The 72089-nt window shown below is 37.5% G+C and overlaps 4 protein-coding genes across 5 annotated transcripts; 2 read left to right on the forward strand and 2 right to left on the reverse strand.

The window, feature by feature from the left end:
• Positions 1-32164: 32164 nt before the first annotated feature.
• On the forward strand, positions 32165-33411 carry LOC143566242 (early nodulin-like protein 9). Its single transcript, XM_077052990.1, has 2 exons — positions 32165-32371; positions 32909-33411. The coding sequence occupies exons 1-2, from the start codon at positions 32200-32202 to the stop codon at positions 33352-33354; spliced, it is 618 nt and encodes a 205-aa protein (XP_076909105.1). The 5' UTR covers positions 32165-32199; the 3' UTR covers positions 33355-33411.
• A 323-nt stretch (positions 33412-33734) lies between these two features.
• LOC143566243 (protein disulfide-isomerase 5-3-like) lies at positions 33735-39157 on the reverse strand. Of its 2 annotated transcripts, none has more exons than XM_077052992.1 (14): positions 39117-39157; positions 38886-38976; positions 38647-38741; positions 38343-38400; positions 38015-38202; positions 37877-37934; positions 37672-37787; positions 37535-37594; positions 36596-36665; positions 36426-36527; positions 36132-36356; positions 35542-35691; positions 35374-35451; positions 33735-33812 (listed from the first exon to the last, which is right to left on the reverse strand). In XM_077052992.1, the coding sequence occupies exons 1-14, from the start codon at positions 39155-39157 to the stop codon at positions 33735-33737; spliced, it is 1410 nt and encodes a 469-aa protein (XP_076909107.1). The 2 variants fall into 2 exon arrangements, with proteins under 2 accessions (XP_076909107.1, XP_076909106.1); XM_077052991.1 differs by having other exon boundaries at positions 36563-36665.
• A 4962-nt stretch (positions 39158-44119) lies between these two features.
• On the reverse strand, positions 44120-51285 carry LOC143566248 (uncharacterized). The gene is made up of 10 exons (XM_077052997.1): positions 51155-51285; positions 50934-51077; positions 50005-50149; positions 49829-49905; positions 49633-49704; positions 48840-48887; positions 48618-48745; positions 44565-44721; positions 44270-44480; positions 44120-44178 (listed from the first exon to the last, which is right to left on the reverse strand). Exons 2-10 carry the CDS (start codon positions 51075-51077, stop codon positions 44120-44122), a joined length of 1041 nt encoding a protein of 346 aa, XP_076909112.1. The 5' UTR covers positions 51155-51285.
• A 12980-nt stretch (positions 51286-64265) lies between these two features.
• Positions 64266-66057, forward strand: LOC143566244 (putative serine/threonine-protein kinase PBL23). The gene is made up of 4 exons (XM_077052993.1): positions 64266-64768; positions 64855-65036; positions 65132-65321; positions 65402-66057. The coding sequence occupies exons 1-4, from the start codon at positions 64654-64656 to the stop codon at positions 66025-66027; spliced, it is 1113 nt and encodes a 370-aa protein (XP_076909108.1). The 5' UTR covers positions 64266-64653; the 3' UTR covers positions 66028-66057.
• The last annotated feature ends 6032 nt before the right edge of the window (positions 66058-72089 follow it).

Below are 72089 nucleotides of genomic sequence, written 5' to 3' on the forward strand. Positions count from 1 at the left end.
GCCATCAAGCTACATACATACCATTTGTTTAGATATCAACTAAATTGCCTAAATATTCAATTTAATTATAGTTTTCAAGATTTTATGGCACCAACATCCAATATTTATCTTATGTATATAATTCTTCAAAGTTTTATATATATCCCCTATTCATTCAATTTATACAAACATCTCATTCACTTCCTTTATAAAATTTTCTCCAAAATTTTGTTTTCCTACTCATCTTCGACACCCGACTATTACCCCGAGCCCGAAGTTATTTTGGATTCGGATCCAGAGAATGACGCAATATTTAGTGCGAATCGAGAGACCGCCCAACTCTTAATCGAGCATTGTGTAAGCTCATAACCATGAACAAGACAACCTCATCTTCAATGGGATCGTGTAGGTGCTCATGACCGGCTGATAAGAGATTATTTTTCGCCGGACCCGATTTTTGATTTGTAACAATTTCATCGTCGTTTTTGGATGAGTCGCATTGTTGGTGATTTAGAACGTGATTATGTATTTTTCCAACAACAGGAGGACGCGAGAAGTAAACCCGTTATTTTTTCCTATGCAAAAATGCACGGTGATTCGTCTACTAGCGTACCAAACTACGAGCGATGTCATGGAGGAGTATTTACAGATGTCGGAGACAATTATTCGTGAGGCCCTTCACATGTTCTGCAAATGGGAGTATTATTATCATTTTAATTATTTATTTCTAAACCTTATTATTATGAGTGTACATTTAATAAATTTTGTTAACATTATTAATATTAGGTATTATTGAACTTTATGGTAAAAAAATTATTTGAAGAGGCGGACTCAAAGTAACATACAAAAAATATACGAGGTTCATCAAAAATGACACGGTTTTTCGGGATGCTTGGAAGCCTCGATTGCACACACTGGCCTTGGGAAACCTACCTAGTTGCTTAGCAAGATCAATATCACCTGGATGATCATGATGACCCAACAATTAAGTTTGAGGCGGTCTCGTAATTTGATATTTTGATATGACATCCGTTTTTTGGGATGTCCGGTTCGACACAATGGCATAGTTGTGATACATTTGTCCCCTATTTTTGACCACATCATAGACGGAGTTGCACTCGACGTCTCGTTTTCCACAAATGATGTCAAATACGAATACAAATACTATCTAGTCGACGGTATTTAAAATATTTTTGTATTTTCTAGTTTTTCACCCCCTAAAACCAAAATAAATTTTAAAAGAAAAATAACAGAAAATAAAGATAGTCATCCTTGTTTAAGGATATCAGCGAGGGTCTTCAATCCATTTAAACCAAGCAAAAATTAAAAACGCGTTTTGTCAAAAGCTTTGGTAAACAGATCGGCTTTCTGAAAGTCCATATGTACTTTCTCAAGGTCATTCAACTTCTTCTCAAAGAAATCCCGTATAAAATGATATCGAATTTCGATATGTTTTGTTTTTGAATGTTGTACGGGATTCTTTGTGATAGAAATTGCGGCAGAATTATCAATCAAAATAGGAGTAGTAAGAAACTTCAAACCGTAGTCGCGAAGATGTTGTTGTATCCACAAAACCTGGGAACAGCAACTCAAGGCTACAACATATTCAGCTTCGGCGGTTTAAGTGGAGACCATTGTCTGCTTCTTACATTGCCAGGAAACAAGCCAGTTTCCTAAAAATTGACATCCTGCAGTCGTTGATTTGAAGTTGATCTTGCAACCTCCATAGTCCGAGTATGAATAAGCAGTAAGATCAAAAGTATCATCCTTGGGGTACCACAACCCGATGTCTGGATTTCCATTCAAATACTGAAGTATTCTCTTAACCACAGCTAGGTGAGTCACTCGGGGACTTGCTTGAAACCTAGCACAAAGACAAACAGCAAACATAATGTAGGGGCGAGAAGCCGTTAGATACATTAAAGAACCGATCATAGCACGATAGAGGGTAGGATCAACGGTATCCTCCAATCCATCCGGTGATAAATTGTGACCCACGGGGAGAGGAGTAGAAGGGATTTTTCTGGCAGATATCTTGAATCGGCTCAAGACATCGTTCACATACTTTGTCTGGTGAATAAAGATTCCGTTAGCAGACTAGTGAACTTGCAACCCTAAGAAGAAATTCATCTCTCCCATCGAACTCATCTCGAACTTTGTTTGCATGGACTTCTCGAACTCCTTACACAACATGTCGTTTGTAGACCCAAAGATAATGTTGTCGACATAAATCTGAACTAGGAGAAGATCGTCACCAACAGTTTTATGAAATAAAGTGCAGTCGACAGTCCCTCTTTTGAAGCCGTTATCAGACAGATGGTCTGCGAGCGTGCCATACCAAGCTCTCGGGGCTTGATGTATACCATGCAGGGCCTTGTTTAATCGGTAAACTCGGTCCGGATAATCAGGATCTTTAAAACCAGGAGGCTGTAGAACAAACACTTCCTCGTGTAGTTAACCATTGAGAAAGCACTTTTAACATCCATTTGATAGACCTTGATATTCTTATAAGCAGCATGTGCCAGAAAGATTCGAATCGACTCTAATCTTGCAACTGGAGCATATACTTCTGTGTAATCAACACCCTCTAGCTGATGAAAACCTTGAACCACTAGACGTGATTTGTTTCTGACAATCATCCCTCGATCATCTTTCTTACATTTAAATACCCACTTAGTCGGAATTGCTTTCTTGACTCTAGCTGGCTTGTCGATTAAATTCTAAACACCCAAACGTGCAAATTGTTGTAATTATTCTTGCATAGCTTCTACCCAAGAAGGATCTTCAAGTGCCTTACGAGCCGTCGTTGGCTCAACTTGAGATAGAAAGCAAGTGAATTTTGCAAGATTTACAACTCCCGGTGAATGTAAATCAGCATATACACACAATACGTTATTATCACTTGACGAAGCAACTTGATAACATGTACGAACGCCCACATCAAGTTCTCCAATGATGTTTTCCTGTGGATGATAACCATGAATCCGAAGAGTAGGATTCTCAGGAACAACAACATTATCAAATAAGTTAGTGTAATGTTCACCAAGCTCGGGAGATGAAACATCACTTTCAAGTTTAATAACTTGATCATCATCAGAAGAAGTAGAGACATTATTAAAGGAAGCTGGAGAAGCAACTTGAGGTTCTTCAGTTGGAGCAATAGGTGAAGCTTCAACATCATTAGAACTTGAAAATCTTGGAATGGCCAAATGATCTTCAAAATATGCTCGAACCAGATCTTCATCTATGTGTTCAGTCGATGGAGTAAATGAATAAAATAAGCCATCATAGTCAAACATCCAGTCGGGACCTTTCCCTTGAGGAGGAGTTGTGTACTTGTGACAGTCCACATAGTTCATGCAGCTTCAATCAAGGTTCTATTCTTTCATTCAGCAACACCATTTTGTTGTGGTACATAAGGTGCACTGTATTCTCGATGAATTCCTTTTTGAATACAAAAGAAATCCAATACAGTGTTTTTGAATTCAGTACCATTATCACTTCGAATTCTCCTCACCTTTTGTTTGTATAGTGATTCGATCTTAGTGATAAGGTTTTGTACAAAAACTGGCGTTTGATCTTTCGAACTCATAAATAACACCCATGAGTATCTTGAATAGTCATCAGTGACAACAAGGCAATACCAATCCCCAGAAATACTCACACGATTCACATGACCAAATAAATCCATATGAAGTCGTTCAAGAGGAGTATCAATGGAATTTAATAACTTAGAAGGATGTGACTTCTTCTTCTGCTTACCCTTTTTGCATGCAATGTAGTGATCAGATAACTTAAAGTTCTTCAACGAGACACCCTCACCTAAGTCATTAGCCATTAAATAATTCATCTTTCGAACATGTATGTGACCCATTCTACGATGCCATAGAATAGAGTCCTTCTCGGTTGCTTTAGAGACAAAACATGTTTCGACGGACGTTGATACTTTAGAGCTCATATTTAAGACAATATCATTTGATCTTGGTGATCGCATGACAACCATGTCCTCGGGAATCACATAACCCGGTTTCAAGATAAGACACTCTTTGTCAGTAAATACCGTAGTGTACTTTTTATCGCAAATCTGTGACACACTCAATAAGTTATGGTCCACCTTGTCACAGTAATTGACCTTTTCAAAAGTAATGTGACCATTTGAAACTTCACCCTCTTGTGTGATCATGCCCCTAGAATTCCCAGCAAACGCTACATAACCCCCTTGAATATTTCTCACGTTGGTTAATAGGTCGATATTCCCAGTGATATGACGAGAACATCCACTATCCATTATCTAGTTTTCGCCAGACATAGTCTTGGATGAACCCTACACACAAAGTAAAGATGATTAGTTCAAAAAGGCAGCCCAGGCCTCAGTCTTGGTCACCTTTTGAGTTTCTCTTTAATCATTAATTTGAACAGACTTCAACTGTTGATCAGCAACTTGAGAATATGTTGTCGGCTTCCTAGACTTTCGTCGTACATAAGCAGCTTGAACAACATTTGAATTCGTGTTCCTACATATAGGCTCAGTTGGAACAAATTTTGGTTTCACCTGACCATGAGTTTCATGCACATGAATTACCTTACGAGGATTCACGTTAGAAAACATGATATGTGTATCATTCTCACACGACATTGGTCGTTTCAAGATCTCTTTTATCACAGGAACCGGTTTTGAACGGTCCTTGACAAAAGGATGGAGATTTTGAGATCTTTGTTGACCACAGTTTCTCACTACATGACCTTGTTGACCGCATAAGAAGCAACTTCGCATGTCAACATGACCATGTTGAGGTTTAGCAGAAACATAGGCAACCGAAGGTTGATAACTTACATTTTCAGTGAATCGTTTGGCCAAATCATCAGAAGTGACAGACTTCTTTTTCATATAAAAATCAAGGTTAGAACAATTGGAAAAACTTTTCAATGTATCTGTTCCAGTTGATTTGACAAACTGAACTTTTTTAGCTTGTTTTAACAATTGTTTTGCTTTAAGTACTGGGTCTGAAGACTTTGATGTCTTGGCACAAACATATGGACGTTCCAAATCTTTCAACTTGTCAGTTTCATTGTAAAAGACGCTCTAAATTAGTTCTGGTTTAATAATACTAATCGGGATATCTTTTTCAGTGAACATAGTATTGTAGGTTTCCTGGACGGATCACACGAGATATCGCGGTCTACTCAGGTGCGGAATCCCTGCGTAGATCGTTACGAGTGTAGAAAGCAAATCAAACAAACACGATACGATAAACGAACACGTTATATTGATAACCGAACACGTGATACGATATCACTAATACAGACTCTCGTCGACTCGATCGACTCAAATGACTTACTGATTAACTGAACTCACGAACTACTAACTGATTAACCAAAACCAAGCCGTAACATCTAGTATAAATACACGACAACTTCGCCTGATATGTTCAGGCGAAGTTGTCCATAACTTCGCTTGTTCAACAAGTTCGCCTAGGCGAACTTGTTAACAACTTCGCTTTACACAAAAACATAAATAACATTACAGACTCGATTACAGACACTAGACTATGAACTACTGACATTCATGTACCAACAAGTATTCATTCCTTTTAACTTAAAAACCCTAGCAGATGATGGCTTAGAAATAGGAGGATTAATGAAACGCATCAAGTCCTCATCAGGAATCTTTGGTTTATCTGACTTCTTTGCCTTCACTGATTTGGTTTTCACAGTTTCTTCCTTTTTCATTTGAGACTTGAATGAACCATACACAGCTTTCTCAAATTCTTGAGGCTCGCAAAGAATATGATTAGAACTAGGGATGTTCTTATTCCTGTTTATTACCTCAGGTTCAAACACATCTTCGATAATCACTTTGTCAACATTCTCAACAAAGACTTTGTTGCTTTCAACATGAGGTTTTTGAGGAGCAACTTGGGTTTTGACAGCTTCTGTTCTAACCGGTTTAGATTTTTCAGAAATCAAAGATTCTTTTTCAATCAAGTCCTCTTCTTTTCTAGCAAAAGGATTAATTTTATAATCATTATGAAAAGGTGGCGGAATTTCAACAAAACCGATGCCTTTCTTTGAATCCTTTTGTTCTCCAGATACTTCAATAATTTCATTCAACAGAAAAGAAGAGTTTCTAAATTTACCCAATTTGTTCTTCAATTCAAGAACCTCATTCTCAAGCTCGGTTATCTTTGATCTATGTTTCAAAATTTCTTGAAACTTTTGGTCATTAATTGTCATTTTCACAGATAATTCAGCCTTGAGATCGTGGTTACTTGTCGACAATGCTTCAATCTTTTCTCGAGATCTCATTTGAGATTTAAGAGATTGTCGATAAGTATCCTTCAGAGAAGCAATTTCTCTTACTAGATTATCATTATGATTTTTCAAAGCTTCTAACTTAGGTTTGTTAGATTCACAGTCAACACATGATACTTTAACAGATGAAGTAGCATAAATGGAATGACTAACCTCATTGATCTTAGCCATGCAAGCAAATACAGTTGGAGACTTGTCACATGAATTGTCAGAATCAGATTCAGAATCATTATCAGAAGACAGCTCACTTTCACTTGCATCTTGACAGTCTTTAGTTAACCCAAACATAGCCAAATTTGCTTGAGTGTCATTACACAGTAACCATTGTGACCAATCATTTCCATCTGCCAACAATGCTTGTGATGTAGAAGTAGATGGTTTCTTTTCAGCATCACTACCTCGTGGTGTAGAAGAATTTTGATGTTGACCACGAGGACTGGTATACTCTTTCTTTGGTTTGTCACACTCCTTTGCAAAATGCCCAAACTCTTGACAATTATAGAACTTCACCTTCAACTTGTCAAATCCCAATTTCTTGTTTAAGGCCGGAAGATCTTTTCCAGTCCTCTGCATGAATCTTTTAACTTTACGGACGATCATAGCCATGTTCCACTTTAAATCCATGATTTCCAAGTCATCTGGATCAATCTAATCATAATCCTCATCAGTTAGATCACTTGTAGCTATCTTACTACTGACCAAGTTTTAATATGAAGACGTAAAGGTTGTTAGAAAAGCAAAATTCTTTTCAGCTTCCTTCATATTGACACTAGGTGGTGAAGCAAATGGATTAGTAGTAGTTGAACTTCCAGAACCACCAGATGATCCAGTATTACCAGCAGTGTAAAAACATACTCTTGGATCATTAAAGATAGTTGATTATTTTTCACTTGCAGCTTGGGTAAGGAATGCAGTTATCGGAGAGATAGTTGAACTTAGAGGCATACTACCACCATAGAAAGCAGGATCTTGGCTATCCTTGGAGGATTTCTGACACTTAAGATGATATTCTCTTGCTTCAATCTTTTGCAAGAATTCAATGGCAGTCAAATCTTCATTCAAGAAATAGTTATTTTCTTTCAGAACCATTAAAAATGTGAAGTAAGAACTTGGTAGTACACTCTTAATAGTGTCAATCTTATCCATCTCAGAAACTTCCAATTTCATCTTGTCCATTTCAGCAATTAAGTGGTTAAACCGTGTAATCATCTCTTCAACTGTTTCACCCTTCAATAAATTAAAGTTTCGAAACTGAAACTTGAGCATTACTTTCTTACTCTCAGTTGTGTTCCCCATACTTCTCATACGAAGATGTTGGAATAAGGAAGCACATCTCTTTATGCTACCCACTTAATGAAAGATATTTTCGGGTAACGCCATAGTAAGAGTAGAATAAGCCTTTATCTCGATCTCTAATGCTTTCTTCTCTTCTTGTGAGTATTGAGAAATAGCTTTAGGAGTATAACCAATAGTGTCATCACCAATCATTGGCAATATATACCTCATCTAGACAATACTAGCAATCAGGGTGAACGGAACCCAAGTGAGCACGAAAACGGGGTTCCCATTTAGCAAAATCGCTAAACTTCATCAACCTTGGACATTTAGAATGTGAACCAATCTCAGTATCAAGTTGCAACATTTGTTGCATCAACATGTTCTGAGAAGCTAGTGCGTACATACCAGCCATTTTTGTAAAAGTTTGAAAGTTTAAGGATTAATACTAAACTTAGTTAACGAACTGTAAACAGTGTAACGAACTGTGAACAGTTTTAGCGAATCTTAGCTTAACGAAGTAAAGATTAGTGTTAACGAATCAAAGATGATTTAAGCGAATCCGATGATTAACGAATTAGACGGTCAACGAATCAGTCAAACCACGAAACAGATGGTCAACGAATCAGTCAAACTAACGAATTGACTAAGCAAAACACGAAGTGCAAGCTTAGCGAATTAGAAAGTTTCCTGTAACGAATCACTAAGAAATCCTTAGCGAATTGAATAACGAACAAGCTACAGTTGATTAACGAATCAACATATAGCGAATCAGGTTGTTACAACCGTTTGTAACAAACTCTGACACATAATGACACGTGGCAAAGGTTGGTATAACACAAATCCCAAGACAAACACGTGTCACACGAATCAGTTGGACACGAATCAGATTGAATAGCGAATTGGTTAAACGAATCAAATAAAGATCATAGCGAATTGGTGAAATGTGTTAACGAATCAAGTTGAAAGAGTTAACGAATCAAGCTGAAATGAACGAATCAGGCTTAAATCATCAAATCTTCAAATCTTCGTATGGATTTTCCAGAAATCTGGAAACGTATGAACATTAACCCAGAAACCCAGATTTGTAGTACACATTCAATTCTCAACCAAATAGCACAAATCAAATACCAAAATACTCGTTATCACACCGCGAAACCAAATCAACAATTCACGTAACCAATTTACACATATCTCGAATCCAATTGTACCAAAACCAAACCCCTGTTTTTGGCCAAAACAGATCCAAACCAAATTCAATCCAAACTCAATCCAACACTCAATTCCAATCAACCATACCTATCCAATACCTTAACAATCTCAGATCCAATCCAATTGATCCATATTCAATCCAAAACTAGTTCAAATTGAATCAAACTCAACCGGTAACCAAACTTAATACTAAAACAGTTCCAATTTCAATTAAACACTAATCACGAGCAATCGAACGACCGAAAGCTCTAATACCACTTGTGAACTCCTAAAATCGATCTCAGAACTAAGTTTACCTTAATCGATTATATGGATCTAGTTCATGATGCTAATGATTATATGTTATATGTTATTATTATTAGTATTAGTTATATATATGTGTATGTATATGTAACGATTCCGGCAAATCCAGGTATACCCTAGCCGGTATATACTATTTACGTGTCATTTAATACTGATTATATGAGTTATAGTACGTATATACGAGTATATATGATTCATAGTACGAATCATACTCGATTATATAGTGAATCGTATTGGAATTACAATTAACCAATGAACGATTATTGAAACCCGAACGAATCGGGAATTACATTATAGACGAAGTATATAATGTTTAGTGATATTTACGAAGTATTAATGCTTCGGGATAAGTAAATTATAGCACAGAAAAAGGATTTCGATTTATTAGTACGTCGGTACGATAAACGAAACCTTTAACATCAAACCAAGCAAGAGACGATCGATCAAACCGAAAAAGATGCACAAATACCGACAATATGATGTTTTAATGTTATGGTTTGAGTTTTTAAAGTTTTTAAATCAGTTTTATGTAAATTTTATTTTAACCCGAAAAACGACCATTTTATGCTCGTTTTAAGCCGAATTACGAGTTTAAACGAGAAACGAACTGAACCAGATTATCCACAACATTATCCGGATTTCGTAATCCGAATGTGTGGCCTAGAATGGATGTGTGGGACCCACCCCACCCCTTAAGGTGGACCGATCGGCCCTATCCTTCCAAGATAACATTCATTTTTCTTTTTTTTCATCACAAAAACTCTCTCAAATCTCTCAACTCTTTCAAGTGTTCATCCAGACTCATCAATTTTAACCAAGAACACAAGGTATAACACATGTTTTGATGCTTGAATCTTGTTTCTAACTTCATGATCTTGAGAAAAGGAGGTTTCAAATGTAAAAATGGGTGAAAACCCGAGTTGAAACCGATTCTCGCATGATCAAGTGATGTATACAAGCTATACAAAGGATCTTGATCCAAGTGATGAGTTAAAAGAGTTTATAACGAATTTTTACGGTTAAAACCTTTGTTTTTATATAAAAACCGACACTATGAAAGAAATGGTTTGATTGTTGGTGTAACTTGCTTGGTATAGTGTTATTGTGCTTGTAAGTGTTGTATCTAGTGGCTAGCAAAGGCTAGAAACCAAGATCTTTGCGATCTAACGCTAGAAAACACAAGATAGTTCGGTTTTCGTGTGATTTAGTGAATTTGGACAGATTGTAGAGTGCTTAGATTCGGGTCACGAAATTTCACAGAGATGATCTACACATGAAAATATGAGATCTGTGAATTTTTGGTAATTTTTGGATAAAAGATGAATATTTGGTGAATTTAATGCTCGGTTTTGGCCAAAAATGGTGAAAAATAGCTAAACTTGATGAAAAATTCTGAAAAATTTAGGATAAGCTTTTTATAACATATTAAAGTCACACACAAAATTTGAGCTCAGTTGGAGAAGTCTAAAGGGGCTTTTCGGTAAAACGAGTTCTAGGGCTTTCTAGCTCGGTTTTTGTGAAAATGGCTTGAAAAATGAGTTTTGGGTTCTGGAAAAATTCCAGGGAGTCATGAGAATGGCAAGGATCATCCCAGAAAAATTTGGGATTTTTCTAAAGTCTTTTGGTATTTTTGACATATTTAGTGTTTTAATAAGGTTTAAAATTAGATAAATAAATGTAAATATAAGAAAATAAATCTGGAAAAATTTTATAAAATTTATTACTGTCAAAATAAGTTTTGTGCAAAATTTCAAGATCCGAGACTAAACGGGTAATTATTTGTGCTAAAAAAAACATAAAAACAAATTTTTAAAGCTTAAAACGTGTAAACCGGCAAAACTCGCATAAGCGAGCTGACTGGTATATAAAAACCTAAAAATAGACCATTTTCATAATACTGAGTAAATTAAATAAAAGAAAATCATCCGAAAATAATTCGGATGATTTGGGTAATTTTACCCGATTTTACTGTTTCCGGCACCTAAATGACGGAAACGGGCCCCGCGGCCAAACGGGGTGTCCAAACCGAGCTCTAATTTCATCACTTTAACTAAAATAACAGTCAAACACCATTTTTGGATTAAGTGTGAATAAACTCATTTTTGAAACTAAAAACGGATAACCGTGCTAGGCACGCAAATCAAGGAAATCATAAAAATGATAATTTTGACCGTCAAACTCTAAGCAATGTCACAATCTGAGTCCTTAGAAGTGTCACGGGGTCAACATTGTCCCCGGATCGAGTACAGTACTGGGTTAACAATGTCCCCAGACGTACCGATTGACATAGATTTAATTTACGGGAATTATATAGTAACGACTAGATATTATATTACAGATCCCGGCACGTAGCTGTTCATTGTATTACCCCGACTCACAGAAAGGTGAGTTTTCACGAGCCCCTTTTACTGAACTGTTTTAAATATTTTCCCGGGGCGGAAAACATGTCTTTGTTAAAATATTTAAGTACATACCGATCGTATGGAAACACTTGTGTATTTATATATATATGGTTTGATGCATAGAATATATAAATTGTTTATCGTGTGGGATTGTTCTGGGGTAACATAGTTCCCAGAGGTTATTATTATTGTTCTGGGGTAACATAGTTCCCAGAGGTTATTATTATTGTTCTGGGGTAACATAGTTCCCAGAGGTTATTATTGTTCTGGGGTAACATAGTTCCCAGAGGTGGTTATTGTTCTGGGGTAACATAGTTCCCAGAGGTTATTATTATTGTTCTGGGGTAACATAGTTCCCAGAGGTGGTTATTGTTCTGGGGTAACATAATTCCCAGAGGTTACTATTGTTCTGGGGTAACATAGTTCCCAGCGGTTATTATTGTTCTGGGGTAACTTAGTTCCCAGAGGTTATAAATGCTTTGGGGAAACATAATTCCCCGCATAATTACATTGTTTAATAAATTATTATTAAAATGATCTGTCAGTGCTTATTTAAATTAGTGAAACTCACCAACTATTCGTAGTTGACCCGTTTTCTTACATGTTTTCTAGGTATGCCCAAGTTGGAATGATTGAAATGTGCTTAATGATCTGTGCTACTTGTTGGAAGCTTGCTGATCTATATTTTGTAATGAATATATTAATGTCTTATCGGTAAAACTCGTGTGTAACACCTAGACAGTAACGAATTAGCAACAATGTAATATGATATTAATTAATGTAGTGGTGTTTTCTTTATAAGCAATGCTGTTGATATCAGATGTGTCTGTTGCATCCCGTGTACGTTTCCGCTGCGGTTACGGGGTGTTACAGAACTTGGTATCAGAGCCATTGGTTATAAAGAATTAGGATGTCTGAAAGAGATACCTAAAATATAACCAGTAGCTCAAGTATTATAGGATCTGAATATCAACTAATAATTTATTGTGACGGGATCTGGATGAACTTGGATGGACAAGTGAGTTATTATGGTCCGGAACATAATAACAGACTTGTCTGCACGGGAGAATTCAGGGGAAGTCACGAGGAACTTTAAATAGGTAAAATTGGCAACATATGTGTAAATATATGATAATATTATTATGTGGTAAAGTTGTATAAATAAGTATGTATTGATTTGATTATGAATTACACTATGGAAAGAACTATATGCTTGTTAACTGGTGTGCAGGTAAAAATGTCAAGCCCGCATAGCTTATCAGTAGAGGAGGATCCGGAGGAGGTTAGCCCCGGAAACTCCGGGAGCCTACACGTGACATCCGACTCCGAGCCTAGCGAGGCGAGTCACAGGAGCTCGAGCCAGTCCTCCCCGGCCCGGATCGTCAGATCCCCTACTCCACTCGCACCGCAGGCCACCTCTGTCCCTCCGGGATTTGGTCCCCGCCTTACGGCGCGGATCAGCATTCTGCGTGTCCTGTGACATCTGACCCGATCCGACCCGACCCAGGTACCCGTTTCTCTGACCCGATCTTTCTTTTATGATATAATATTTATCTATACTTATACTTTACTTTTAATAATACTATATATTTTCCTCTCCGCCTCTTCCTCTCTTTTCCTTCCCGCCGTCCCGTCCCTCTTCTTCTCTCCGCCTTCTTTTCCCTCTTGTCGCCGTCCCGCCCTTACGCCTTGTTTCCCTCCTCTTTGCTTGTCCTTTGGTTCTTCCCGCCTAAGGAGGTCTGCAGCTCCACGCGCCAGACTCCTTACATGGAAGCCTGCGTGAAGACATCTTGTTCCTGCGATGCGTGAAGAGAACTCTTCTCGCAGCGCGCTAAGAATGCATGTTCTTCCAGCAATGCGCTAAGAATGTATGTTCTTCCCGCGATGCGCTTAGAATTCTTGTTCACGCAGCACGCTAAGGATGTGATTCTTCCCGCAGTGCGCTAAGGATTGTTGTGCCAGCCTTCGCGCTCGCGCACTCAGCCTTCCCGCGCTTAACCCTTGTATCTTCTGTTTAAATCTAGCCGTTTGCTTTTGTGTTGTCTTATCTTCTGTGCTGTTGACCTAACCTATCTAATGTCTGAATAGTTACTTTCGGCGCAGCATGCGTACCAACCCCCATTGGTTGGTAGAAAAAGTGACTGACATTATCTTTTGAGATCTGCTTTTGCCATGCTTGACCAGTACCTTTATCTGAACCGCCCATGCCTGTTACTGTTCCCTGTCAGCTTTATCTTGCTCCCTGCAGCTGCCATATCTTTTGATATCTTTTGCTTTTGGAATCTTTTGCTTTTTGAGATCTTTTTCCCTTTTCTAGGGATTATGTCTCCTAGGGTTTCTCTATAAATAATAGTATTATTTTTCCTAACACATCACACACAAAACACTTAATCTCTCCTGTTCTCTTGCTCCTTGCTCTCTCTGCCGTCTTCCTCTCTGCCTCCGTCTTCCTCCTTGTTCTTCCTGCTTTTCCGGTAATATATATTATAATTTACTTATTAATTATGCTAACTTATAATCAAGACTTAAAACAAATCATTAAAACAATAATCTTATTTATAGGTTAACTTGTGCTTGTTTAAAGTTGGTTCTTGCTTTATCTATCACCGCATCGTTTATCATGTGAGTTATCTCGTATCTAATCCCTTTTTATTTTAAATGCTTTGGGATGTTCATGTGTTCATACAAAACTTGAGTCTTAAACTTGTTTTTGAACTTTAGTCGCGCAGTATCCCATGTGTTGAGGACGTTTACTTGGCTGTTTATTTGTATGTGTGTATCATTAACCGCTTTGTTCGGCCTATTCCGCAGTTCCGTTGGTACCATTAGTTGAACACGGGAGACCTATCGTTTACGGTTTTCTTGGTTTACACTTGCACAGATGTTTTCTCGTTTTTATGCTCAATTGGGAGCATGGATTGAACTATGATCTATGAACTATCTTAGGCTTGATCACAATCTGATTACACCCTTGTTAAACTCTAGACATACACGTGTTGCGCGCAGATTTACTGTGATTATCTATGATTATCTATTAAACTTGATTTCTCACCAACACGCAAGTGTTTGACGTTTATTTTAACACATGTTCAGGTTTGCAGTAGCTGTTTTGGAGCTTGTGGACACGTAGGACGTTTTTACTTTTGGACCTAGAATTAAAATGTATCAAGACAAGTTAATGTTGTTTGAATGTTATAATTTATAATATATTGATTTATATTTTGATTTATGTTCTTTATTTTCCCCGCTGCGCGTGCGCGATAAAATGTGTATTAATAAATATTGACACCAATAGTGTCGCGAGTAATGAAGCAATATGTGGCGCCCCGATGTATAATCCGCCTTTGGTCATGGTGTTACAGATTGGTATCAGAGCTCGTTGACTTTAGGATAGGTGGTTAGACGTAACGGCCTAGAATACCTAAGAGTCCCTTCTCGCGCATGAGAGAAATCTCATGTTTGCGCGCTTATTTTTAATTACTCGTTATTTATGAATATGCTCGCACTTGCGCAGTATATGATTTTATGTTCTATTTCGCGATATTTCGATTTTGGTTGAATTTCGATTTTTATTGATTTTACTTACATATTCGTTTGTGGGATTTGAAAATCCGAAAAGTCATGGTGATACATGAATAGTTGATTTTCAATTTCCATTTACGATTATGTTCTGAGGTTGGAGACTTGAAAAGTCATGGTGATACATGAATTGTCAACCTCCAATACTCATTTTCTTGTATATTTTATATTGAAGATTGGAAAGTCATGGTGATACATGAATCGTCAATCTCCAATACTCGTTTACTCGTATATTTTAAATTGGGAATTCGGAAAGTCATGGTGATACATGAATTGTCGATTCTTGATTCGAATTTGTTACCTTTATTAAGTCTGCATTTAGGGTCATTTAATCTACTTTAACTTTTGATAGTATCTAACTCTGCGAAACCAAGCTTTATAAGATTAAAACTTTGCGCTAAAACCAAGATATTAACTAAAATTTAAAACTTTTATAGAATGCCTCCGCTATCTCGCCGATTTCAGAGAAGAGAAGCCTCGCGCATGCGTAGACAGCAACGTTCCCAGGAAATGGCCGCCGCAATAGCCCAAGCTTTGAGCCAAAACAATGCTAATACCTCCAGTTATAACATTAAGTCCTTTAATGCGGGTAACCCTCCGAAGTTCACAGGTCTTGAAGGAGCCACCGTGATGCTCCAATGGCTTGAGAAGATTGAAAACACTTTCCTCCATACCCAATGCCCCTCAGAAAGACGAACCCTATATGCTTCCAGTGTCCTGGAATCCAGAGCGCTTACATGGTGGAATGGAGTAGCTCATGCGCGTGGCGCAGAGGCTGCTTCTAGCATGACATGGGAGGAATTCAAGGAAATTCTTACGCGAGAATTCTGCCCTCCCAACGAAGTTAAGCGCCTGGAGGAAGAATTCTGGAACTTGAAGCAATACAGCGGTGAAGCGCGCGAGTACGCGACGCGCTTCCACGAGCTAAGCTTACTGGTCCCTCACCTTGTTACCCCTTCCCGCCGAGCCATCGAGAAATTCCTTGGGGGTCTCCCCATGGAAATTCAAGATTCTGTATGGGCCAGAAACCCAGTAACCCTCTCTGACGCCATCGAATTGGCCGCTGTGCTCAGCGACAACCATGTCAGAGCAGGAACCCTGTTCCTGCGGGGAACTGAGAAGACCAAACCCACCAAGACTGTCCCTGAACCAACAGAAACCAAACCAGAACCCTCAAACCATAACCAGAAACGTAGGCGCAGACAAGCCTATGCGCTTACCAACCCGCCCATTGTCCAGCAACCCGCTTACCAACCTCCAGTTTACGCGCCTAACCCACTGTCAACCTACCCAGCACCTCCTGTAGTCCACAACTATGCCTTAACCAATCCAGCACTTCCTGCCCCGCCAACTAAGAAGCCTTACACAGGAAACCAACCCTTTTGCCCAACCTGTAGACTTCATCACCCACCTCAAGTCCCGTGTCGACAATGTAACCGATGTGGCCGCATAGGTCACTCCGTTGAGTACTGTAGAACCCCTCCCTCCAATCCGATTGCGCCAACACCACCAGCCTACCCGCAGAACCCACAGCCAACTTACCAAAACCCACGACCCAGATCGTGCTTTAACTGCGGTGATCCAAGTCATTTCCGGAACGCGTGCCCAAGGCTACAAGTTCAGATTACTCAAGCGAATCCGGTGAACCAAATTTCGAACCAAGTGACGCGTGGCCGAGCTTTTAACATAACCGCGCACCAAGCGCAAGCGAATAACGACGTAGTTAATGGTACATTTTTGCTTAACGGATTTTATGCATCTATGCTTTTTGATACTGGCGCCGATCGAAGTTTTATCTCTCGCGCCTTCGAGCAGAAGCTTGCGCGACCGCGCGATAACTTAAAAGAAGATTTTTCAGTTGAATTGGCTAATGGCGAAACTGTTTTAATAAACTCGGTAATTAAAGATTGCACGCTTAACCTTAACGAAAACGATTTTCTGATCGACCTCATCCCTATGCCTCTTGGAAGCTTTGATGTTATCATTGGTATGGACTGGCTCTCGAAGAATCGCGCCGAAGTTATTTGCGCCAAGAAATTGATTCGCATACCTCGAGAAAATGGTGATCTTCACATCTACGGCGAAAAACCCTCCAGTGGTCTTAAACTTATGTCTTGCGCCGAAGCCCAAAGACTCATGCGGAAGAAGTGTGTTGCATTTCTAGCCCATGTGGTTAAACCCGATGAAGGAAAGAAGCTTCGCGATATCCCTGTTGTGCGTGATTTTCCTGAAGTTTTTCCTGATGATCTTCCTGGTATCCCTCCCGCTCGTGAAGTCGAGTTTCGTGTTGATCTTGTCCCTGGTGCTTCCCCCGTTGCTAAATCTCCTTATCGTCTTGCACCCGCTGAGATGCAAGAATTGGCCAGCCAACTTCAAGAGTTGACTGCTAAAGGATTCATTCGCCCTAGCTCTTCGCCCTGGGGTGCTCCGGTGTTGTTCGTTAAAAAGAAAGATGGATCGTTTCGCATGTGTATTGATTACCGCGAGTTGAACAAACTCACCATTAAAAACCGGTATCCCTTACCGCGTATTGACGACCTCTTTGATCAACTCCAAGGTGCCTCTTGTTTCTCGAAGATTGATCTCCGTTCTGGTTATCATCAGTTGCGTATCCGCGATGAAGATGTTCCGAAGACTGCTTTTCGAACTCGTTATGGCCATTTTGAATTCTTGGTCATGTCCTTCGGTCTAACCAACGCACCCGCCGTTTTCATGGATCTTATGAATCGGGTGTGTAGGCCTTTCTTGGATAAATTCGTGATCGTGTTTATCGATGATGTCCTGGTGTATTCTAAGACCAAGGCCGAGCACGAGCAACATCTCCGATTGGTATTGCAAAAGCTTAGAACCGAGCAACTCTATGCTAAGCTTTCCAAGTGTGAATTCTGGTCTAATGAAGTACAGTTTCTTGGTCATGTTGTAAACAAGATGGGTATTCATGTCGACCCATCCAAGATTGAAGCAATCAAGAACTGGATTACGCCATCCTCTCCTTCTGAGATCCGTTCCTTTCTGGGCTTAGCTGGTTACTACCGGCGATTCATTTCGAACTTCTCAAAGATCGCTTTGCCTTTAACAGCTCTGACGCACAAAGGTAAACCGTATATTTGGGTCTCGAAGCAAGAAGAAGCCTTTCAGACGCTCAAGCGTTTGTTGTGTGAAGCTCCTGTTCTTGCGCTACCTGAGGGTAATGATGATTTTGTCGTGTATTGCGATGCATCCAACCAAGGTCTCGGTTGTGTTCTTATGCAACGAGGCAAGGTTATCGCTTACGCATCAAGGCAACTTAAGGTTCATGAAAAGAATTATACAACTCACGACCTCGAGCTTGGTGCAGTTGTTTTTGCCTTGAAGATCTGGAGACACTACCTTTATGGTACTAAGTGTATCCTCTACACTGACCATAAAAGCCTTCAGCATATCTTTGATCAAAAGGAACTTAACATGAGGCAACGCCGATGGAACGAACTCATCAGCGATTACGATTGTGAGATCCGGTATCATCCTGGTAAGGCTAATGTGGTAGCCGACGCGCTCAGCCGAAAACCCTGCCAACTTAACTGTATCTTGCCGCGCACGCATCTTCACTTTGCGCCGATTCAAAGCAACCTTGAATCGCGTATTCGTGACGCGCAGCGCGCATCCATCAGTAACGGTAACCTTCGCGCCGAGTTAGCGTGTGGCGCGGAAGCGCACTTTGTCCCTAATCTGAGTGGAATTCTCTGCTATCTTAATCGCATCTGGATCCCCTTGGATGAGAATCTTCGCGCTGATATCCTGAGTGAAGCGCACAAATCTCGGTATTCTATTCATCCTGGCGCTGATAAGATGTACAAGGATTTGCGCATAACTTATTGGTGGCCCGGTATGAAAAAAGATATTGCTGTGTTCGTAGCTAAATGCCTGACTTGTTCTAAAGTGAAAGCTGAACACCAACGCCCATCTGGTTTGCTCGAACAACCAGAAATTCCTACGTGGAAATGGGAATGTGTAGCAATGGACTTTATTACCAAGTTACCTTTGACAGCAAGCAAGCATGATAGCATTTGGGTAATAGTGGATCGATTGACTAAATCTGCTCACTTTCTGCCCATTCGTGAAAACTACCGTGTTGAGCATCTCGCGCAGCTTTATGTCAAGGAAATTGTCTGCCGCCATGGTACTCCTTTGAGCATCATATCCGATCGCGATGGCCGTTTTATATCTCGCTTTTGGAAATCTCTCCAATCTGCGCTAGGAACTCGCTTGGACATGAGTACGGCATATCATCCTCAGACTGACGGTCAGTCTGAGCGAACTATTCAAACTCTTGAGGATATGCTCCGATCTTGTGTTCTTGATTTTGGAGGTAATTGGGATTCACACCTGCCTTTGATCGAGTTTTCTTATAACAACAGCTATCATTCCAGTATCGGTATGGCCCCATTTGAAGCACTTTACGGTCGTAAATGCCGCTCCCCGATTTGTTGGAGCGAAGTGGGTGAAACTCAAATCACAGGACCCGAACTTGTTCAAGAGACAACCGATAAAATCGCCAAGATCCGTGATCATTTGCTGACTGCCAGAAGCCGACAGAAGAGTTACGCAGATCGTAGGCGAAAGCCTCTCGAATTTCAAGTTGGTGATCTTGTTCTCCTCAAAGTGTCGCCTTGGAAAGGTGTTGTCCGCTTTGGGAAGAAGGGTAAGCTTGCTCCTCGTTATGTTGGTCCATTCAAGATTCTCGCGCGTGTGGGAAAAGTTGCCTACAGACTTGACCTGCCGCCCGCGCTCAGTAATGTGCATCCAACGTTCCATGTATCCAATCTCAAGAAGTGTTTAGCTGACGAGAACCTTCACATTTCACTTGATGAAGTTCAAGTTGATGAATCCATGCATTTCATTGAGAAGCCTGTTGAGATTATGGATCGCGAGGTTAAGCAAACCAAGCGCAGTCGTATCCCTATCGTGAAAGTTCGCTGGGAGTCCAAGCGCGGAGCCGAGTTTACATGGGAGAGGGAAGATCAAATGAAGATCAAGTACCCGCACCTGTTCTCTGCGCAACCTACTTCGAGATAAATTTCGGGACGAAATTTCTTAAAGTAGGGGAGACTGTGACATCTGACCCGATCCGACCCGACCCAGGTACCCGTTTCTCTGACCCGATCTTTCTTTTATGATATAATATTTATCTATACTTATACTTTACTTTTAATAATACTATATATTTTCCTCTCCGCCTCTTCCTCTCTTTTCCTTCCCGCCGTCCCGTCCCTCTTCTTCTCTCCGCCTTCTTTTCCCTCTTGTCGCCGTCCCGCCCTTACGCCTTGTTTCCCTCCTCTTTGCTTGTCCTTTGGTTCTTCCCGCCTAAGGAGGTCTGCAGCTCCACGCGCCAGACTCCTTACATGGAAGCCTGCGTGAAGACATCTTGTTCCTGCGATGCGTGAAGAGAACTCTTCTCGCAGCGCGCTAAGAATGCATGTTCTTCCCGCAATGCGCTAAGAATGTATGTTCTTCCCGCGATGCGCTTAGAATTCTTGTTCACGCAGCACGCTAAGGATGTGATTCTTCCCGCAGTGCGCTAAGGATTGTTGTGCCAGCCTTCGCGCTCGCGCACTCAGCCTTCCCGCGCTTAACCCTTGTATCTTCTGTTTAAATCTAGCCGTTTGCTTTTGTGTTGTCTTATCTTCTGTGCTGTTGACCTAACCTATCTAATGTCTGAATAGTTACTTTCGGCGCAGCATGCGTACCAACCCCCATTGGTTGGTAGAAAAAGTGACTGACATTATCTTTTGAGATCTGCTTTTGCCATGCTTGACCAGTACCTTTATCTGAACCGCCCATGCCTGTTACTGTTCCCTGTCAGCTTTATCTTGCTCCCTGCAGCTGCCATATCTTTTGATATCTTTTGCTTTTGGAATCTTTTGCTTTTTGAGATCTTTTTCCCTTTTCTAGGGATTATGTCTCCTAGGGTTTCTCTATAAATAATAGTATTATTTTTCCTAACACATCACACACAAAACACTTAATCTCTCCTGTTCTCTTGCTCCTTGCTCTCTCTGCCGTCTTCCTCTCTGCCTCCGTCTTCCTCCTTGTTCTTCCTGCTTTTCCGGTAATATATATTATAATTTACTTATTAATTATGCTAACTTATAATCAAGACTTAAAACAAATCATTAAAACAATAATCTTATTTATAGGTTAACTTGTGCTTGTTTAAAGTTGGTTCTTGCTTTATCTATCACCGCATCGTTTATCATGTGAGTTATCTCGTATCTAATCCCTTTTTATTTTAAATGCTTTGGGATGTTCATGTGTTCATACAAAACTTGAGTCTTAAACTTGTTTTTGAACTTTAGTCGCGCAGTATCCCATGTGTTGAGGACGTTTACTTGGCTGTTTATTTGTATGTGTGTATCATTAACCGCTTTGTTCGGCCTATTCCGCAGTTCCGTTGGTACCATTAGTTGAACACGGGAGACCTATCGTTTACGGTTTTCTTGGTTTACACTTGCACAGATGTTTTCTCGTTTTTATGCTCAATTGGGAGCATGGATTGAACTATGATCTATGAACTATCTTAGGCTTGATCACAATCTGATTACACCCTTGTTAAACTCTAGACATACACGTGTTGCGCGCAGATTTACTGTGATTATCTATGATTATCTATTAAACTTGATTTCTCACCAACACGCAAGTGTTTGACGTTTATTTTAACACATGTTCAGGTTTGCAGTAGCTGTTTTGGAGCTTGTGGACACGTAGGACGTTTTTACTTTTGGACCTAGAATTAAAATGTATCAAGACAAGTTAATGTTGTTTGAATGTTATAATTTATAATATATTGATTTATATTTTGATTTATGTTCTTTATTTTCCCCGCTGCGCGTGCGCGATAAAATGTGTATTAATAAATATTGACACCAATAGTGTCGCGAGTAATGAAGCAATATGTGGCGCCCCGATGTATAATCCGCCTTTGGTCGGGGTGTTACATGTCCCACCGACCTCTCCCCCACCCCGACCTGCTACTCGTCGGGGAGAGTCCTCATCTCAGCCCGAGCCGATGGCTCTACCTGTCTGGGGCCTTCCGAGACAGGAGCGGGATGCGGCAGCCTGGCTACGAGTGCTCACAGAGCAAGTAAATGAGCACTCAGCCGCCCTGACCGTGGGGGTACAGAGACGGGTGTACCTTGGTGACCGCATACTGGATTTCCAGTATGCAATCGACCGGTTGACAAGGGAGTGCTCGTACTCCCTAATGATGGTTCAGCGGTTAGAGGCGTGGCTCCGGGGGGTGGTGGCAGTAGTGGTGGCGTTGGTGGCAGTGATGATGTGGTGGGCATACCACCGTGTTTAGTAGTTATGTTTGGATGGGGTTAGTCAGGGACCATTTTCTTTTTGATACTCTGTGTAAGTAGTTAGTGGTGATACTAACACGGAGTGAATCTTGGTTAGTTATGATACAACCACTGGCCCCTAGGGTGGGTCTCTTTTGGGGCAGATCATTATAGATACTTTTGGGTATCATTCAAGCACTGACCCTTTTACGGGTTATGTCGAAATGATACCGACATAGTGCCCTTGTATTAGAACTTAGTTATGTAATGTTGACTGGGAAGTATGTAAACTGATGTTTGTGTAATATGTATCAATGTTTACTAATGAATGAAATATGTATTGTGTTTTATAATTTGAGATGGTATTGATTATATGTATTTCTTATTGTTGTGTAGAATGGCACCGAAACGATCAACTAAAATATCGGAAGTAGATGTGAGCCGTTTGATTGCTCAACAGTTGGAGGCGGCGATACCGGATATAGTATCGCACATCGCCGCCAGTATTAATAACTCGACCAATCCAACCCCTCCGAGCAATCAAACGCCCATAAATAATGACGGGGAACAAAATGCTAATCCTCCAAGGAATGATAACACTATTCCGAGTAATGACGCACCGCCTAGGGTGGTCGTTACTGACAGCAATGGCCCTATACCTACGGTAGAGACAAACCGTACTGAACCAATTCGTGCATCCAGGGGATGTTCGATCAAGGATTTTATGTTGTGCAAGCCATTAGAGTTTAGCGGGTCTGAAGGACCGAATGGGTTAGTTAAATGGATAGAGAAAATAGAATCAGTGGTGAATATTAGCAACTGTCCCGAGGATTGTGTCGTTAAGTACGCCACTTGTACATTCACCGACCATGCCTTGACATGGTGGAACACCATAGTACAGACTCGAGGTCAGGCGGCGACAAACCGCATGACCTGGACAGAGCTTAAGGCTCTCGTTTTGGAACATTTCTGCCCAAAGAATGAATTACAGAAACTGGAAAATGAGTTGTGGAACCTGGAAATGCAGGGGGCGGATCATTTGGGATATACAAACCGGTTCAATGAGCTGTCACGATTAGTACCATGGTTGGTCACCCCAGAGGCAAAAAGGGTGGAGCGTTATATTTGGGGACTAACTCCAGTAGTGAGGAGTATAGTTAACGCGGGGGGACACCAAACGTATGAGGGTGCAGTGACACAGGCCGGTATTGTCACGTATGATTTCTTAAGGAGTGGATCACTAAAGGTGACAGGAGAGTCTGCTGGGGGAAAGCGAGGTACGTATGACAATAGGATCCGGGAGAAGCAGCAAGGTAAACGAGCTAGGCCCGCTGCCCAGAGCTATGCCATGACTGGTTCGGGCGGAAGGCAAGAACCGCAGAAAGGAACGTTTCCTAAGTGCGGGAAATGTGGTTACCACCATGGTGGCGTGTGCAAAGAGGTGGTGTGCCACCGGTGCGGCAGGATTGGGCACACAACACCAAAATGTAGGACAAACCTGAACAACCTAAATCGACAACCGCAACCAATTCGTGCTCAACCATTTAGGACCCAACCAGCCCTGCAGCAAAACCCGCAAGGAAACCAAATGGTGACCACTAGCCGTGCCTGCTACGAATGCGGCAGCACGGATCACTTCAAAAGAAACTGCCCGAAACTGAACCAAGGAGGAAACGGGAGACAACCCACGGGTCAGGCATCGTCGTCCAACCCGGCGAAAAGCCGAGCTTTCGTGATAGGGGCGAGCGAAGCACGCCAGGACCCCAGCGTAGTGACAGGTACATTCCTTGTTTCTGACCATTACGCTTCAGTATTATTTGATACGGGTGCTGATAGAAGTTTTGTCTCCGTTAAATTCCTATTAATAGCAAACATGCCGGTTAGTGAATCCATAGAACCCTATACCGTAGAAGTCGCTAACGGTAAGACCATGATAGTCAATCAAATCGTTCGGAATTGTCCTTTTATTCTAAACGAACAATCCTTTCTGATTGACTTGTTACTGGTAGAACTGGGTAGTTTTGATGTGATAGTGGGAATGGATTGGTTAGCACGCAACAAGGTAGAAATAAATTGTGAAAAGAAAGTCGTCAAGATCCGGGTGTCGGATGACGAGGAGGTATTAGTGCAGGGAGAAAAATCCGGCACCATGATACCATTTATATCCCACCTCAAGGTGTTGAAATATATACGTCAGGGATGTGTGGCGTATCTAGCGAGGCTGACGGCCGCTGATTCTGAGGAAAAACGGGTGGACGATATTCCAGTGGTGCGCGAATTTCCACAAGTTTTCCCAGAAGAACTTCCTGGATTACCGCCAACCCGACAAGTTGAATTCAGAATCGACTTATTACCTCAAGCTGGCCCTGTTGCTAAGGCCCCTTACAGACTTGCACCGTCCGAGATGCAAGAATTATCCAACCAGTTGCAGGAATTGTTGGATAAGGGATTTATTCGTCCCAGCTATTCCCCGTGGGGTGCACCTGTACTATTTGTGAAAAAGAAGGACGGAAGCCTTCGAATGTGCATTGACTACAGGGAATTGAACAAATTAACCATCAAAAATAGGTATCCTCTTCCCCGAATCGATGATTTGTTCGACCAACTACAAGGTGCGAGCTATTTCTCAAAGATTGATCTTAGATCGGGATACCACCAAGTTAAAATTCAGGAGGAGGATATCCCAAAAACCGCGTTTCAGACTCGCTACGGCCACTATGAATTTTTAGTTATGCCTTTTGGACTAACAAATGCGCCAGCGGTGTTCATGGATCTCATGAACCGAGTCTGTAAACCCTATCTTGACAAATTCGTCATCGTGTTTATTGACGATATTTTGATATACTCGAAGAGTAAAGAAGAACACGAGCGACATTTGAGGTTAATTTTGGAACTTTTGGATCAGGAGAAGTTGTATGCAAAATTCTCCAAATGTAACTTCTGGTTACAAGAAGTGCAATTCCTTGGTCACATTATAAATCATCAAGGAATACACGTCGATCCAAGTAAGATTGAAGCAATTAAGAATTGGCAAGCACCTAAATCTCCAAAGGAAATCCGCCAATTCTTAGGCTTAGCTGGGTACTATCGTCGATTTATTGAGAATTTTTCCAGCATTGCCCAACCTTTAACCCTGCTGACCCAAAAGGATCGAAGGTATGATTGGGGTGAAGAGCAGGAAGCGGCGTTTCAAACGCTAAAGCAAAGATTGTGCCAAGCGCCAATCTTAAGTCTCCCCGACGGAGACGATGGATTTGTTGTATATTGTGACGCATCCCGTAAAGGGTTAGGATGCGTGTTGATGCAAAATAAAAAGTTCATAGCCTATGCGTCTCGACAGTTAAAAGTTCATGAGAAAAACTACACTACTCATGACTTGGAACTGGGATCAGTCATCTTTGCACTTAAAATCTGGAGACACTATCTCTACGGTACAAAGTGCACCATCTTCACTGATCATAAAAGTTTGCAACACATATTCGATCAGAAAGAACTGAATATGAGACAACGAAGGTGGGTCGAGTTACTAAGTGACTATGACTGTGACATCCGATATCACCCCGGCAAGGCTAACGTTGTAGCCGATGCCTTGAGTAGGAAAGATCGAGTTAAGCCACTACGCGTGCGAGCGTTGGGAATGATAGTCCAATCGAGCCTTTCGGATTTGATTCGAGTCGCTCAACGCGAGGCGTTGAAAGAGGACCAATTGGATAAAGAAGGACTTTACGGGAATGAGAAGAATTTCGAACAGCGTGTGGACGAAATTCTCTATTTCAAAAATCGGATTTGGATCCCGACCCTCCATGACCTTCGTGATTTGATCATGGATGAAGCGCATAAATCGAAATATTCCATACATCCGGGATCAGATAAAATGTACAAGGATGTGAAAGAATTTTACTGGTGGCCAGGTATGAAAAAGAATATAGCCACATACGTCGGCAAGTGTACGACGTGTGCGAGAGTTAAGGCGGAGCACCAGAAACCCTCGGGAATGCTACAACAGCCGGAAATTCCCGAATGGAAGTGGGAGCAGATCACAATGGATTTTGTGACACATCTCCCCAAGACACCCCGAGGTCATGATGCGATTTGGGTAATCGTGGATCGATTAACCAAATCGGCACATTTTATTCCGATTAGGAATACTTTTAACACTGAGAGACTTGCGCAGATTTATATAAATGAAATAGTGTCTCGTCATGGCATCCCCATCTCGATCATCTCCGATAGGGATAGCCATTTCACCTCCAAACTTTGGCAAGCTGTTCAAGAAGCATTGGGAACACGTATTGACCTAAGCACGGCTTACCACCCTCAGACCGATGGTCAGTCTGAGAGGACCATTCAAACTTTGGAGGATTTGCTTCGTGCTTGCGTACTGGACTTTAAGGGAAATTGGGATCAACATCTCCCACTCGTTGAATTTTCCTATAATAACAGTTATCACAGCAGTATAAAGGCAGCACCTTATGAAGCATTGTATGGGCGGAAGTGCCGATCACCACTTTGCTGGTCTGAAGTGGGTGACTCGCAGGTCATTAGATCGGATCTGGTCCAGGAGACGACCAGCAAGATTCTTGAAATTAAGAACAACCTGAAAGCCGCGCGGGATCGGCAGAAGAGTTATGCCGATAACCGTCGAAAACCGTTGTCATTTGAGAAGGGGGAAAAGGTATATTTGAAAGTATCACCCTGGAAAGGAGTGGTCAGATTTGGAAAGGCGGGGAAGTTGGCCCCTAGATATATTGGACCATTCATTATTACTGCGAAAATCGGTCCTGTAGCATACCGATTAGAACTGCCTGATGAACTGAGTGCAGTTCACAACGTGTTTCATGTGTCAAATCTGAAAAGATGTCTGGCGGATGAGACATCGGTGTTACCCTTAGAGGGTGTTCAAATAAATGATAAGCTCAACTTCGTAGAGGAGCCCATTGAAATAGTGGACGGTAAGATCAAGCAACTTAGACACAATAAGATCTCGTTGGTCAAAGTTAGATGGAATTCGCAACGAGGCCCAGAATTTACTTGGGAACGAAAGGATGAATTTCGGAAGAAATACCCCCACCTATTTCCTCAAAAGGAAGTAGTTGACATGTAAAATTTCGAGGACGAAATTTTTATAACGGGGGGAGAATGTAACGATTCCGGCAAATCCAGGTATACCCTAGCCGGTATATACTATTTACGTGTCATTTAATACTGATTATATGAGTTATAGTACGTATATACGAGTATATATGATTCATAGTACGAATCATACTCGATTATATAGTGAATCGTATTGGAATTACAATTAACCAATGAACGATTATTGAAACCCGAACGAATCGGGAATTACATTATAGACGAAGTATATAATGTTTAGTGATATTTACGAAGTATTAATGCTTCGGGATAAGTAAATTATAGCACAGAAAAAGGATTTCGATTTATTAGTACGTCGGTACGATAAACGAAACCTTTAACATCAAACCAAGCAAGAGACGATCGATCAAACCGAAAAAGATGCACAAATACCGACAATATGATGTTTTAATGTTATGGTTTGAGTTTTTAAAGTTTTTAAATCAGTTTTATGTAAATTTTATTTTAACCCGAAAAAACGACCATTTTATGCTCGTTTTAAGCCGAATTACGAGTTTAAACGAGAAACGAACTGAACCAGATTATCCACAACATTATCCGGATTTCGTAATCCGAATGTGTGGCCTAGAATGGATGTGTGGGACCCACCCCACCCCTTAAGGTGGACCGATCGGCCCTATCCTTCCAAGATAACATTCATTTTTCTTTTTTTTCATCACAAAAACTCTCTCAAATCTCTCAACTCTTTCAAGTGTTCATCCAGACTCATCAATTTTAACCAAGAACACAAGGTATAACACATGTTTTGATGCTTGAATCTTGTTTCTAACTTCATGATCTTGAGAAAAGGAGGTTTCAAATGTAAAAATGGGTGAAAACCCGAGTTGAAACCGATTCTCGCATGATCAAGTGATGTATACAAGCTATACAAAGGATCTTGATCCAAGTGATGAGTTAAAAGAGTTTATAACGAATTTTTACGGTTAAAACCTTTGTTTTTATATAAAAACCGACACTATGAAAGAAATGGTTTGATTGTTGGTGTAACTTGCTTGGTATAGTGTTATTGTGCTTGTAAGTGTTGTATCTAGTGGCTAGCAAAGGCTAGAAACCAAGATCTTTGCGATCTAACGCTAGAAAACACAAGATAGTTCGGTTTTCGTGTGATTTAGTGAATTTGGACAGATTGTAGAGTGCTTAGATTCGGGTCACGAAATTTCACAGAGATGATCTACACATGAAAATATGAGATCTGTGAATTTTTGGTAATTTTTGGATAAAAGATGAATATTTGGTGAATTTAATGCTCGGTTTTGGCCAAAAATGGTGAAAAATAGCTAAACTTGATGAAAAATTCTGAAAAATTTAGGATAAGCTTTTTATAACATATTAAAGTCAAACACAAAATTTGAGCTCAGTTGGAGAAGTCTAAAGGGGCTTTTCGGTAAAACGAGTTCTAGGGCTTTCTAGCTCGGTTTTTGTGAAAATGGCTTGAAAATGAGTTTTGGGTTCTGGAAAAATTCCAGGGAGTCATGAGAATGGCAAGGATCATCCCGGAAAAATTTGGGATTTTTCTAAAGTCTTTTGGTATTTTTGACATATTTAGTGTTTTAATAAGGTTTAAAATTAGATAAATAAATGTAAATATAAGAAAATAAATCTGGAAAAATTTTATAAAATTTATTACTGTCAAAATAAGTTTTGTGCAAAATTTCAAGACCCGAGACTAAACGGGTAATTATTTGTGCTAAAAAGAACATAAAAACAAATTTTTAAAGCTTAAAACGTGTAAACCGGCAAAACTCGCATAAGCGAGCTGACTGGTATATAAAAACCTAAAAATAGACCATTTTCATAATACTAAGTAAATTAAATAAAAGAAAATCATCCGAAAATAATTCGGATGATTTGGGTAATTTTACCCGATTTTACTGTTTCCGGCACCTAAATGACGGAAACGGGCCCCGCGGCCAAACGGGGTGTCCAAACCGAGCTCTAATTTCATCACTTTAACTAAAATAACAGTCAAACACCATTTTCGGATTAAGTGTGAATAAACTCATTTTTGAAACTAAAAACGGATAACCGTGCTAGGCACGCAAATCAAGGAAATCATAAAAATGATAATTTTGACCGTCAAACTCTAAGCAATGTCACAATCTGAGTCCTTAGAAGTGTCACGGGGTCAACATTGTCCCCGGATCGAGTACAGTACTGGGTTAACAATGTCCCCAGACGTACCGATTGACATAGATTTAATTTACGGGAATTATATAGTAACGACTAGATATTATATTACAGATCCCGGCACGTAGCTGTTCATTGTATTACCCCGACTCACAGAAAGGTGAGTTTTCACGAGCCCCTTTTACTGAACTGTTTTAAATATTTTCCCGGGGCGGAAAACATGTCTTTGTTAAAATATTTAAGTACATACCGATCGTATGGAAACACTTGTGTATTTATATATATATGGTTTGATGCATAGAATATATAAATTGTTTATCGTGTGGGATTGTTCTGGGGTAACATAGTTCCCAGAGGTTATTATTATTGTTCTGGGGTAACATAGTTCCCAGAGGTTATTATTATTGTTCTGGGGTAACATAGTTCCCAGAGGTTATTATTGTTCTGGGGTAACATAGTTCCCAGAGGTGGTTATTGTTCTGGGGTAACATAGTTCCCAGAGGTTATTATTATTGTTCTGGGGTAACATAGTTCCCAAAGGTGGTTATTGTTCTGGGGTAACATAATTCCCAGAGGTTACTATTGTTCTGGGGTAACATAGTTCCCAGCGGTTATTATTGTTCTGGGGTAACTTAGTTCCCAGAGGTTATAAATGCTTTGGGGAAACATAATTCCCCGCATAATTACATTGTTTAATAAATTATTATTAAAATGATCTGTCAGTGCTTATTTAAATTAGTGAAACTCACCAACTATTCGTAGTTGACCCGTTTTCTTACATGTTTTCTAGGTATGCCCAAGTTGGAATGATTGAAATGTGCTTAATGATCTGTGCTACTTGTTGGAAGCTTGCTGATCTATATTTTGTAATGAATATATTAATGTCTTATCGGTAAAACTCGTGTGTAACACCTAGACAGTAACGAATTAGCAACAATGTAATATGATATTAATTAATGTAGTGGTGTTTTCTTTATAAGCAATGCTGTTGATATCAGATGTGTCTGTTGCATCCCGTGTACGTTTCCACTGCGGTTACGGGGTGTTACAGTATAATATTAAGATGAAGATCGAGAGAGATTCGGACAGGATTTCATTAATTAACTCTCAAAAACTTAAATAACTTGTGAACAGAGTTCACTATAAATAGAAGATAGGTCTAGTTCGCTAACATTCCCTAGCGAACTAGACACTACTTCGTTACATACATAATTAGATAAATAACTTAACGAATCATGATTCGTTAAACAACCTTAACGAATCAGGAGGAAACTAACTTAAGTCTTAGTTCGCTAAACATCCTTAGCAAACTAGACATTACATTTAACGAACTAACTTAATACCTTAATATTTTATTACATTAATCAAAACGACAAATACGTTAAAGATAAATACAAAGACTCGAGACGCAAAACCGTGCACTAACAATCTGGAGTGGGCCACGCTGGTTCTTAGCTTTACATGCCCGAATGACGATAAACTTCGATATTACAAAAAAAAACACACACACACACAAGTCCGCAAGAAAGGACATTGAAAGGGCATTCGGGGCATCAAAGAAACATTGGTCTATCGTTAGATAACCGGCTCGTTTTCACCAAATGGATAAGTTAAGAAACATTATGTACACTTGTATTATCTTACATAATATGCTATTGGAAGACTCCGGTAGAGCAATTTGTCAAGGCGAGTACAACAATGAGCCAGACCCGATCTCAACACTAAATGATGATGAGAAACTTGCTAGCTTATTAACAAAACGAAGAAGGGAAACGAATCACAATCTTTGATCGGATTTTATTGAACATCTTTGGGAGAACAAACAAAATAGGGGCTACGACTAAATAGTTGTAACTTTTTTTAACTTTTATTTTTTATGGTTTTAAATTTAATTTAGTTTGTTTTTTCCATTATTATTTAATTTTATTTTATTGTGTTTTATTTTTTTTTTTGTTTTATGAAATAAAAAATTGTAGCCCCTTGGGGCGTTAAATCATAGAGAAACGTTATAGTTTGAGGCTTTAGAGCCCCTAATGCCCACGTGACATTGTGGAGAAGCTTTCAATCATTACCTTATTATTCTTATATTTAAAAAAAACAACAAATAAACCAACCAACCAACCAACAAACAAACACCTTCTTCCCTCCATTTGTGGGAAGCGCCTCCACCCAAAACAACCCATAGCGTTCCGGGAAACGGTATTCATGACGCTATGAGAACTTTTTGCGTGAGAAAAACGCCCGACTACGCATGTTCTTATACATATATAATAAATGATACCCGTTCTCATGGTTCTAAATTCAAAAAAAAATTCACTTATACATATGTATATGTATGATTAGAATTTCATCTCTCTCCCTTTTGGCTGTGTAAAGAAAAGCATAACTCCCCAAACCCAAAAGCACTACTTATGCTTTGCACTTCAACCCAAGAAAGTGTACTACAAGTAAAGAAGAGATTCACTCCTACAAATACCCCCATGGCATGCTCAACATTCGTTTATCCTTCCAATTTTGCCCTTCTCTTTCTTGCTTTTGCAATGAAGAGACCAATGCTGACCCTTCAGGGGCTTTTTAGTCTTTTCCTGATCATTCAAAATGTCCATGCATACCAGTTCAAGGTTGGTGGTTCTGGTGACTGGAGCCTTGCATCATCCTCCTCCTATGATCAATGGGCCCACAAAAGTCGGTTTCAAATCGGAGACACACTTTGTAAGTTTCAATATGATGCTATTTTTTTAACTAAAGTTTTGTGACCAATATTAAACTTTTATATAACTTTAAATAGCATAGTTAGAATTTTGCAACTCCCTGTTTGATCATTATATATATTTTGAACCATTTTGTGACCGAAATGAAACGGGCCAAACTTGTGACCGATTTTGTTTTAGTCACAAATCTTGGAACCATTTTCGAATCCATTTAAATTTATACGATTAAAATAATATAATATTTTATTTTATTTTTTTCTTTTCATTTTTAAAATAATATAATTAAAATAACCATAAAAGTTTTATGTCCAACACTTCAATGTAAAATTTAAATTATTTACCCCTTTATTTGAAACTGTTTTTAAACAGTAATGAACTTTGCGACCGAATTTTGTGGCCATACCGGTTGGTGAGAATTTTAATGTCGTTAATTTGTGACCGTTATTTGGTCGCTAATCAGCTAAATTACAGCTTTTTTACCTTCCAAATCTCATTGTATAGTAGTGTAACTTGAGATGTTTTCATGTTTATATTGTAGTATTTAACTACAAGGCAAATGGGGACTCGGTGCTTCAAGTAACCGAAGCCGACTACAAAAACTGTAGCTCGGCTTCACCCATTGCAAAATACACCGACGGTCACACTTTAATCACTTTAAACCAATCCGGCCCTCATTATTTCATCAGCGGCGTTGTAGATCACTGCAAAAACAAAGAAAAACTAGTAATCGTTGTACTGGCAGACCGAAGCAACCACACTACTTCCAACCCTCCATCTTCATCTCCACCAAGTGAACAATTTGCCTCACCTCCACCCGCCCCGAGTGCACCAGAACCCGACCTCAATCCGGCCCCGGCTCCGGCTCCAGCCCATTCAGATGACAACCCTCCACCATCTCCCACTCCAAACGGTGCATCTTCAATGGTTGGGAATTTCTTTTCCTTTTTTGGAGCATTTGTTGGTTTTGTTATTTTCAGTTTTTGAGTAATTTGTTTCGTTTATCTAAACACTTCGTCAAATAAGTTGGATGTAGCATTACTATGTCGCACTTGTGTGTATATTTGCATATTATATATGTATCATGTTAACATTAATGTTTGTAAGTGAAGCAATTCAAGAAGATAAGTATATTTACAGTCCAAGAAGAACAGTTCAAAAGTGTAGTGCATTGAACATATATAAAATGAATGAATGAAAAAATAACTGTCATTCTAAGTGGTGAGTGTAACCATTTTGTTGCATGATCAGGACTAATGGCTAACTACTAAAGTCCTTGACCTGACACTAGGTAGGTTTCTATGGTAAATATGTCTAGAAAAATGACATTTTTTAAAAATCAACCGGTAGACAACAGGGACGTTCAGCTAATAATTTTTCCCCAGATCGATTTTTTTTGCGAGTTTACACGTGTTGTAAAGAATCGAATCCAATATTCCAGCAACCTAAAAGCGGTACACAAGTAAAAACAAACGAGACAAGCTAGGCGTAAAATAGCATACCTATATGTCTATATATACATATAGGAATCAGTTCTATTCAGAAGAAAAATTGGTTTTAAATAATCCCAACTATGGCCTATTGGTAAATAACAGTCACAACTTCAAACTTGTCTGGTGGCGGTACAAACTAAAAGGGTATTTGTTTATAACGGACCCACGACTAACGGATGTTAACTCCGTTAGTCCGTTGCTTACGTGGCATGCCTATTTGTCAAAAATTTCATTATGTGGCATAAAGTGGGCCCCAATCCTCACCTTTCTTCTTCATCCCAATTCCCATACCCCCATTATTTGACCTGTATTGAAGAGTCCTTCAATGGCATCAAATCTCTCCGGCGGCTCCATGGCAAGAACGATCCCGGAGCGATGACAAGCACAACCAATCCCTAAATATCAACCTCTCAACACCCAATTCCTATCTCTAGTCAACAATTCCACCGCTGAAACCCTAAATCCAACCACCACGCAACTGTTACTCGTGGTCGCCGGAATCATAAATCCAACTACCACACTACCACCGTCCGGCACTCGTGATCTGTACGTCACAGCAACGGCACCCGTCACTGTTGATCGGAAGTTGCAAGTCGGTGGTGGTACGTGAGGTTGGTGGTGGTAGGTGCGTTGGTCGGAGTTGAGAGGGAGTTGGTGTCTGGAAGTGTGGAATGAGGGAGATGGGATGAAGTTAGGGTTTGATTATTGGGGAAGTGAAGAGATTAGAGAGTGAGCTGATAGATGAGAGGGAGAGAAAGAGAGAGATGAGATGTATTCGCCACGTATTCGCCACATAAGCAATATTTGACAAGTAGGCATGCCACGTAAGCAACGGACTAACGGAGTTAACATCCGTTAGTTGTGGGTCCGTTATAAACAAATACCCTTTTAGTTTGTACCGCCACCAGACAAGTTTGAAGTTGGAACTGTTATTTACCAATATGCCATAGTTGGGATTATTTAAAACCAATTTTCCTTTTCAGAACAACAAATATATATGATTACCCCCATAATGCACTTGTAGATATGGCACTAAAGATAATCAAAGTAGTGTGGCAGTTGTCGTCTTATGTACTATATTCAAAACACCACTTACAAATGTGTTACGCGGTTCTCAAAATATTTTTGGTTATTAAAACTTTTAGAATTCCCGTTTGGCTCGTTTAGAAGTAAAACTCAAATATAAATATACATAAATATATAAATTATAACCCAAATTTTAATATATATAAATTATATATTATGAATTCTTTAACTTATAGATTTTTGCAATATTATGTGTATGCTACAAGCATTACTTTCTGTTTTTATACATATCAATATATGTGTAAACGAGCCAAGAGCTGGCTCGAGCTTTTGACCAACCGAGCTTGAGCTCAACATTTCAGCTCTATAAGATAAACGAGCCAAGCCCGAGTCCACCTAAGCTCGGCTCGTTTATAGCCCCTACCCTAAGTTTGACCAATGTTGACTCAAAATATTAAACCGTTTTAAGTTTTCACTAAAGACATACCGTGAATACACCACCAATGATGGCACAAAGGTTGGTAATGAAATGAGAAAACGGCTTCGAGTTTTCAGTTATCAAAACCTGATAACAAACCAAAGATTAGAATAAAACCAACTACAACTGTCTCATATATAACAAAAGGTAAAAACAATCTTCAATTAATTTATAAACCTGCATAGGTGAAAACTCAAGATGAAACTTTGCAGCAGGAATAGAAGGAGCATGTATCAAGCTAGTATGAGCTGTGTACTCATAGTTTTCAATCCACTTCTGTGACACCCCTGCCACCTCCGTTTTCACGACTTGAAGATAATGCTCTATCTGCAGTATACATGCATTTGATTCATCAATTTTGCAAACGGAAAATATAGACAAAGATACATAAGGACAGGTTATAATTACATATACATAATTACGCATGTGATACGCACAGCATAGCAACGTTCTTTTACTAATTTTTATGAAGGTGATTTAAAAGATAAAAAGTATAGAAAGACAGTATTCATATTAAAAGAGAATAAACTGCTCAATTTACCAAGAAATTTTATAAAAAAAGATAAAAGTGTCATTATAAAAAGTTAACAATGTTTAAAATTTAAAAGAACTTGAAAAAAGGTTAACAATGATAGGCTATACTGTTGACGTGACACCCCTTTCAACTGGACCGTTCATCAACGCCCCAGACCCTTCTAAAGTTAAGCCCTCTTTGTATTTCAACCTTTGCCCATGGCCATATATATAGTAAGTATTCAATATCTTACTGTAACATTTGCAGGATCTCCTCTTGGATAGGTCATGTAAGATTGACTATTTAACCTGTTATGGCCTACACCAAGGTACGGTCCTAACCGCTTCATATCACTCATCATCATTGGAGTAATTGCTGAACCAAAAGAAAAGGTGGAAATAACATGTGACATGTTCATTCGTGAAGCGTCAAACGAGTGTGACCGTGAACTTGCTGTAATAACCAGATTTCCTGGAACCTGTGTGTATGTCACAAGATTAAGTTTACAATATATGATTTTATGTCCATGCTATATTTAGTTAATTACCTTTTTGACACATACAAATCCTTCGATTCGGCAACCTTCTTGAGGTACATGTTTAACTATAGCATAGTTAATTCCAATAGATGATACCAAACTATCCAGTTTCTGAAATGAAGTTTCGATATTAAGTTTCACTAAACACAAATATTTGGGTGAAATTTTGCTTTTCTTACCATAACCAAGCTATCGGTATCTCTATCGCCATAATATGTTTCATGAACGTTCATACCGAGATTATTATTCCTGATGCAGCAAAAAATGAGGTGACGTAAAACAATTCGTGGAGTTTAAAAAGTAAAAAGGCAAAAAAACAAAACTCAAACTAAACAATCTCATGATTAAACTAGCTAGCAGCAACATGATGAATGTAAAATCTTCTGAGAAGCATCGATCCAAGATAGATGAATTACAAAAAACTTGAGGCTCAGAGCTTGCTCGAATTGGCTCGGTTTGAAGCTGATCGAGCCGAGGTGGCTTGGTTTGTAAACAAGTCAAGGGTGGCTAATTGGCTATGCAGAAGAAATTTAGTTATGAGAACAGAAAGATTAATATAAGTCATTCATGTTCAGTTTTAAAATATTTAAAATACAACAAAATGGTTAAAATGCAAGGGTTTATTTTTATGAACATAACATAGGCATTTGTATGTAATTTTAATATATATGAACCACAATAGAAAAAGTTAAATGATATATCATTTTCTTTCTGTTCTCGCTATAATTTAGTCTTTTGTAATGAACCACTCCCTACATACACGCACACACATGATGTTGAAGAAAATTAACGACCCCTCTTAAAATGACGCGCATCCATTCTTTCAGCCCTAGCCCGAGCAAAGGGTAGCTCACTCGTTAGCCAGACTGGGGTTGGCTCGCTCGTTAGTTGCCTCATTGAACATGTTTGACTTGTTATGTATTATACTGAACTTATTTTGCGTATGTATTTTTAGCAAACTATTGAATGGTAACTAAACTTTAAAGGTGTTTATTAAACTTCTTTTTTAAAACCAAGCCAAACCAGCTCGGTTTAAATTCGAGCCAAGCCTGAGTGGGCCCTGGCTTGGCTCGACTCGTGAACAGCACTAGCCATGGATAACAAGAATGATAATTTACCGAACATCATCGGCGCCCTTACGGTAGATGCGAATTGATGGATAACCTTGTATATGATGCCTGAAACCAGTAGAAGTGAAGTACAAAATAAAATTAAATGAACTATAAACAAGTAAGAATTAAAACTAGATAATCACTTTTGACACAAGTCAGGTTCTTGAGTACAATCAACACATCCAACAATTATACGACCATCGTGCTCCGGATTATATCTTTGTCTCATAACTTTGGCCGCTTTCTCCCACGCGGGTCTCTAAAATACAGTAAAAAGTTGAATATAAACCATTTAACATAATTAAAAACAACGAACAAAAACCAAAAGATTTTTGTTAATAAACATACCAGAAGCCTACTCCAGTGACACCAAGGAGCAAAAAAGTTTACAACCACAATTGGATGCCTGCATTTGACCGAAACGTAACGAGCTAAAATACAAGTGATCGCTTGATGATGACTATTTAAAGTAATTAATTTACTTACTCATGAACGAGTTTATCAAAATTATGTGAATTTAGTACAAGAGATCCTTCACCATATGTCTCCTCAACCATCTCATCATGCTTAATGCCGTATGTAATTGGCACAACGTCAAACTCTTGGGTGCCACTAGCTTCTAAGTGTCGGTTGATTGGATATTTGCGAATGGTTTTTGTTATGTTTAGCCTGTTCTGCAGATATAAGAAAAACAAATTCAGGCCTTGTGTATATCTGAGATCAAAGGACATTATTTGAACCATAGTTAAGTATTGTTTCACATGTGAAATAATACTTAACTAGAAGTTTATAAGCTAAGATGATGTGAACTCACGGTGCCTAAGACATCGCTTACATCCACTGACGCAAACTCACATGATAAGACCGGGAAACTGCATACAATAATTCAACACATGTCAGAAACAAAAGTAAAGTAAATGATAGCGTAAGCCATCAGGCTCATTAGTTAAGCCTGTCACGCTTCTTGGTTCTCTATTTATATATATAGGTGTACCTCCTCCGTATTATAGTAATCTGAATAGTGATTCTGTCTTACCTTCACCATAATCATGCTTATTTCCTATATACCTAATCAACTTATAAATAGTTAAGATTGTCACAAATGTCATAAACCATACCTGATGTTTAAGTCTATTCGTACGGTGTCTTCAATAGAGCTTTTGTCAATTATGATAGCGGTCGAGGTGCTAATAGTCAGATAACTATGTAACTCCTGCAATATAATATAAAGATGTAATTTAATTGATTTGTCTACAGTATATATGTTCCTATAATTGATCACAATTGCACGCGACTAAATACATATATAAATCTATGCATGAAATATATAAAACTTGAACCAACGAAGGCTTCTTACCATTCCAAAGAGAAAGATAATGAAAATGGCAGCTATAATCGAAATCCCGGCACCTGATAATGATGCCTCTGTCAAATCTCTAGGAGTTTTCCTGCATCATATGAAAAAAAAATATATAAATAACAAAATCTCAAACATAAATTATTTGAAAGATCCACAATATTATGGTATATGCATGCAACATGATCAGATATATAAGATGACAACATATGTTAATAAAAAATCTTATACCTGAAAAAATCTATAGATCTTATCTTGGCTGCAGAAACCATGATTAATCTGGAAAGTAAAACCTACAAAAAAAATAGAAAGATTGAATCAAGGTGTGGTTTTTGGTATTGAATTTGTTGGTTAATTGTGTTGTTGTTAATGGAATGGAGAAACATTCTTACTCATGTCCGGATTTAACTGCATTTTAGTGAATCTGATAAATTACGCCTGAAAATCAGGTTAGCTTTATTGGGTGGATGATTTGAAAATTAATAAATTATGATTCATGTAAATTTAATTTTATAAAGTTCTCATACAAAATTGCTAATTGTTGGATTTAGGCTTTTTTCAATTCTTTAGTTCAAAATAACTAGACCAATCTATAATGGTACGGAAGAATTTATTAATTAATTTATACAAATTTTCAATTATTATTATTATATATTTTGAGAAAAGCCATATGAGCCTAAGCCGAGGTCGAGATAACATTAAGTACCTTAGACGAGTTAAAGCTTAGCTCGTGTACATACACGTCCAAAAGAGTTAAATACCTTGAAAATACACAAGGCTAGTTGAAGTTCGACAGGCCTAAACAATCGTCTCATGCATGAGCTCGGGCTCGATAACTAAACGTGTTTCATTTGAGGCTCGGACTCGGTTCAGGCTCGATTCGCTTCGAGCTTTTTAATGATTCGATGTTCGAACAAAAATATGAGTTAAATACACAAATGATCGCGTGATTGATGTTTTTTTTTCCTTTTTGTTATTACCGTAGCAAAATTATATTAAACAAAAAAAAGTTACAACACCTAGCAAGAAGGTAGAATGAGAACATACATCCGAAAAAATGAAGTGAAATGGGTTTGGAGATGGAACAGAGAGCCGAATACGAGAACTCTTAGAGAGGAACTTGGTAGGTGTTTAGAGTTAATTTCGCTTGTTTGGGAGATGGTACCGGATGTTTGGGTATGGAAAGATACAGAGGGTAAGGAAACACTTTTCTTGTGAAAGCCTTAAGATGGGAATTCGATAACTTCAAATACCCATTGGTAGAACAAAATGTTTGGATACAGTGGGTACCGATTAAAGTATATTGTTTTATGTGGAGATTATTACTGGATCGCATCGCTACAGAAACCTCATTACTTGAAAGACGTATAAATATCGGAAACGATACTTGTGTGCTTTGTGGTAAGTTCCCAGAATCGTCGGAGCATTTAATGATTAAGTGTCGGGTGGCCAAATGGATTTGGTCGATATTCATAAATGGATAAAAATACCGATGCCTACACATTATGAATCGGTTTTAGATTTGCTGGATCTTTCCAAAGAACACAAGGACAAAAAGGAGATAATTATAATCATTCTAGCAATATCATTTATAACGTGTTGTATGATATGGAGAACTCGGAACGGCAGGATCTTCAAAAATTTACCGGTGTCGGTGAAAAAGGTAATTAACGACATCAAAAGAACTTTGTACTTGTGGGTGAAACATCGGATGAGACGGTTAAGCTTGGATTAGGAGGATTGATGTAGGTTCAACTTTGTCAATTTTCCATTATAGTGTGTCTGTGTTTGTTTCTTTCGTTTGGTTTTTGTTCATGTATGAGAGTTGATCAAAAAAACCGGTTCCTGGAACCGAACCGGTGGACCCGAACCGGTTCCTACCCGTTTTTGGTAGGAACCGGACCCTATCTGATTCAACCCGATGATCCGTGACCGGTTCTTGCGTTTCTGAGTGGGGGCGGGTAGGAACCGGAACCGAACCGGAACCGGTTCCTAACCGGTTCCATCCGGAACCGGTTAGGAACCGGTTCTAGCCGTTGGATCGATTAAACCGTTGGAAATCGTTTTTTTGGCCGTTTTTTGACCGTTGGGGTCAAAAATAGCCGTTTTTTGGCTCCCCCAAGCACCCCACTACTAGTATAAATAGGTATTTGGTGTCATGGGTTCATCACAACACTCAAAACGCAAACCCGAACACAAAGAAATACAAAAAAACGCTATTATAACGTTTTGAGTTCTCTAATCTCTTGTTTTCTCTTCTTCTATATTCATATTTGTTGTTATGGCTGCCTCACAATCATCGGTTGGTCAAGGTTCCAACGCCGAACCAAGTTTCGTTCGTATTGTACCTCATAATCGTAATCAAGAGATTTGGTGCAATTGGGATTTGGTTGAATTGAGTGACCATTCATTGAAGGCTCGGTGCAAGTTTTGTGGGGTTTATTTAAACCCACTTTCGAATTCAAATTTGAAGAAACACATCGAAAAACCGTATTGCAAGGCGTTGAAAAAGAACGTCGATTCGCAACAAACGCAAATGGATAGTGAAGGCGGAATATTTACATACCAAATTGATCGAGTTCAAGATCGTATGGCGAAGTTTGTGATTCAAGAAGCTTTGCCGTTTAGCCACTTCGACAACCCTCGCTTAACCGCCATGATTCGAGATACGCTTCAACCACAATACACTCACGTAAGTCGTCATACTCTTAAACGTTATTGTTTAAAATTGTGGAAGAAGGCCAAAGAGGTACTAATTGCATATTTTGAAAATATAAATACGGGAATAAACTTAACTAGTGATGTTTGGTCGGCTCCACATGGTCTACCCGAATCTTATCTTTGTGTCACCGCTCATTGGGTAGACCCGTCATCGTGGGAAATGATGAAACGCACCATTGCTTTCGAACTCTTTGAGTATCCACATACGGGAGATAATTTGTTTGAAATTTTAGATTATGTTATAAAAACTTATAAACTAGAAAATAAAATATTTTCAATGGCATTTGATAACGCGTCGAATAATACATCGGCAGTTGATAAATTAAAATTAAAATATACGCCGATTTGCAATGGTGTATTTTTTCACTCAAGGTGTGTTGCACATATCATTAATTTAATCGTGCAAGACGGACTTGCTTCGGATGAGGTTACATCGGTTATAAACGATTTTAGACTAATGCTACATGAAGTTTTTAAGAAAAGTAAAAAAAGACAAATGGATTATAGAAAATTTTGTAAAGATACGGGAAGAAAAGCTTTGGGAGCTAATTGGGATGTACCTCATCGATGGAATTCCACTTGCACAATGTTTCAAAGTGCTTTGGAACAAAGAGAAACTTTACAAATGTTTCATTCTAGTCTTGCCGAGAATGATTTGGCAATCCCCTTTTCAAATGAGAAATGGGAAATTATCAATGACTTATCGACTTTTCTTGAAGTTTTTAAAACATCAACTACGAAAATATCGGGAACGTATTATCCGACAAGTCCCTTGGTTCTTTCGAAGTTATTTTTAATGGTTAACAATCTTAAAGAATTTGAAAATAAAAGTCCAATGTTTTCAAACATCATATTACCAATGAAGTTTAAATTAAAAAAATACTTTCTTGAATTGCCACCGGTTTTTACTTGCGCCGCCGCTTTAAACCCAATGTTAAATGTTACGGGGGTTGAATGTGTGATAGACGAAATTTTTTCAGCCTTAGATATGCATGAAATTGACCCAAACTTTTCAACAGAGGCAAAAAATTATTTTAACTTGAATTTTAAATTTATGTATGACTTTTATTTAAATAAATATGGGTCAAACATACACATGCCTATGTCGGGGGGGTCTTCATCAAGTTCAAGTGCTACTAGAGTACGAGATCCCATGATTAGCTTTATGAACACCGTTCGCAACGTAACGGCTAAAAAACAAAGGGGTAACACCCCTTCAAGCGAACTAGGAAGGTATAGTGCAAATGATTACTCTACCGGTTTATCCGAAGAGGAATATGGCACTTTTGATGTTTTGGCTTAGTGGAAGGTAAAGGAAACCGAGTTTCCGATTCTTGCCACCATGGCCCGTGATTTACTAACCGTCCAAGCTTCTACGGTAGCTTCGGAATCCGCTTTTTCTCTTAGTGGCATGGTAATATCGGTGAGAAGAACAAGACTAAATTCGGAGTCGGTGGAGATGTGCATTTGCTTAAAGGATCACTTGGACTCAATCGATCGTATTCAACACGTAATCACTCTCGAAGATGAAACACCACTTGATGTTCGAGTGCACGACGAACAAGAAGGCATTTCTACAAGTAATTCCGAGGAAGAAGTCGCCGCTCAATAATTACGACGAACAAGAAGGCTTTTCTAGAAATAATATGTCACAACTTTATATTTATAAGTTTAATGTTTTGTTAGTTTGTTTTTGAAGATTTTAAAACATGTAACCTTTTTTTTTTAACTTCTTAAAGTAAATAAAATGAATTTTATGTTAATTGTTTTGTTTATTTTTCATGCTATACAAATACGAATCGTAGTTTAGAATCCAAATCGCAAACGAAAAACGAAAAAAAAAAAATTTTACACTGTAACCGGTTGGAACCGGTTACAGTGTAGGAACCGGTTTAGGAACCGGTAAGAACCGGTTAGATAGGTTAGGGGTCCGAGGGTGGGAGAATCGGTTCGGTTCCCTAACCGGTTCGAGCCTGGAACCGGTTTAAAAGGGGGTTTTGAATATAGGAACCGGTTAGGAACCGGTTCCGGTTCCTAGTCCCAAACCATTTTGAACATCTGATGTATCTTGTGTGGGCTCTTGCGGCTTGTAAGTTGCCCGTTCTTTTTTCTTCTATATAAATTGACCTTTCAAAAAAAACATCCGAAAACACACCGACTAGGTAAAAATTGAGATTACACCAACCAACGTGTCGACTCCAAAATGTTAATCACTTTATTATTCCGCTCACTTTCAAAGGAAACCAGTCATTCCACACAAAAGACTAAATATTAAATGTATACAAAGTCTGGTCTTTAGCCATGTGCTTGTTTCAATGATGATTTAATCTAATTAGTAGTTATGATTGGGGACGAATTGACCAAACAGTCATAAATATAATAACTATTTACAAATAATCTCATTATGTCCAATATTTTTCCACATGCCAAACTAGACAGAATAGCCAAAAAGTGTACAAAATCAAAGAATATGACTCAACACATGCGACGACTCAATAAATTCCTACAAAAGACTATCCAGTTATCTTTGCGGGAAGAACGTCCATTAAAGAGAAGTCATGATGAGGAGGGCCTGCAACAGTTCAACATAATCAAAACCACCACAATTTACCAACAAAGCAACAACATTCATCTCAATTTTGACTTCAAAATGTCAAACTTACCTTCCTGTCCACCCAAAATATAAAACGGGATGTTAGCAATTATCTTCGTTTTACCCTCACTCCAATTGATGGTCCCGGGCTTCTGTAAGGACCCACTTGACGGGCGCGATGGGCCCAGTACAGACAAACAAATTGCGGGTTCGTTCATTAACCCCAAATAATCACGAGCCCGTTTCCAAACTCTTGCATCAGAGATTCGTGAATGAGCCACCTATAGTCCACATTCATTATAACTTATGTCAAGTTTGTGTTTTTACCACACCGGCTGTCTAAAAAGTGAAATGACTAAACTGACCTTGCCCAGTGACACGCGGGCCCGGGGAAGTAGTTCACGATGATGGGTTGCAATTTTGGCTATTGCGGTCACAACGAAGCAGAGTAACCGAGACTGTGATGATCGTCTAACGGTTATGCTACTTGAGCCGAGAACAGAATCTCCTACACCTAGACGGCTTCAAATAAGAAGAATATATACATATTAAGTAAATTACGTTTTTGTCCTTTTGGTATATACCAATTTGCAGGCTGTATTTAAACAAAGGTAATTGCAGGCTGTATATATATATATAGGGTAGGGTTGATGTAAAAAACAATAGTTTCATGAGAAGCATAAGAATAGATGTACACCCTCAGATCTAATATCTAGTGGTTGAGATTAGTAGTTTTTAAAAGTTGTATAGTTTCCTATTTACATGTTATAGTGTCCTATTTAGGTGATGTGCCTTATTTTAAAGTCTTCTCACATTTCTCACAAAACAATTGTTTTTTATTTGAACCCTTTTCTATATATATAGAAAATGGTTCAAATAAAAAGAAATAGTTTCCTAAGAATGGTAAGAACCAATAGATTTTTGACAAGTGGCATTACAACATATGGTGAAAGAACAGTTCTAAGAAACTATGTCGGTTATAGTGCTGAAAGAGTAATTATAGAAAACTATGTCGGTTATTGGTAATTTTAAATCTCAACCATTGATTAACATAATCCAATGGCTATGATTTATTCCTAGTCTTCCTAGGAAACTTATATATATATATATATAGGATTGATTTCTTTTAAGAACCACTTTGAGTTTTAAGAACTCGAAAGAACTCAACATAACAATTTTTTTTTGAATTTTTTTCACACGTATGTAATAAGTGTAATGTAAAAAAATTACAGTATTTTTTTACACACCGAATCGACTTATTACACATGTGTAACTAAGACCATCCGTAGTGGCCCAGCGTTGCGGCGTTTTGGCTCCGAAACGCCGGAGACACACCGCCCCCGCCGGCATTTTCGATTGGCGTTTTGGATGGAGCGTTTTCTACAAAACGTTGCACACACTTTCAAATGCCAATATGGATAATCATTTAACAATAAACAAAAATCAGATCAATTCAATTACAAATTCAATTAAACCTAATTATTAGATCATAGATCTGAGTAAATAGGAGACCTTGTTTTCTAATTTTGCTTTGAGCTTGCGAAAAACAAAGTTTTTGTCCATGAAAGCAGCAGCAGTAGAAGCCATTGGATTGAAAGAGATTTGGTTGGTGCGTGTGTTCCCAGGATGTTAACGACAGAAAGATTTGGTTTAGGGATGAATTAATTGAATGAAAACCTTTGGGATGAGTGTTGGGTTGGTGTCTTGGTGGTTAACGAAAACCCTTGGGATGGGTGTTGGGTTGGTGTTTTGGTGTTTAACGAAAACCCGATCGAATGTCAATTTTGTTTTTGTTTCAGTGCCGTAATAAATGTGTCAGAGACCGACCGAATGCCAATTTTGTTTCTGTTTTGTTTTGTTTTAGTTTCGGTACTGCAATGAAACCGATTTAAAGTTTGAATAGACTCACCGCCTTGACGCTCAATTTTACTTTTAATGAAACCGATTGAGATTGTAACGACGACGACGGTGACGATGGAGACGAGTAGTAAAAAAAATTAAAGATTAAAAAGTGTAAAAGTGACTGGGCGCCACGTGACGCATAATGCCCAGGGGTGGGGTACACCCTCTTTTTGCAAAAAATCATAACTCTGATTGGGCGCCACATGACGCATAATGCCCATGGGTAAGACATTATAACTACACATGGTCTAACATTTAAACTTGTGTAATCATCAAAAATCTTTATTCTTTCTCATGATTCACTGTTTAATCAGATTTATTCTCAGCCACATATTCCATACTCATTTAATTAAATGTGTGGTCCATATTGAGTTCTTAAAGTTCTTACAACTCATCAAGGTTCTCAAAATATCCCTCCCCTATATATATATATATATATAAGAGAAATGATATTATTGCAAGAAATGTAAAAAATAAATATGAACCACTAGTTTTGTTTTAAGTTTTAAATGTTTAAAGCTAAATAAAGAAACTATTAATTATTCTCTTTCTTCAATTAATATAACTAATAAACCGTAATACTTATTTATTTAATTAATATAACTAATTAAATTATTATAATTAGAAAATATTAAGAACTTATTTATTTTAATAACTTACTTTTTGTTTCTTGAATTTTTATCTTACATAAGTATAATTTATTCATACATTAAAATTTCTTTCTATCTAAAACTAATTTCTTCCAACTCAATATATTAATATCCATCAACACATACTTACATTATGATGAATAATACCAAAAAACAATTTTACATGTGTTTGCATTAGATATCAACAAAAAACATACAACCTACACAAAAACGTATAATCTACACTTGTTTTAAAAATAAGACAGCATATAACCTACACACGAAAAACATTTAACCTACACACAAAATTCATCACCAATAAAACACACACAAAAAAAAAACATATAACCTACACACAAAAAACATATAACCTACACACGAAAATTTTTATCTTACACAAATACAATTTATTCATACATTAATTTCTTTTCAAAGCCAAATTCTTCAAACTCAACATATCAATATCCATCAACACGTAGTTACATTGTGATGAATAATACAAAAAACTATCTTACACATGGTTGCATTAAATGTCAATAAAAAATATACAACCTACGCAAAAACATATAACCTACACTTGTTGTAAGAATAAGAAAACATATAGCTTACATACGAAAAACATATGACCTACGCATGTGTAGGGTATGTGTATCTTTGTGTATTTTATATAATTGTTGATGTTGAATTACATATGTAAGTTATATGTTTTTTGTATGTGTACGTTTTTATTGCTCAAAACAAGTGTAGGATATATAACTTTGTGTAAGTTGTATATTTATTGAACTTAAATACGTTGATATATGCTAATATATTGAGTGAAAATTATTTTTTAATATAAAGAAATAATATTATATGAATAAATTATATTTATGTTGAATAAAATGAAGAATGTGTAAATAAAAAATAAAACTAAAGTAGTGTTTTTATCTTTTTAATTATCATAGTTAAATTAGTTAGATATATTAATTAGAGATATTTATTATGGTTATATTAGTTGTATTAATTGGAGAGAGTGCATTTATTGTTGCATTTACATCTTTTTTATTTATTTTTAAATATTTAAAACCTAAAATAAAACTTGTGGCTCATATTCATTTCTCTCATTTCTTGCAATAATTTGATTTCTTTCTTGAACTTAAACCTATATATATATATATATATATATATTAAAAAGTTGTATACATTACGTCCTATTCACTAATTGGTGTTAACAATTCTGTTACTGGTGTTTATCCTTTCGGACATCGGTTTATTCGGTTTTGAAATTTCTTTGCCCCAGCTGGAAACCGAACCTTGTTAGAAATATGTCTAACCAAACCGTATTCAACTGATTAAACCAGTTTATTCGGTTCGGTTATACAATTAAATCGATTATTCATTTGATGAAATACAGTTCGCTTATCCAAATAAGCAAGATTTGTGGAACTGATAACCGAACCGAATACCGAATTCACAATTTGGATACATTTAGGATACAAACCGAAACCGGCAAAATGTTAACTTTTTACAAAATATAATATGTCCTTCCAACTAATTGGTGTTAAAAATCTGTTAACTTGGATTTCGATACTTTCAATAATACTGGTACCACAAAATTCATACGGTAATTCAGTTTATAGTTTCACTCTTTTGGTATTTTATTTTATATAACTTCTCAAAATTGTATTGATTAATTACTCGACTTATAATATGTATAACATATACTTTTTATAATTGATTTATTTTGTTTGTTTAATTAATTTATTTACTTTATTCATTTATTAGTATTATACTTCAAACAAATTTATTAATCATTTTAGGGTTGTAATCATGTATAGCCAAGTCGACCCTAATTTCGCCTGAGATTGATCTCGGCTCGTTTAACTTAAAGAAATACATGTAACATACCTTGAAGAAAGATTTTCATATAGAAGAAGTTCTAGACTCTCAAAAAGTTCACGAGCTGCATCTTTGTGAGAAGCACCGCCTCCTCCATGCTCCCCGATCACCCAGCATAATTGTAATGCCAACTCCGTCTGTCATGTGGTCAAATTGATTTGGGGGGGGGGGGGGTCAATAATCTAAAGGGTGAAATATAATTCAACAAGTTAGTAGTCGCTTAAAACTTACCTTTTCTGGACTGTCATAAGCTTCTCCAAGTCTGTCTACTATTGGCTTCTGCAGAAGTAGCAATGACAAGGTGCATTTAAACAGACTTATATTTAACTAATATTCTTTAGACGGAAAAAGGTGTCTTTTGATACTAATATTGGCTTTTCCGTATAAATTTTCATGATTATGACAGTAATGAAACTTCAAGGGTTGGTGCAATGGTAAGCCCGTGATTCCGCAGGTGTTATGTTTGAATCAAGTTTCTACGAGTATATGTCTTAATCACTTAAATGCCACATGTATTTAGGGGAGTGCATTGGTCGGTTTTGGACTCAAAAAGAACAAAAAACAGAAAATTCAGTTTTTGAGTTTCTGAAAATCGTTCGGTTTTGGTGTTACCATTTGGGCTTGAAAATTTTGGCCCAAAAACAATACTAAACTTGGCCCCAAACCTTTTTGTTAATTAATAATTAGTTCATTAGTTGATTATTATACACTTGGACTAAAAATATTTGGGTTACACTAATTATTAAATTCCAATAAATTACATTCGGTTCGGTTTTTTCGGTTTTAATTGTGTGCAAAATGGAAACTAAAACGAAAATTCGGTTTTTACAAAAACATAAAACCAAACCGTCGTTTTGTTATGTTTCGGGTTTGGTTATTTTGGATCTTCAGGTACAGGTCGGTTTTTTCGGTTTCACACATACTCCTACGTGTATTAATGGGGCCAGTAGTTTTCCTTAGTGGGTTCTCATGGTCAAGAAAAAATATATTAGTAATGTCAAAGATTAATCCTCAGAAAGAATACCTTGAGGATTGCAACAAACTCTGGGGATTGATGAAATGCAGCCAATGTGAAATTTAGAAGCCTCTTTCGTACCTATATTAATAAATTAATAAAAAAAATTAATTATTATCATGCAATTAGATTGATGGTGAATGTATATGACATTAATTTTACAAAGCAGATCATTTCAGATATCCGTTTTCGTGAATTTACTTACCTCGTAGGAAAAGACTTTGTCAGGAAATAGTTTAGAGTTTCTGTCAAGAACCATGGGGATTAACGCACATTTCAAAGCTGCAAGAAAACAAGTATATCAGACATTTCAAAAATAAATGATCGTTTTTAAACTTATAATTAATAATTATGTTTTATATCATAATATAGATGAGATACACTGATTGACATCATGCAGTGCAATTGAAAAATAAACATCAAGAAGCCGAGGTGCCATTTTGAGTGCCTGTTTTAGTCTATCAGATGGACCAGAAATTGCTGCCTGCAATGCTGCTTCCATTCCGGGAGAAGTCCAATGACGTTGCTATGAATAAATGAAAAAATTAAATTACTTCTTTTTGCGCCCAATTTTAATTGTTTCATTTTTAAAACAAGTGAAAAGACAAGTGAAAAGAGGTTGAGTCGGATTTGATTGACCCGTCAACATTATATCCCACTTTTTTGAAAATTTAAAAATAATGTATTAGACATTATTACAAAACGTATACTATTAAAATAATGTGTATATTTCTGGGATATGAAAACATTTGAATAAGGTCTGCATGGTTCGCTTTGCACTGGATTTGAGCTCAAACCGAGAATTCGGTTTTTGAGTTTTTGAAAACGTTCGGTTTGGTTTCGGTTACCATTTGAAGTTGAAAATTTTGGGCCGAATTTCTTTTTTGACTCAATATAAAGAATTCGGGCCTAAATCTTTTTCTTAGTTAATAATTAAATAATTATTATACACATTGGCTAAAATATTTAGGTTACAGTATTTATTAAATTCTTATAAATTACTTAAATTTGAAAATTCATACATTCCGTTCGATTCAGTTTTTTTGATTGTTATAAATACACGCAACAACTTTTACGAAAACATAACACCAAACCGTCGGATTTTGTTTGGGTTTGGTTATTTCGGTTACAGATTGATTTTTATAACACTCTAGGTGACTTTCAAGTTTCAACCGATTTGACTAGCCTGATGACATGGCCTTTTGACTGATTTCACTTCACGCAACTTTATTTTCCAAACTAACCTATTGGGAATAGAAAAATGAACCCGTTTCACATGAACATGTTAAATTATTATAATAATACCATACCGCAAGGCCATCATTTTCATCTTTAAGAAGTTCAAGAAAGAGTGGATCCGTAGTGATTGAATTACTATCCTCAGATTCAGAATCTGCACCTCCATCCCCAATGGTTGAACCAGTATACGCTTCATCCATGAGGGCCAACAACATCTGTATAAAGAAACGAGGACCACCGTAGTTAACATATGGAGGCGCGCACACAATCACAATAATATTATACCCGGTACCTCTGGAGCTGCACTCTTCTGTATTGTAGCTATGCTGCTACCAATTAGTGGTCCAGAACTCTTTTCCACCTTTTCCAGTGCAACAGTCAGCACTAGTTAAGATTATTTAAAAGGTTACCCTCACGTTGGATAATTAATATTTAATAATTAGTTTTAACTAATTATAAAATATGGATCTTGCCTGGTAAGTCTACAAGTGATATAAATAGAGGAAGAAATGACCCGGGTGACATTAAGCCTGGAAACACTTTCAGGAACGGTTTCTCTAATCTGGGTGAGAGAAAAAAAAATGTGTGTTATTAACAGAATGCAAGATGGTAAACGAACCGAACGAACAGGAAAGGAGCATGTTCCTGTTTGTTTGTTTAACTTTAACCAAGCAAACAATCGAACACGACCAATAAAACAAACATGGTTTTCTTGTTTGTGTGGGTTTGTCTGTTGGTTAACAGTATAAAAGAACAGACATAACTGAACACAGATGAACATACGTTGCTGAGCTAAAACTAGTTAAAAGTAATGTGAAGAACAATGTGTTGGGCCTAAGAAGATATTAAAGATACTAACGAACAAACATAAAAGAAAATTAAATGAAGGAACTTTCACAATTGAACGAACAAGACATGCGTCCATTTACGTTTGTTTAACAAAATGAACAAATTTTGTTTTTCATGTTCATTCGTTTATCAAAGAAAAAACTTGCACTAAATGATTCACGAGCTGCTCACTGAAGGTTACAGGCCTAGCGTAAGATCAACTTAAGATAACACCATGAGTTTTTAGCGTATAGAAATAACAGCAAAACAAAGGAAGCACTTACTTGTCCCCATTACATGCAATCAACTTACGCATCAATGGATAAAACTGAAAGTAGACATTTGAAATAGATTTTTATCTACAATTACAGAAATAATAATGTTGTTTATGATTACAGAAAGCATACCCTACCCTACCCTACCTGAGGGAGTAAAGTAGGAAATGTAAGCAATATTTTGGTCTTGTTGAGATATAAAAAATCTAGGGTTGCTTCAGCGACAACAGGATCTGCATGCAAACTCACTGTATTCAAAATGAAACAGATTCATCTTTCAAAGAGATCACTAAACTAAACAGCAAGTACCTACCGGCTCAAGCATGAACGAAAGAAGTAGGATCAGCATCATGAAGAACAACTTCGCCATAATCAATGAAAAACTGAATGAAAGCTTGCTAGTATTAGGGCAGTCACTTTTAAGTAATTTGGTACGGCTATGAAACAGGTACTTACCAATAAGAGGAGGAGCGTTGGAAGATCTTATTGAGCTGAGGATAAACCCTGGCAATCAAATTCTCAGAGTTTTCACTTTTACAAAGCGAAATTAGCTTCCGAACCTGCAATAAATCAATACATATATGTTATTAATTATTATACCAACCAACTAACAACCAGTCCAGAACAGAAGGAATGAAGTAGATGGATTTCCCAATCTCCACCTCCGTCTCCCATTCTTATTCTTATCTTAACCAGAAGAATGTTATGATGGTTCAATCATTTCGATTAGATTTGCAGAGTTTATCTTGAAAATCCCTTCCTTGAACCTACTGGCTAGGACCTAGCTATAATTATTTAGGGTTGTTCACAAAATAAGGCTTTGCTAATTATTTTAGTTAACTTCACCAACTTTATTTTATACTAGTCTGATGTTACGAAAGTTTATTTAAAGTTTTATTTTTAATTGTTTTACTATTTTATGATAATTATTTTATTTTTTAACGTAGTTTTGTTTTAATTTAATACATATGTATTAGTTTGTTATTATAATTTTTTAACGTTTAGGTTTCATCAGTTGAGATGTTTAGGTTTTTTAGTTTTTTAGCGAACAAACATAAACGGACAAGAGCATGTTGATCTTTTTAAGTGTACAAATATGAACACAAATATTTGTCTAATGAAAAAAGAGGCGTTGATGTTGTTGACGATGGTGGGTAGTATTGAAAGTTAACAACGATGGAGATGATAGACCAGCAACGAAGAACATGTAAAACAAATAAATTAAATTAGGGTTTGATAACGAAAGTGTTTATTAATAAATGAGATCTTATAACCCATTTGAGGGCTATTAGGGTTTGGTAAGACACATAACCCGTGAAAATTATTTTTTGGTAATTAAGGGGCTATTTCACAAATAAATTAGATGTTATAACCCGTTTAAGGGTTATCTGGGTTTGGTGAGACCCATAACCCGTGAAAATTATTGCTTGCCTATGAAATAGTTTTACCAATAAATGAGATGTTATAACCCGTTTAAAGACTATCCGGGTTTGGTGAGACCCATACATGCGAATTCGGGTCAAATGCATGAGAAGCATCCATTTATAAATCAAGCAATTTGGTGGCTCTAGAGAATGGGGGAACAACCTGAGAGCGACACCTAGGATTTTATGGTAGACAATTATATAGATAGTTTGATATATATTTTAAACGAGTGTGAAACTTTTAACTTTTACATATGCATAAACTATATTCGGGTCAGGTTTTGGATTTCATTTAAAAGTGACAGCCATAATGGATTACCTCACATATTTTATGCTTGTGTTTGTTTTAGTAAATAAATAAATAAAGATATTCTTTTATAGGGTAAAATTAAAATACAAAGAACAACAAAAATGAGAATGGTGAGAAGAAATCCAGTCCATTGATCTTAAATTTGAATGGCTGAGATTAACTTAATAAATAAAAATTGATGAAAAGGGCATTAAAGTAATAACTCACATTTGTTAACTTTCTCTCTCCACATGCAAGGCACATGACAATTCCCCCATCATTTTAAAATGTCCACAACTTTTTCATACGACATTATTTTTAAAAAAAATTCACCATAATAATAAGCGTTTTTTTATCTTTAATATGAGTATCATATTGTTATATAAAAATAAAAAAAATTAATGGTTTTTTTAATTGTGTTTTTTTGTTGTTCATTGTGTCATTGTGTAATATGTTGTTTCCATTGTGTTTTACATTTCAAGTCATTGTGTTATATATATTCACCACTGTGTGTTACGTTTTAGGCCATTGTGTTATACGTATTCGTCATTGTGTCTTACGTTTTAGGTCATTGTTCTATACGTATTCACCATTGTGTTTTATGTTTCAAGTTATTGTGTAACATGTATTAATGGCGAAAAAAGACACAATGATGTGCGAAAAGACACAATGGCGAAAAAAGACACAATGGTGTGCGAAAAGACACAATGACGAAAAAAGACACAATGATAAGCGAAAAGACACAATGGTGTGCGAAAAGACACAATGAAGAAAAAAGACACAATAACGAAAAAAGACACAATGATAAGCGAAAAGACATAATGGTGTGCGAAAAGACACAATGAAGAAAAAAAGACACAATGATAAGCGAAAAGACACAATGGTGTGCGAAAAGACACAATGGTGTGTGAAAAGACACAATGACGAAAAAAGACACAATTATAAGCGAAAAGACACAATGGTGTGCGGAAAGACGCAATGACGAAAAAAGACACAATGATAAGCGAAAAGACACAATGATGTGCGAAATGACACAATGACGAAAAAAGACACAATGATAAGCGAAAAAACACAACGGTGTGCGAAAAAAGACACAATTATAAGCGAAAAGACACAATGACGAAAAAAGACACAATGATAAGCGAAAAGACACAATGGTGTGTGAAAAGACACAATGACGAAAAAAGACACAATGATAAGCGAAAATACACAATGATAAGCGAAAATACACAATGACGAAAAAAGACACAATTATAAGCGAAAAGACACAATGGTGTGCGAAAAGACACAATGACGAAAAAAGACACAATGATAAGCGAAAAAGACACAATGGTGTGCGAAATGACACAATGAAGTGATTTTGTTTTAAATTTTATATAACAAAAATTATACTCATATTAAAGATAAAAAAACGCTTTGTTATTATAATGAATTTTTTTAAAAAAATATATCATACGAAAAAGTTATAAACGTTCTAAAATGATGGGGGTATTAACATGTGCCTTGCATGTGGGAAAAGAAAATGTATACAATTACCTTTATACCCTTTTTTCTTTGGTCATCACTTGACACATGTCAATTATTTATGGCTTCTCACACTTCTAACTTTTATTTTACTTTGTAGAATAACTTGACCCTATATTCTTTTATATATTTGTTTTTGTCCGACATATTTTTGTGTCATTGTTAACCCACGTTTTCCTCTTGTAATACAAAGGTTCACCATTTTTGAGATTTTTAATATATAAATCTTTATATATCTTGTGTTGTGATTTTTAATATATAAAGATTTATATATTTGGGTATTGATCAAATACAAATGAATCGTGAGAAATATACAAATAACTAGAATAACTATTATTACATTATAATTTTTGAACTAGAGTAACTATTACTACACTATATTATTTTTTTATTACATAACTACTCTAGTTTAAAATTATAATTACTCTAATAATTTGTATGTTTAGTATGCTAATTTTATTTTTACATGATTTCACCCCTATAAAACATATATTGTTTTAACTTATGTTTTTCCAAGGTCATTTACATAAAATATTAAAAGTGTTGGTTCTGGCAAAAACCTTGTACATAATACTCTAGTTTACCATAGTAAGTCCACGACTTTCTTTTCTTTCCAACACAATCGTTTACTCTCTTAAGTTTGTTTTTCTTATAAAATAGGCATATTTGCTTCAAATATACCCAAATTTTTTTTATAAAATCTTGAGTAAAGTGTCATTTTCGTTCCTGGGGTTGATCATTCATGCGAGTCCAATAAGATTCTTTTTTGCATCCGGAACATTGAGGTTTTGCGTTTCTTGACATCTTCATCCACTTATTAACTTTTAAGGTTAAGTTAAGGGCAATTTTATATTTTACCCCATTTGTTTGTTTAATTACAAACATTATTATGTGCCACCAATATCCTTTAACACACATCCTAACGAATCTTACCACTTTCTCATCTTTGTACATCTCAAAGACCCACACACATCTCCAACTTTTCTGATTGACTAAGAAACACCCTCACCGGTGACCACTTTAATAACCAGTGCAACCTCTGGAAAAGACCTCTAAGACGATTCATATGGCCTTTTAATTTTTTGCATTCGGATTTTACAGGTGGGTTACCATGATGGACCAAACCGAGACGACAATCACGGCATGCGCTGTAAGGCCCCGTTACCGGTGCCCTACTTTAGACGTTGGATTTACTCATAAACGCAGTTCTAAATATCAGAGTTAATTAAAACTTTCGCGGAATAACATAAAACATCAACAGTCGTTACAAACATTGATAACTTGTCTTTAAACATAGCTTAAAACATGTCATTAGTCAACATTAACAAGTAAATCTTCAGATGCCAGTTTCTTTATTCATCTGCCATGTGTCTCCCCTTTAAGCCAGCTGTCTCATCCTACTCACATGCGTGCATACTAAAAGTCAGCTACGCTGAGTGAGTTCTAATTAATCACATAACTTACTTTTCATACACATATACGTGCCCAAAAGTACGCATTACATACATAACCTGCTCTTCGTTCATCCATACACATTTACAGCTATCCTTACATTATAAAGGGTATTTCACCCTACATACCTCGGATATTATTATGGTCCGGTCTCCCTTCATCCTCGGATATTATTAGAGTCCGGTCTCCCTTCATCCTCGGATATTATTAGGGTCCGGTCTCCCTTCATTCCATACCTTCATACCATACCTGTTCTTACATACTTTTCTTGAAAATACGTGCAATCTCCGAAGAGCGTTCAGGTACCATCAACATATCATACGTACATTATGCATAGATCATATATATTCATACATGCATCTTATCTTACATCATACATATCAATCACATCTTTAGCTACCACCTGACAGTACATGCAATATCCGAAGATCGTTCACGCACCGTCAAGCAATCATCATACATAAATCATACAAGGCATACACTTACCACTTAAGGTAAGTGTATTAACTATCACATCGAGTATGCACACAGCCCCGAAAACATAACAAGGAAGTGGGGCTAGAAACTCACCTGAATGCGATTACGTTCACCGTTTATAGTAATCCCTTTCTTGAGTTGAGCACGACTAACTGTATAACAATTACACGTATCAATTAACTATCACTCCCATATCGTCTTCCTAATTCAATTATTACCCACAATGAACGGGGGTCCGGGGGCAGCGCCCCTGGCAGCGGGGTTCTAGGGGCGGCAGCCCCTGGCGGGGTCCAAGGGGCAGAGCCCCTGGCTGGGGTTTTATTTTCATTAACTGTCTTAATGCATTTTCCATTAGGATTTTAAGTTATTATTTTATTCACCTACTCATTCGTTAGCCCGATTCGTGGTCTAGTACTGGATTACCTTTATTTAGCATTTTAAGCGAACTTATCATCAAACGAACTTATCAATGGTGAACTTGAATGTAGCGAAGTTATCCACAGGCGAACTTGCTGCAACGAACTTGCTCAACGAACTTGTTTGGCGAACTTAGTGTTTAGCGAGCTTGCCTAGCAGCGAACTTATACACGATGCGAACTTATCGGGCGAAGTTAATCATTAACAGCTACGGGTTTGATTTTTAACCCAAAACATTTCTGTTTCAACATGTATAGCCCAGGTATGTTGTTAACCAGTCCCGTAATCATTCCTATAGTCATTTTTGGATAAGGCTCGGCCCGAAAACGTATAAAGTTTGGAGCTTTAAGCTCAAAACGTTCAATACTAGGTCTAAGGTTTTGTTTGAACGAACCGTACATGTTAATGGGTTTATTAGGTTCGCTCTAACATCAAGTTCATTACTTTACGTTTCATTTAGACCCGATTTACTCCCGTTCTAAGTTTCAAGACTAAAACGTCTATAAAAACGTAAACTTTAAAGGTAAAAAAGGCTTACCTTTATGTGTTCTTCGGCCTTGGTTAGCTTGTTTATGGACTCTAAATCTTGTATATGACTCGTATAGCAAAGATCTACCAACACCAAAGTTCGCTCGATCTTGTTTCTCCTCTTTCTCGCTCGCGGCCGGATGTGGTGTAGGTGTATGTGTTTGTTTTTGAGTGTGTAGGCAAATATGGAAATATAGAATGAGGATTAGGGTTTTAGGATGGTTTAAGGGGATATTTATATCCCTTAAAGCCCATGGACCTAAGGCCCATTACCCTTTAATCCATATTAATTAATCCAAGTTCATGATCTTTTCTTTATTAAACACTAGCTAATATTATTTAACGCTCGACAACTTAACGAAATCTTCCTTTATTTAACATTATAATATTTAGGACGTTACATGCGCATGCGGGGTTCTTTAGTTTTGGGTGGAGAACTACATAAATGTTTTTCATTTATTTAAAGCATTGGGTTCGTGGTGGTGTGGCAGTGGGTGGTGTAGGGGGCTGACTTAGTCTGAAAGAGGGTGGGAGTTTCAGGCGAGATAGAATGGGGTGGCGGTGGTTTACCAGTAGGAGTGATGAGATAGATTGGGGTTAAGGATGTGTTTTTTTTACTTGGTAGTATTTCTGGCGGACGATATTTCACAATCGTCTCCTGCGATTTGTGTTCTATAAAACTACAAATACATCGAGTTGAGGTTAAGTTGAAAGGTGTGAGGGGAGGATGATGCAGGTTGAAGATAAAGATGGTGGTGGGAATGGTGGGTCCGAGTTATCCTTTATTAGTTTGTTTTTTCATTATCAGTGGGTGCTCTTTGTATTTTATTGAGTTAAAAAATAAACAAATATATATATAGACGGAAATGCCCTTTTAACTTAATGTTAAAAGTTAACAGAATTAGTGAATTGGATGGAAATGGCAAGCAACGTAGAACCTCAAATTTCCCGTTGAAAAAAAAAGAGAGGGAAAAAGTTCGTGGACGAAACTGCATCAGTGACTAAACCTTAGAGACGGAAATGATACTTTACTCTAAATTTTGTTTTTATAAATAATCATTATTGCTTATAAAATACTTTTTATAAACCTCATATTTAACCAAAACACTTAGGTATGTTTGGCTGGAAGTAATGGAATGAACAAGAGAATGAAATGGATCATTATCATTCTTTTGTCTTGTTTGGTTAATTATGAGAATGAAATGAATAATTACTTTATGTTGTTTGGTATCCAAAAAATGTATGAATGAAATAGAAATAATAAAAACATTCTTATCTCAAAATATACTTTTTTTTACAAATAAAAAAAAGAAACCGAAAATGGCTACGATGGTGGTGGCGGGGGGGTGGCGGTAGTAGCATTGGTAGTGATGGTGGCGGCAGCGGTGGTAGCAAGTAGGCAGCGACATTAGTGGTGGCAGTTATGGTCAGGCGAAAGTCGGTGGCGGTGGTAGCGTTGGTGGTAAAGTGGTGGCGACGGCGACGGTGGTCATGTGGTGGTGGTGGCGATGGTAGTGGTGATGGTGTTGAGAAAGTAGGGTGAGGAAGGAATGGAATGAAAAAAAAAAAGGGTGAGAAGGAATGGTTTTGATGGAATGTTATTTCATGTGTAATGCATGATTTCATTCTATTGAGCAACCAAACACCACTTTTTCCATTCCCACGTAATGAATCATTTTATTCCTATTGTCATTCCTTCATACCATAAACTACCTTAATATTTCAACTTTATCATTAGTGTATGTTTATGTTTTAAAACCAGTCTTTCACGCACACTTCATACTAGTAATCACCAACATAAGCATGATTATGTTGTGGTCATGTTTTAGATCGTTTTATAAAGATTTACACTTGCAAATTAAGCTTCTCCTCAGATTAATTTTGGTTAACACATTTTAACACCAAATTAATCATATTATTTCAAGGTTAGTATAACATTCTAGGAAAATCTAACATCGGGTGTAGACAAGAGTGATCATTGATTTATAAGTAAATGCCTCGTCTCTTAAATCACCAACGCATTTTAGGCTTAATGCTAGTGGACGAGAGTAAAGCTCCACAGTCAAGCGTGTACATGTGGAAGTAGTACCAGGATGTGTGACCTTCTGGGAAATCTCTACCGAGGCAACCAAAATCAAATCCGTGGGCTCTTCATGGGCAAAACAGACAATAATGGTGGTGTGAGGGGCCGGATGTTACAAGTGGTATAAGAGCCACTCTTGTGCCGTTCGGGGTGGTGGGGGCCAACCTCATAAAGGATGGTAAGTTCTCGGGGGTGTCGTGGGTTACACCTTAGACGAATCCCACATCCTGGATTGGATGGTGGGGCAAACCTCATCGAGGATGATCAGTCCAGGGGGTGTTTGTAACATCCTAAGCAAATCTCACATCGACTGTGAACAAGATTGATCCTTTGTTCAAAAGTAAATGTCTCGTCTCTTAAATCACCAACGCGTTTTGGGCCTATTGCTAATGGACGAGAGGAGAGCTCCACAGTTAAACGTGCTCAAATGGAAGTAGTACAAGGACGGGTGACCTTCTGGGAAATCTCTACCAAGGCTACCAAAATCAAATCCGTGAGCTCTTCATGGGCAAAGCGGACAATGATGGTTGTGTGAGGGGCCGGATGTTACAAGTGGTATAAGAGCCACTCTTGCGCCGTTCTGGGTAGTGGGGGCAAACCTCATCAAGGATGGTAAATCCCCGGGGGTGTCGCGAGATACACCTTAGGCGAATCCCACATCCTGGATTGGATGGTGGGGGCAAACCTCATCGAGGATGATGAGTCCAGGGGGTGTTTGTAACATCTTAAGCAAATCTCACATCGACTGTGGACAAGATTGATCCTTTGTTCAAAAGTAAATGTCTCGCCTCTTAAATTACCAACGCGTTTTGGGCTTATTGCTAGTGGACGAGAGGAGAGCTCCACAGTTAAACGTGCTCAAATGGAAGTAGTACAAGGACGGGTGACCTTCTGGGAAATCTCTACCAAGGCTACCAAAATCAAATCCGTGAGCTCTTCATGGGCAAAGCGGACAATGATGGTTGTGTGAGGGGCCGGATGTTACAAGTGGTATAAGAGCCACTCTTGCGCCGTTCTGGGTGGTTGGGGCAAACATCATCAAGGATGGTAAGTCCCCGGGGGTGTCGCGAGATACACCTTAGGCGAATCCCACATCCTGGATTGGATGGTGGGGGCAAACCTCATCGAGGATGTGAGTCCAGGGGGTGTTTGTAACATCTTAAGCAAATCTCACATCGACTGTGGACAAGATTGATCCTTTGTTCAAAAGTAAATGTCTCGCCTCTTAAATTACCAACGCGTTTTGGGCTTATTGCTAGTGGACGAGAGGAGAGCTCCACAGTTAAACGTGCTCAAATGGACTAGTACAAGGATGGGTGACCTTCTGGGAAATCTCTACCGAGGTAACCAAAATCAAATTCGTGAGCTCTTCATGGGCAAAGTGGACAATAATGGTGGTGTGAGGGGCCGGATGTTACAAGTGGTTAAGAGCCACTCATGTGCCGTTCGGGGTGGTGAGGGGAAACCTCATCAAGCATGGCAAGTAACCGGAGGTGTCGTGAGGTACACCTTAAGCGAATCCCACATCCTGGAATGGATGGTAGGGCAAATCTCATGATGATGAGTCGGGGGGGGGGGGTGTTTGTAACATCCTAAGCAAATCTCACATCGACCGTGGACAAGATTAATCCTTTGTTCAAAAGTAAATGTCTCGGCTCTTAAATCACCAACACGTTTTGGGCTTATTGCTAGTGGACGAGAGGAGAGCTTCACAGTTAAACTTGCTCAAATGGAAGTAGTACAAGGATGGGTGACCTCTTGGGCAGTCTCTATTAGGACATCAAAAAACAAATCTATAAGCTCTTCGTGGGCAAAGATGACCATATTAATGATGTGAGGTGCCGGATGTTACAATTAGAGTTTCTAAGTGTGATTTGCATATAATTAGCCCATTTCCTTGTGTTGGTGAACAATATCTTATAAACTAACATATTACGTAAATATATGGAAGATTAGGGTTAGGATTTATGCTTACTTGGTGACGATGGCTTAAATTAATTAGTAAGAAATGAAGAAAGGTTGATCTCCAAACTTGCTTAACCTCCTTTGATCGTCCTTACATCTTGTTAAGCCAAAATAGCCATTTAAGACATTTGAAAAGATGATGATTTTGTTGTTGTGGATGGCTTCAGTTTAGGGATGGAAACCAAAGAGAGAAGAGAGTGTGTTGTGATCAAAGATACTCCATGGTGTACGTTTGTTAGTTGTTGTATTCAGCTAGGAGAAAATCCAAGAGGGAAGAGCGTTTGTGGTTCAAGTATAACTCACGTTGCAATAGATGATATGATGCATGAACTTGTTGTTGTTTATGGTTGGATCAAGAGAAACCAAGAGAGACAATGTGCGTGTGTGTGGGTTCGGTTAACCAAGAGAAACCAAGAGTGCATGTGAGTTTGGTTGTGTGTCTCGAAAGAGAGATGCGTGTTTGTTTTGCAATCTTGCAACTCTTATATATGTAATAGATGAAAGGAACAATGATGATCACAAATCTTCATAGTCCCCTCAAGATCTCATGAGTACATCATATCTTATTTGTTTATTGGTGGATAACAAGGTAGATGGTGCAGGTTACGATGGTGGCAGACAGCTTAGGTGACTTGAACGATGGTGTGAGGGTGGCTAGGAGGGTGCAGGGTGGTGTGGGTGCATGGTTGATAGGAATGGTGAGCATAGTGACTAGGAGGATTTTTTGTTACATATTTTGTGTAGCATGCATGTGTATAATGTATGTGTTTGTATGTACTGAGTTACTGGGTGGATATATATATATATTATTGGTCACCACATAAGTGGTTCGGTGGAGCTTAGGGTTTCTGGTTTGAGTTTAATCAAGACTAGAATGTCCAACACTCGTTTAGATGAACTTATGTTATATTAGCCACCAAATTACATGCATAATTGTAATTAGTGAAGATTGTGTAAGCAAATGTTTAATGTCATATGTTAAGCACTTTTACGGGTTTCTCAAAAATTGTCACGCTTAATTATTTTATTGTGAACTAATTACACAAGTAACTGTAATTAGTTATATTTAGGGTTGTTTGATGTATATATACTATTCTCATTATTTTTGTGAAGGATTGATCGTTACAAGCCAGGTGATACATGATCAGAGACAGATGAGTTAGATAATCAAGCATATAGATAAACACATTTTATAGGATAAGCGAATGATTCAATAGGTTGATTGTAACCGAATGATTACAATCACACACGCAAGCATACAAACGGTTAGGCACGATCCACCAAGGCGTGCACCCCTTAGCGTCCTATCATCTATGAAAACTCAATCCACACTCATAAAAATACTCATAATAAGTCATACGTATGAATGCCTATTTATAGGCTAACCCCAATGCGCAGACACACTCATGCGTGCGTCTGGGATATTCCATCCATATGAGCTAGGACCATGCGTATGGGGTATAAATTGATCAATACAACTTGGCCCTAGACTACATCTAATCTATTCCCACAGCTACAGGCACCATATATAAATGCACTAACAATATTGAATATATACACTTTAAATCTCGTTATCGATCTGTAACAGCTTTGGATTTCTTTTAACTCAGATTGCTAAACTATGATGTGATTAATGTTAGATTTATGTATATATATGTAATTCACTGAGAATATAAATTCATTTTGAGAATGAATATACGCGATTAATATATATGTGATTAATATAAATATTTGTAAATATATGTCATAATGATATGTAATTCACTGAGAATATAAATTCATTTTGAGAAATGTGGTTACATGGAACGGCGAAGCTTCTAAGGGACCCCTCCCAATTTTTTTCTCACTGGTGTAAATATACGTGCTTTTGTCCAAAAATTTTAACATATTGAGTTCGCCCCCAAAAACAGTACGTCCATGACTTTCGGCCCTCCCTATATGCTGAGTCAAGCTTCGCCACCGGTTGCATTGCATGACTAAGCTTTCACTTCACTGTTTATAGTTTGTTACAAGAGAAAAACAAGCAGCTAAACGTACTGATGGTGAAATTTTTGAGAATTGTATGGCTGCCAAGTATATGAATTATACAGATAGAATCAAAATTTTAATTCGTTAAAAGTTTGATATCCTAATTAGGTGCAAACACAAACAAAATTTGAATGGCCTGTGATGCATTAGATGTTAGGCCAACTTAATTTGAGGAGGCAATATATTTGACCATATCAAAATATGTCCTAACGGCTCTCAATCAACGTCAAAAGAAACCCTCAAACAAAAAACATTCGGAATTTCTGTTGGCTCACTCTGACCCCAAGCAAGATTGGTTCTTGTTGGGAGCTAAAAGAAATTCCGTTTGTTAACGAATCTAAGAACACACGTTGGTGTTGCTACGTCTCGTGATTCCCATCTCAACTTAATCACAGACAAAAACGCAACACCATCGTGAGTTTCTAGATGGATCAAGGAAAATCGGAATCATGTCAATGACCCAAGGGTGGCGTCGTGGTCAACGCCTGATTCATAACGAAAATGATGGGTTGTTTTTGGTGTTGTATAACTCAAAGACGAACCAAAAGGAAGAAAGGCACTTGTGATTTCATCGAAACAAAGGAAGAATCGTTCCCTGGGTTTTCTCTTGGAAATGGTAACTAGTTAACGTTTGTGTCTATCGCAATTTGGTTATGAAAAGTAAATGTCTGTTCTAATCAGAATCGGTTATGCAACGTGTAGATAGCTTTAGACGACGGTACATAACGAACGAGATAGTCAAGTATCGAAAAGACAGCATTTGTTCACAATTTTTCACATATGAGGACTTGTCCTTAGCCACCAACAACTTCAACTACAACTCGTTGATTGGCGAAGGCGGGTTCGGAAGGGTCTACAAAGGCCACATTGCCAGCAAAAACATCGTACGCACACGCCCGTTATCATGATCATATGTTACACAAGAAACACACACGTCTTATGTTGTCTTTTAATTAATGTTCTTTTTTCGGGTTCACAGGATGTTGCGGTGAAAAAACTAGATAGAAATGGTTACCAAGGCAACCAAGAGTTTCTGGTGGAGGCTTTGTTGTTGAGTCTTCTTGATCACTCGAATCTCGTTAACTTGGTCGGTTATTGTTGCGATGGCGACCAACGGATTCTCGTTTACAAGTATATGCCCAACGGGTCGCTTGAAGATCACCTGTTTAGTATGTTTTCCATGACATTTTGCGTCGTTTTCCACTTTTACGCGTCAAAACTAACGCTTGCGTCTTGTTTTATGGTTAAGACTGGGGAACTGGAGAGCAAAAGCCTCTAGAATGGGACACGAGAGTCAAGATTGCAATAGGGGCGGCTCGCGGGCTCGAGTATCTGCACGATAAGGCGGACCCACCGGTGATCTATCGTGACTTAAAAGCTTCCAACATACTACTAGACGAGGATTGGAACGCGAGGCTTTCTGACTTTGGGTTAGCCAAGCTGGCCCCAACGGGTAACCAAAGTCACATCACAACAAAGGTGATGGGGACTTATGGGTATTGTGCACCAGAATACGCTTTGACCGGCCGGTTGACTAGAAAATCCGACGTGTATAGCTTTGGAGTCGTGTTCTTGGAAATAATCACGGGTAGGCGGGTGATCGAGGGCTCACGACCAAGCGAAGAACAAAACCTGATCGCGTGGGCGGAACCCTTGTTCAAAGACCGAAGAAAGTTCCATTTGATGGCGGACCCGCTGCTCGAAAGGAGATACCCGACAAAGGGGCTCTGTCACGCTTTATCCTTGGCGGCAACGTGTCTTCAAGAAGATGCCAACAAACGACCGGTCATAGGGAACGTGATCAAGGCTCTCGAGTACTTAGCGAATATAACCGAAAATCAACCGATAGACGAAGGTGGTTCCGAGAGAGATTGAAAAACACCAGGTGTAGGAAACAACCTTTAGAACACATGTACATTCCAAGTTCCTATTTTTCATTTGACGAATTTTGTAAATGCGTTATAAAATTTTGTCTCGAGATGTTTATATTCATTCTGACTTCACATGCTCACTCAACCGTTACTAAATCAACTACCTTTTGTTGTTTTTTTTTCCTTTTTTAATATCAAGTCAATCTTGCTTGTTTTAATATGGACTTAATTGCAGTTATAGTTGGTGGAATCCAAAACGCAGCTTTCAACCCCGTGGTGGCTATTTCGCAAATAAGGCCCCTATGATGGTCAATCTTTTTTTTTTTTTTTGCAATTGGGAACCCGCCATGAATCCAAAGTTTGCTTTTCTGTGAAATGACCGTTATAACCTTCCAATTTGCAACCCTGAGGTTTTAGAATACATGCAATTTGGACCCTCGATCTGATAAAATATTTTCCCTCCAACAGTTTAAACCAACCGAATGTGAACTTTTAATGGTTGACTACCTGTGACCCGTTGACTTAAATTCAGACACAATGTTTGACACCTAATCTTTATTATGTATATGGTTAACCAATTGAAACACAAAATTTGACTTTCGTAAGTCAAACTATGACTTTGCATAACATTAACCAATTAAAACACAAGGTTTGAGTTTCTTAAGTCAAACTATGACTTTGCACATCTTTAACCAATTGTAACACAAGGTTTGACTTTTCTAAGTCAAACTGTGCATTTGTACAACATTAACCAATTGAAACACGACGTTTGACTTTCAAACTGTGTCTTTCAAGAAATACAATTGCATAATATACTCAAATGCATACAACACATACACAGATTCATACATACATAAATACACACACACACATACATACACACACACATGCATGCATATATGCAAACACACAAACACATACATATCTGCATACATATACACACATATATAACTGACCATTATGCCTATACAATTAATTATTTAACACATATAAACACACACAAACACACAAACATTGTTCCTTAAACATAAAGATTGACATTTCACTTATAAAGATAAATAAACATTGCACTTAGTTCATCAAAATACCTAATTACTACTTATTATATATTATAAGTACTAATATATACACGTAGAAATATATATACAAAGATACATACATATACGGATACATAGATATATACATATGGACATATATGCATAAACATATACACAGACATATATACACATATACATACATATATATACATGCATATACGTATACACAAATACATACACATATGAACAGACACAAATGCATACACGGACACACATACTAATGTGAAATGACACATGCCCCTGCACATGTACTTACTAATTATTCATAGACTTTCATTCTAAATATAAACACCGGCTTATACATACTGTGTGTATGTATAACTAAGTGTTTTATGCTATAAAAGTCAAGCATATCATTCAGATTCATAATCATTAACCATTGACCAATACACATACATACATACCACATTGTCACTCAAACCATTGTAGTTGTATATACATCATATAGTAGCTTAATATTTATACCAAAAACATATATTTACATAGTTACTAGTTCATAGATTTCCAAAATACTACTTAACCTAATACAAAACACATCTAATTAGTAGTTATTAAGTTTTTATAATACCTATATGCAAATACCTAGTTATTCATAATACTTAAAAGCAACATGAAACTAATTAAAAGCTATTCTAACTGATCAAGGCCTCCTGCAGCAAAGTGGAAGGTGTAGATCCGGTTTGGGTATGGCTTAATCAACACAACCAAATCCACCGTGAATCCGGTCCAGGAGGCGTTAACCCACATCACCGCTACAAAATGATAAAAATAACTGATTTATCTACGATTAATAGTCGGAGTATTCGATTAACAACTTTGAATTCAAGAATCAACCAATAATTATGAAAATGACAGTCATTTGAGAGAACGGCGATATCCACAAACAACCCCAATATCCATGCAATTGAGTTAATGATGATGATTGACGGGGGATGACGGAGTTGAAGATAGTGGTTACGAGGGATGACAACTAGGGTTGTAAACTATTAACTTGGGGGGTTAATATCGACGGGGAAGGGATACTGATCAAAAATACAGATTTACCCCTCTATTTAATGGAACAAACTAACGAGGAGATGACGTAAACTCAAATTGCAAAAAAAAAAAATGATCTCCACAGGGGCCTTATATGTGAAATGGCCACCACAGAGTTGAAATGTGCGTTTTGGGTTTCACCACAGGGACCATAAATGCAATTAAGTCTTTTAATATGTTTATCCCATGTTAATGTAGAATAAAAGAACATATCTATCTACCTACCTACATACCTACATATAATCTATATAATTGACTAAAAATCCTAAGTTACATACTGCTGGTAGATTACTAACATGCTATGCTATTTTAAATTTATCAAAGCATTTCTGATTTATATTTTTTTATGTTAATGCTATTTGATACCAACTTGGGTTAAATATTTGTTCACATAAAAGTTAAATGAATAGTTCATGAACATAAACAAACATAATTGAACAAAGGTAAATGACCATATATGAACAAACATGTACCAACACAAACAAAAAAAACGAATACAAATAAATAAACTTAAGTAGATGATTCATTCAATGTTTAATCCAAAATGAACATAAATGAATATAACCAAACATAAATGGATCAAAATATGTCAAAGTATATTACATACATCCTTAAAATAAATTAAATTAAAATCCAAAAAAATATATTCGCAATATTAGAAACGACAAATGTAAAAAACCGCGTACTATAAGGGCTAAAAGCTAATATTTTATAAAGTAGGCCGCTTACTCATTAAACAAATGCTTAACTCATTTGTTGCAATTCGTTTAGAACACATTAAACGGTTTATCATCTGGATAACCCGTTTACAACCTGATTGCAAATTACATACATCTCGTTAAATTTTACCAAATTATTTCACTCACTTATTGTAGGGATCCTAAATTGGATACCTTACAGCCGTTTAATTTACTAATAAGACATAATTCTTAAACTTAAAATGTAATATGAGAAATGTAAATGTGGCGGCAGAAATATTCAAACATTTGTTACATAAGATAAACTTGTCTTTTACATAAATGTAAACATGATAAATAGGGATGCAGGTCTTTATTCGGATAGCCCGCTGATGCCCTATGTCCTAGCACATAAACACCTTCAATTAATATGATGTGCGTATTAGAAGCCAGCTACGTTGTGCGAATTGTAGTTATACATAAACATTTGATTATCATAACACATCCTTTAATGTAACACATGAAAAAACATAGCACGTCACAATGTAACATACCATACCATACCATACCATTCCAATGTGTACGTACATGGCTCATTGACCATACCTATATTCACAGTTATGAACGCTACTAGCTTCACCGACCGACATTTTGGATGCCTTGGTTGACACGAACTAAGAGGAATATTTCATAGCTTACCGTTAGATCATGTTTCAAATACATACACTTTTGAATTTTGAATTTTGATATTACTATTAATAAAGTCACCGTTATCCTACCACGATGACCAATATGTCAAATAATGGCCCCTGACCAATATTTGATGCTGGATCACTATAACTGCTTGCTTTAACTTTCTCATTTCATAAAATTTACCATTCATTAAAGCTTATACATTCATTTGAATAGCAAACTCTAACTAGGATTACAAGAAACCTTTTAACTATTATTTATCTAAAAAAATTGAATATTTTTATTTGTACTTTCTAATAAATAACAAGCTTTATTATATGAATGTTTGTTGTTTTAATGATTCACAATATTTATTACACTAGCTTATGAACTCATGTATTATACTGAATTTGTAAAATGATAATAATAAATAGAGTTTGTTATTTGGCGTGGGCGTTCCCCTGGAAAATCATACCGCCGGCTGCCACTTGACAGTCGTTGTGCCACCACAAGAGCATAAATCTGTAGCGTAACACACGTGGGATGAAAACTCGGGTGGGATCGAGATGCAAACTAACAATCTCACAAGGCCTAACTCAAATCCTTCATCGACAATATCCACACAAAGTGACACAATTGGAGATCAAAACTTGGGTCGCCACTGGAGAACCCAAGCCTTCTACCACTAAACCACAAGTGAGAAATAACACTTATGTTTACTAGTTGGTTATTTAATATTAACTTTTTTTAGTCAGCAACCACTACAGTTGAAGTATTTTAGGAGAAATTGAAAAGAATGTTATAAGATGTCACTATTTCTGATAGGATAAAACTTATATTTCAATTTACATATTTACGTTGGTGAAGGGTGTCTGAAGCATGAGAAGTATTAAACATGTTAAAAGCTTCTTTTTATTCAAAAAGTTTTATTTCGCTGATTTTCCCGAAATTCTAAATATCCAGTTATTTGTCACACCACAACCTACGGCGGAAATATCAGGGCGTGAACTGATTGCTCACAACTCTCAAGGTAATATCATGCAATATCGGAAAATTTCAATATCTATTAAATTAAATTCAATTAAACCCAAATATTCAATACAATATCCAAAATCAAATAATTCACCAAACAAACATATATCATAAATCAAAAGTCTTGTTTATTTCTCTATCTTGAACCCTAAGTTCTCTTTCAAATCTTGACTTAACTTTACATTACACGATAACCTGCATATGCGTTAAAAATAAAGTAGATTTGTCAACACAAAGTTGAGTGAGCAGTACACCAGTTTTGATGTACATATATAATAGATAAATAAATACGCAACAAAGTCAAATGAGCTAAGCAATTCAACCAATAAGTAAATAAATGAGCTGTCAATAAGCACGATGCCAGATAAACTGGACGATGGCTATTACGACTGTCGTATGATCATAATATTATGAGATTATGCTGGACCTCTCTGAATGCGGTTTACATAAAGCATGTAGGCACATAACAAGTAAGGTATACATTGTTAAACACAAGTGACAATAGTTGCAGTTTGTGTACTAAATAGTGGGGGAAATAAATATAAAACGCATAAGTCCCCCAAAGTTTAAAAGTAGTAAAATAGGGGAATATGGTACTCACCTTAATAAATGGGCAAAAGTGAAAAAAGAATATTAAGAATGACGATTTGCGGATCACGCGTTGACGATAAAGCCTAGAAAGGAAGATGGAATGCAGATACTAAGTAAATGAAGGAGATATGTTATGAGAGTTCGATAGTTATGATTTTTATTAAGTTATATTATTAGTTTACAAATCCTTTTTAAATCTTACTTAATATAATATTTTATTATATAAAAATATCATATGAATAAAATACATAGTTAAAAATTATTAATTCATTAAAGTATATAAGTATATATAAAGTTTTCCACATATATATATATATTAAATCAATAATATTAATTTACGTGGTATTATATGTATATATATATATCTAATTACACATATACATACACACACGAATGAAAAGATGCGAGAAAACACGAGTATCATAGTCAGTTTCTACTAAAATAATTTGTTTAATAATAATTATTAATATTACACTTAATAAAATGGTTTTAAAGGCAAGTTACCAAAAATATATGTAAATCGGGGTGGTAGGGGTTCGAACCCGCAACCCGCCATTCCGTAACAAATGTCTTAACTAGCTGGGCTAACCAGCGACGTGCAATATAACTTAGAAACCATTACTTATAAACAGATGCAGACATCACAGAGTTTGAATATGAACCCTAACAACATCAATCGGTTAATCCGATTAATGTTGTGATAATAGATGATAGGGCTATTGTTTATATCGTTATTGCGATCATGTTGCACTAATGAATTACCTCAGATTATGAACGAAGATAGGTGTATTGCGTATATCAGTTGCCGGCCAAATATGGTTACGAATGAGCAAGTAAACGGCAAAACAAATGTAATTATTTATAGGGTTAAGGATGGTTAGGGTTAGAGGATTGTATCTGTTGGGTGCGGATTTTTATCCTAGGAATTGAGCCTAATTTAAAGATAATGACTTAATCTGCTA

Source organism: Bidens hawaiensis, unplaced genomic scaffold, assembly GCF_021521415.1.
Source record: "Bidens hawaiensis isolate Kalapana, Puna unplaced genomic scaffold, B.hawaiensis_p1.1 tig00022757_1, whole genome shotgun sequence".
NCBI classification, from domain to species: Eukaryota; Viridiplantae; Streptophyta; class Magnoliopsida; order Asterales; family Asteraceae; genus Bidens; species Bidens hawaiensis.

Excerpts from the sequence above, each read along its gene's own strand:
- LOC143566243 (XM_077052991.1), bottom strand. The coding sequence starts at position 39,157 with ATGGTTTCTGCAGCCAAGATAAGATCTATAGATTTTTTCAG. Across the intron at positions 38,203-38,342 it reads TAAGCGATGTCTTAGGCACC|AACAGGCTAAACATAACAAA; the intron begins GTGAGTTCACAT and ends TTATATCTGCAG. Across the intron at positions 33,813-35,373 it reads TCATTGGTGGTGTATTCACG|GTTGCTGGAATATTGGATTC; the intron begins GTATGTCTTTAG and ends TACCGCTTTTAG.
- LOC143566244 (XM_077052993.1), top strand. The coding sequence starts at position 64,654 with ATGATGGGTTGTTTTTGGTGTTGTATAACTCAAAGACGAACCAAAAGG. Across the intron at positions 65,037-65,131 it reads ACATTGCCAGCAAAAACATC|GATGTTGCGGTGAAAAAACT; the intron begins GTACGCACACGC and ends TCGGGTTCACAG. Across the intron at positions 65,322-65,401 it reads GCTTGAAGATCACCTGTTTA|ACTGGGGAACTGGAGAGCAA; the intron begins GTATGTTTTCCA and ends TTTATGGTTAAG.
- LOC143566248 (XM_077052997.1), bottom strand. The coding sequence starts at position 51,077 with ATGTTGTTGGCCCTCATGGATGAAGCGTATACTGGTTCAACCATTGGG. Across the intron at positions 49,705-49,828 it reads ACAAAGTCTTTTCCTACGAG|GTACGAAAGAGGCTTCTAAA; the intron begins GTAAGTAAATTC and ends TTATTAATATAG. Across the intron at positions 44,179-44,269 it reads TATTTTGGGTGGACAGGAAG|GCCCTCCTCATCATGACTTC; the intron begins GTAAGTTTGACA and ends GAACTGTTGCAG.
- LOC143566242 (XM_077052990.1), top strand. The coding sequence starts at position 32,200 with ATGAAGAGACCAATGCTGACCCTTCAGGGGCTTTTTAGTCTTTTCCTG. Across the intron at positions 32,372-32,908 it reads TCAAATCGGAGACACACTTT|TATTTAACTACAAGGCAAAT; the intron begins GTAAGTTTCAAT and ends TTTATATTGTAG.